General features: G+C 38.6%; 1 protein-coding gene across 2 annotated transcripts; it reads left to right on the forward strand.

Moving 5' to 3' along the window:
* Nucleotides 1-1,252: 1,252 nt before the first annotated feature.
* Nucleotides 1,253-42,957, forward strand: RPAP3 (RNA polymerase II associated protein 3). Of its 2 annotated transcripts, none has more exons than XM_060112496.1 (17): nt 1,253-1,332; nt 3,749-4,034; nt 4,823-4,963; nt 10,315-10,437; nt 11,494-11,621; nt 14,535-14,656; nt 15,389-15,459; nt 16,479-16,604; nt 18,079-18,206; nt 28,160-28,281; nt 29,610-29,680; nt 29,797-29,898; nt 34,803-35,041; nt 38,513-38,699; nt 39,452-39,549; nt 40,016-40,116; nt 42,703-42,957. In XM_060112496.1, the coding sequence occupies exons 2-17, from the start codon at nt 3,882-3,884 to the stop codon at nt 42,786-42,788; spliced, it is 1,998 nt and encodes a 665-aa protein (XP_059968479.1). In that variant the 5' UTR covers nt 1,253-1,332; nt 3,749-3,881; the 3' UTR covers nt 42,789-42,957. The 2 variants fall into 2 exon arrangements, with proteins under 2 accessions (XP_059968479.1, XP_059968480.1); XM_060112497.1 differs by having other exon boundaries at nt 1,261-1,332; nt 3,855-4,034.
* Nucleotides 42,958-72,089: the final 29,132 nt, after the last annotated feature.

Raw genomic sequence — 72,089 nt, forward strand, 5'->3', positions numbered from 1 at the left:
CCGGTCTGGGAAGATCCCACATGCCGCGGAGCGGCTGGGCCCGTGAGCCATGGCCACTGAGCCTGCGCGTCCAGAGCCTGTGCTCCACAACGGGAGAGGCCACAACAGTGAGAGACCCGCGTACCACAAAAAGAAAAAAAAAAAAGTTAGTTTGTCCGCCAACACAAAAAACAAAAGAATCATTCCTTTAGTAAATATTTTGGTGACAGTTAATGATTTGACTACTATGAGTTTAAAATACAAAGATACCAAATAATTACACAGTGGAAAAGATGTGCTGATGACTTTGTAAGGAAGGTCCTCAAGGTGGTTTTTCACTGATCCTTACCTGGATTAGTGGGTCCCAGCCTCAACTGCGTGGCTATATCTGTGCTTTTAAAAAAATCAGGATGCTCAGGCTGTGCTAATTAAATCACAATCTCTGGGGAGAGGTCCTAGAAATCAGTATTTTTTTTCCCCACACTCCCAAGGTGATTCCAAAGTTCAGCCAAGCTTGAGAGCCACTAATCTGAATTTTTGGTCTAATGTTTAAGATCATAGAGCTATTTCAAATGGAAAGGTTTGTTTGTTTCTGTTTGTTTTTGTGGGCTTTTAAAATTACTTTTGTTTTACAGTTTTAGAGTTGCTATGAAAAATGAGAGAAAGTTCACTCATACAGGAAGCAGAAGCACAAAATATTAAAAGCTTCATATTCTTTTTTCTTTGTGGCCAGGGAAATCTAAAGACAGACCTTAATACCGACACACATCCAAGAGAGACTCAGAGATAGATACATTTAGAAAAAGAAAGAGTTTACTTGCAAAGGTACCAGGTAGGCAGACTGAAAAACTGGTTTGCCGAATACAAGAACTTAAAGAAAAAAAACTACTACAAAAATTGCTAGAGTTACTAGTTTACATAGCCTGTTTGTGGTAGACAAACAGTAACTTTCTCACATGATTATCATATAAAGGTTGTAAAATACCATTACACACAGTAAGGCAAATATTAAAACTGAGGGGAATCCAAGTAACTATTCAAGGCGTTATTATTTGGGGAATCAGAACAAGTCAGGATGATCCTACAGTTTTTGGATTACCTAGTGTGAAGTTTGGTCATACCGGAAGCAGGCAAAGCAGCAGATTTTGCTTTAACACACCTGTCAACGCTCTAGGCTGGTTCTACCCCGAAGAGGGCACACTGTATCTGACCTTCTGCGCACGCTCCGTCCCGGCTCCAGGGGGCGGGGTGAGGGCACGCGGGGACTTGTGGGAAAGCCCAGGAAGGCGGGGCCCAGCGTGAGTCACTGCGGGCGGGAAGCCGCGGCAGTGGGGACGGTAATGGCGTATTAAGGTGAGCCGGCTTTGCGGTTATCACCGGCTGCAGCAGCGAGGAGGCTTTTGGGGTCGCCCTGCGGGAGGAGGGGGTGCGGCCGTGGGTCCCGGGTGAGGCGGCGATGGCAAGGGCGAGCGACAGGGCGCGGCGATGGGGCGGCGCGGCGGTGTCCAGGGTAGAGGCGCACCGGGGAGCGCGTTCCGGGAGGGGCTCGGCCCGAGCAGCCCGGGCCTGGACGGTCAGCCTTGCTGTCGGTCTCTCCACCCCGGCTGCCCGGATTATTGGGCGATTTGCGGTGGTCAGGACCGCAGATCCACCCTCCCCAGGGGACCTCGGTGGGGCCCGCCCCCTTTTGGCGTGGGTGTGCAATGCTCGCCCGGATATTGGGTATGAAAGTGATACCCCAGGCACTGGAAGTTTCTGGTTGCCTGCCTGGACGCAGGTTCCGTGGGAGCAGAGGTGATAGGTGAAATGGAAAAGGTTTCTTTCCCCGCCCGCCCCCCCCCCCACCCCGTAACTCAGTGGCTTGCTGCGCTTTTATTCACATTTTTGAGTCCTTCAGCGAAACATTGTACTAGCTTTGTTTTTTAATGAGATATACGTATGTGATCAAACATGGGCACTGCCTGAAAGAAGCTTAAGTTTAGTTTACTTTCTGACGCAAGGCCGGGGGGTCAGAAGACCTATATGCGGTTGCAAACATCTGTTCCTCCTCCAAAACGAATCCCTTTTCTAACCTCTTCTATCTCTCCCATCCTAACCAACCCCCGCCCCCCTGTCCTCCCCATACACACTTAAGCTTTGAATTCCCTCCCACCTTTTTGGGGACCTTGCCCCATCACGCATCCCCTTTCCTGTATCTTCTTTTACCTTGTTCCTCAATTCCCCCCCGCCCCCCACTCGTGGGCAATTTTAGGTTATGAAAGGCAAAATTATGCTAATCCCCATATAATCTCATTTACTCAGCTCATTTTATTTCTGTCCTTAAAAAAATCCCATTAAAACTCTTATATGACTAAATATAATGCATTTTATTTCCTCCATGTGACTTCTGTGGCCTTTGACACTGCTAACTTTGCGTCTTCTTGAACTCCTGAAAATTCTGTGACAGTACTCCAAGTTTTCCTCCCAGCTCTCTAGATGCCACTGCCTCATTTTTACTGTGTTGGCATTTCTTCCTTGGTTTGTTCCCTAGATATGTGTTTTTCAGGCTTCCCCCAGCGCCCCCCCCCCCCCCCCCCGTTGTCACAGTAATTAAATATATCCAAGTCTCATGATTGTAGCTTCTACCTTTATGCTAGTGACACCCAAATTTATATTTCTAGCCCTCTGTAACTACATACTGGCTATGTCCTGATGTCCCATAAGAACTCAAATTCACCTTATCCCAAACTGAAAAAAATCTGTCTTTACACTTGTTCTGCAATCCTGAATCCTCTTTTCCTTTTAGAATTGGGATTCCTGACTCAAAGTGGTACCACTAATCTTACCAGCCTCCCAAACCAGAAATCTAAGACCTTGATTCCTTCTCTGCTCACCAACTCCTCAATCTAATGAGTCATCATGTCCCTTTTATTTTACCAGCTTAATGTTTCCCTTAGCTTTCAGACTGTAGGTCAGATCTCATGGCCTGGCATTTCCTGATCTGTCCCATATTTGCCTTCTCTTCCGTCATTCTCCCTCCCAGTCCCTCATTCTCCTGGCCCACTTCTCCACATTAATCACTTGGCTGGCCCCTTTTGAAACATGGCTAAATTTCAGCACCTCTGGGGACTCTTTCCTTGAACCTGCCACCCTACTGTCTGATTTATACCTGTCCTTTGTGGTCAGCCCCATAGCATCTGCATGTACCTCTAGCACAGTGGTTCTCAACCAGGGGATATTTGAAAATGTCCGGAGACATTTTTGGTTGTTAGAGTCCAGAGGGAAGGGAGTAATACTGGCAACTAGTTAGTAGAGGCCAAGGATGCTGCCAACCATCCTACAATGCACAGGACAGCCAACCTACAACAAAGAATTATCTGGCCCAAAATGTCAGTAGTCCCAAGGTTGAGAAACCCTGGCTAGCATAATATTTTGTTACTCAGTACTTCGATTATTTTGTTTTCTCCTCCACTAGAGGAGGGACCTTGTCTTGTTTTTGCATCCCTAAATCTTGATACAGGGCCTTTCACATAGCCAAAGTTCAGTAAATGTTGAAAAAAAAAAGTAAAGGAGGTAGTTAGGCTAAACTTATAAACTCTAGAGATGAGCAGCCAATCTGCTACCATAGGCTGCTTGCTAATTTTCAGTGATTTCCTCCCTGTTGCCTTTCATTCACATTGCATGGATGCCCAACCTATCTGTTTATTTTGCATTTGTTTATTCAGCAAACATTGATTGACTCATTTTAAAAATAATATACTGATATTTTCTTTCTTCTGCATCACTTTAGGTTCCTTTCCTTACATGTATCTTGGCCGTTTATGAAGAGGTAAAAATCATTAATTAGCTGGGTTTCAGAAAAAATAAACCACATAATTCTATTTAATTCTTATCAGAGGTTGATAAAAACTGTGCAGGCCACAATGACTTCAGCAAGTAAAGCAATTGAATTACAACTACAAGTGAAACAAAATGCAGAAGAGTTACAAGACTTTATGAGGGATTTAGAAAACTGGGAAAAAGATATTAAACAAAAGGATATGGAACTTAGAAGACAGAATGGTGTTCCTGAAGAGGTAAATTTCTTAATTAAATTCCTGCTTTATCATCCAGCAAAACTTTTTTTTATTTTAAAGTAAAGCACCACCTTTAAAATGTTTTGTGGAAATACTGATTGAAGTGATTTGCTTTCTGCCAACATTTTGAAAAATTCTACTTTTTAAAGTCTTTGTAATAATTGTATTAACTGTATTAAGACATTTTAAGGCTTAGTGAATAGTTACTGAAAGGAAGACCATGTGATAATTCTTAAGGTAAATGAACAGAATCATAAAATATGTGGGTTTGTATATAATTATGTATATCATATAATTATATATTTAGTGGTATATTAACATACAGTATTGCCGTAAAAACTTAGGTAGTACCTAGGCTCAACCAAATGGTTTTCTTAAGACAGTGCATTCAAATATGGATAGCCTTTTCATACTGTTTGTAATGATGTGGAGGCAGTTCAGTGTGCCATTGTACTGCTGCTAAATCATTGTACCAAGGCTGAAGATCAGGCAGTTTTTGAATTTAGGATTGTAAATCCTAAAATGCAAAGTGTATAATTAAAATTTCTAGGTAATATCAATACTTTTCTTATGACTGAACAATGTTCAGTATTTGTCAAAGGATGAATTAAACTTTCAGGCATAAGTTATCATTATAAATGAGTGAATTGGTATCTCTAACCACTTGAAAATTAAATTAAAAATTACTTTTACTTGAAAATATACTTTAGTGAGAATTTTAAACATCGCTCGTTATACAGAAAAGTAAAAGAGCAGTCTTAAAATGTTGTGTTGTTTTCCCTTCCTAGAATTTACCTCCTATTCGAAATGGGAATCTTAGGAAAAAGAAGAAAGGCAAAGTTAAAGAGTCATCTAAAAAAACCAAAGATGAAAACACAAAAAACAGGATAAAATCTTATGATTATGAGGCATGGGCAAAACTTGATGTGGTAAGTTAATCTGGTTATATGCTTAGTATTTGAGTAACATTTTCTTGGAGTTAGTTAAGAGTCATGGATTAAATGAAAAATAATGTAGAGTTCTTAGGACCTGTGTCTTTCTCTTACAGACTATTTTGTGTGGAATAAAAACTTAAATACCTAGCTGTTCAATTAACTAGATTATTTTTTCTCCTACAGTCCTCTTTCAGTGAGTAGTGGCTAAAACAGCTGGATTCTTTTCTTTTTTCCTATTTTTTCTTTTTTTCTCCTTTTGCACAAATAGTACATAGAGATCCAGTGTACTCTTCACCCAATCTCCCCTAATGGTTACATCTTATTTAACTATAGTACAGTATCAAAACCAGGAAATTGATATTGGTGCAATGTATGTATAGTTCTTTGCCATTTTATGACCTGTAGATTTGGGTAACCACCATTGCAATTAAGATACGGAAATATTGCATCACCACAAAGACCTCCCTTATACTCTCCACCTATAGTTGTGCCCACCTCCTTCCTCTTCATCATCTCTAACCCTTAAACAGCCAGAATTCTAAGATAGTAATAATATGAGAAAAGAAGGACTCTACCAACATTTTTTTTTTTTAATAGACTGAAGGACCTGTAGAATACTGGCTAAAAGAGAATGCCTTTGGGTTTAGTCTTAGGGCTAGGGCTGCGTTACAATAGAATTAGGGCTATCTTGATTTCAGGAAGGGTGGGCTTCACCCTTCTAGGCTGGTGTGGTGCATGCCTCCCATCTCCCACACATGAGACACAGTGTAGCTGGAGAATTAATTACTCTGCCTCATAACCCTCTACCCAGTATTCCAAGCAGCCACTGTCAGGCCAACCTGTGAACGGGAACCTGTTGGCCAGCCTTATTCTAGACTCTGACCCACCCTAAGGGTTGATTTAGTTAGGTTGATTTGGAATACACACTCGCTTTTAGTCTTTTTAAAAGTGTTCATTATGTAACATTTGATTCATACAAAATAGTTTGTAGAGATACGTGTTCTAAAGCATGATAATAAAGTGAATACATAAACCCACCACCTAACATAAAGAGAATTTTTTCAATCCCATTGAAGCTGCCAGTTTGCTCCTTCCCTGTTCCATCTTCTTTTCTCCTCTCTACCTTCAGAGGTAACTACTATTCTGATTTTTATGTTTATTATTTTCTTTGCACTTTTTTGTTTAACATTTTTATTGAGGTATAACATTGATACAGTAAAGTCCCAAAATCTTAAATGTACGACTTCCTGAATTTTCACTCATGTACAAAACTGAGAAACTACCATCCAGATCAAGATATAGAACATTTCTAGTATCCCAGAAACCTCCCTTTTCGGTTGATTACCTCCCAAAGGTGGCCACTGTTGTGATCTCTAATACTGTAGATAGGTTTTGCCAGTTTTGAAATCTCTTACAGTTTTATCGTACAGTATGCACTGTTCTCTGTTTGGCTTCTTTTGCTATTATTGTCTGAGATTGATCTGTACTGTCAGTAGCAGTAGTTTGTTCTTTTTCATTGCTGATCAGAATTCCATTGTGTGAATATATCACAATTTGTGTATCCATTCTCCTATTGATATACACTGAGTTGTTTTCAGCTTGGGGCTGTTATGAATAAACCTGCTATGAACATTCTTGTACATGTCTTTTGATGGATATAGCACCTGGGATGGTATTTGCTTGGTCATAGTTTGTATATGCATTTAGCATTAGAAGATACTGCCAAATGGTTTTTCAAATCAGTTATATTTCTCTTTTTATAAAACATTTTTTTAAATTAATTAAATTTTTAATTGAAGTATAGTTGATTTACAATTTAGTTTCAGGTGTACAGCAAAGTGATTCAGTTTTATATGTATATATACACACACCTTATCTGTACTTTTTCAGATCCTTTTCCACTATAGGTTATTACAAGATATTGAATATAGTTGCCTGTGCTGTACAGTCAGTCCTTATTGTTTATGTTATATATATAGTAGTGTGTATCTGTTAAACCCAAACTCCTAATTTATCCTTCCCCCACTTCCCCCTTTGGTAACCATAAACTGTTTTCTATGTCTGAGAATCTGTTTCTGTTTTGTAAGTGAGTTCATTTGTATCACTTTTTTCTTTTAATTTTTATTTTATATCGGAGCATAGTTGAATAACAATGTTGTGTTAGTTTCAGGTGTACAGCAAAGTGATTCAGTTATACATATACATGTATCTATTCTTTTTCAAATTCTTTTCCCATTTAGGTTATTACAGAATATTGAGCAGAGTTCTCTGTACTGTACAGTAGGTCCTTGTTGGTTATCTGTTTTAAATATAGTAGTGTGCACATGTCAATCCCAAACTCCCAATATATCCCTGCCCCCCGACCCTTCCCCCTGGTAACCATAAGTTTGTTCTCTAAGTCTGTGAATCTGTTTCTGTTTTGTAAATAAATTCATTTGTATCTTTTTGTTTTTTAGATTCTGCATATAAGCAATATCATATGATATTTGTCTTTCTCTGTCTGACTTACTTCACTTAGTATGATAATCTCCATATCCATCCATGTTGCTGCAAATGGCATTATTTTATTCTTTTTTGTGGCTTGAGTAATATTCCATTGTATATATGTACCACATCTTCTTTATCCCTTCCTCTGTCGATGGACATTTAGGTTGCTTCCATGTCTTGGCTATTGTAAATAGTGCTGCTAGGAGCATTGGGCTGCATGTATGTTTTCAAATTAGAGTTTTTGTCTTTTCCGGTTATATGCCCAGGAGTGGGATTGCTGGATCATATGGTAGCTCTATTTTTAGTTTTGTAAGGAACCTCTATACTGTTCTCCATAGTGGCTGCACCAATCTACATTCCCACCAGCAGAGTGGGAGGGTTCCCTTTGCTTTTTTTTTTTTTTTTGCGGTACGCGGGCCTCTCACTGTTGTGGCCTCTCCCGTTGCGGAGCACAGGCTCCGGACGCGCAGGCTCAGCGGCCATGGCTCATGGGCCCAGCCGCTCCACAGCATGTGGGATCTTCCCGGACCGGGGCACGAACCCGCATCCCCTGCATCGGCAGGCGGACTCTCAACCACTGTGCCACCAGGGAAGCTCGAGGGTTCCCTTTTCTCCACACCCTCTCCAGCATTTATTATTTGTAGACTTTTTGATGATGGCTGCTCTGACTGGTGTGAAGTGATACCTCATTGTAGTTTTGATTTGCATTTCTCTGATAATTAGTGATGTTGAGCATCTTTTCATGTGCCTATTGACCATCTGTATGTCTTCTTTGGAGAAATGTCTATTTAGGTCTTCTGCCCTGGTTGTATTTTTCTTTATGAAACCAAGGCTAATTGAGTCCAGAGAGAGCACACATTATTATTTAAATAGTATGTCATCTGCTTTAGTAATGTCTCGATGTAAGAGAAGTATGATTTTGGGTCTTGAATTTATTACTGTTGGAAATGATACTTTCTGAACATGATTTATTCTCTGCTGAGTATTATTTAGTCTGCTTTCATTTTTTATAACTTTACCCCCTTCTATGTAGCCTTTTCCTTTTCATAAATTGGAATCTTCTTATAATGCCCTTTCCTAAAAGGCATCATGTCAGATGATTTCTTAGAGAGTTGCTTTCTACAGTCATTTATTCATTCAACAGATATTGATTGACCTCCTGCTTTGTGTGGCCAGTGCAGTCACGGTTGTTCCATTCTAGTTCAGATCTGAGCAGCAGCTTTGGTGTTCTGCTGCTGTTAGTTTTCTACACATGTCTGTGTAACAGGGTTGGACAGTCTTGGCTTTAATCTTGGTAGGCTGGTGGAATTTCTAGAATCTTCATGCTAAAACACATAGCTAAATTTCAGTCCATCTTTGAATGTTCATTCAATGGAACTAAGCATAGGTCTTATTTTGTTTTTTAATTTATCAACAATTTTTTTCCTACATAAATTATTTAAAATAGTATATTGTTAAATACAGAAAGGATTTTGTTTATATAATAATTAAGATTTTGTTTACATGAGTTTTTTTTAATACATTTAAAATTTTTATTTTACTTATTTTTGGCTGCATTGGGTCTTCGTTGTTGCGCGCAGGCTTTCTCTAGTTGCGTCAAGAGGGTGTGCTACTCTTCGTTGCGGTGTGCGGGCTTCTCATTGCGGTGGCTTCTCTTGTTGCAGAGCACGGTCTCTAGAGTGCAGGCTCTAGTTGTGGCTCACGGGCTTAGTCGCTCCGCAGCACGTGGGATCTTTCTGGACCAGGGCTTGAACCCGTGTCCTCTGCATTGGCAGGCGGGTTCTTAACCACTGCGCCACCAGGGAAGCCCTGTTTATATGAGTTTTAATGAACTCTTTAATGGTTACTGGTTTAAAATCTCTTACTAGGGAGTTCCCTGGCGGCCTAGTGATTACGATTCTGGGCTTTCACCACCGTGGCCCGGGTTCAGTCCCTGGCTGGGGAACTGAGATCCCGTGAGCCAAGTGGTGCGGAAAAAAAAAAAAAAGAAAGAAAAATCTCTTACTAAAAATCATTCTTTTATTATATGTGCTAAAAAAATGATTAAAAAAATACTGATGGGGTCCATGAAATGATTCATTACTGTGAAAGGAATGTGTGAGTCAAAAGAGATTGGGAATTGCTGGACTAGCATGTTATGTATTTTCTTTGGTAGAGTCAGCTATATTTTGGAATACACTGAGAAACAATGTATATATATAGTATATATATGTATAGTATATGTATATATATATGTATATATATAGTCATTGAGAGCCCTCTGGAGGAGGCACACTGCCTGGGTTCAGATCCTCACTTGGCCACTTACTAGCTGAGTGACCCTGAGTGAGTTAACTAACTTCTATTTGTCATTTCCTTCAAGTGAAACACATGGGTAATTATGTCTACCTCATAGGTTGCTGTGAGAATCAGGAGTTAATCGTGCTCTACAAGCAGTTATTGTTTTAAAAATAAGAGAGAAAAAAGGTTTTTAGATAAAATATTTCTCTGCTGTTGGATGCAATTACATAGATTTGGGGTTATTTGCAAACTTCTCTTATGTAAAGGAATAATACTTCACTGCTAATCGTTTGTGATTTAGGGGTGATTTTTAGACTCTATTGACTTAGCTTACTTTATGAATTCAAAGTCAGATTCTCTAAGTGGTTTGGATCTTGGTTTTCTAAGCACGAGTACCCTTTTCTCTGGATTTAATCTTAAGAATGAGAGGTTATTTGAGTTGCTTTTGTAGGCCTTTAGGTCCTTAGATGGTAACAACTTAATGTTCTGTTGAATGTTCTTTTGGGGGGGGCGGAGTTTATCTTTTTTTTTTAATGGTCATGTAATTATGAACACTATTTCCCTACTTTTGATTTCAGGACAGTATCCTTGATGAGCTTGACAAAGAAGAGAGTACCCATGATTCTGTGTCTCAAGAATCGGAGTCAGAAGAAGATGGGATTCATGTAGATTCACAAAAGGCTCTTGCTCTAAAAGAAAAGGTACTCTTTAGGTTAGCCATTGGTTCCTTCAAGTAAGCAGGATATGTAGAAAATCATGTCCATCCCAAGATTTCTACAGCATAATTTAGGGGGTGTTCAAACTTTAAGCTGTTATTGGCTATATCCCTATCAGGAGGCAGTATAGCATAGTGGTTAGGAGTATGTGCTCTGAAACCAGATTATCTAGGTTCACATCCTGTGACAAGTTCTTTAAATTGCCTGAATGTACTCAGTTTTCTCAGCTGTAAAATAAGATTAATATTATTACTAAACCTCAATGGGTGGTTGTGTTATTAAACGAATTATTATATTTAAAGTGCTTAGAGCATACAGAGAGTTATTCCAGGGCTTTAAGTAGTAGACTGAAGTACTAATCAAATCAGCGTGTGATTCTTGACATGGACATTATATCCCACTCCTCCATATCACAGACCATCTTTGGTTGCTTTTTGGAACGTTCAACATCGCCCTGAGGAATGCCTCATTATTGTAAAACTGGCTATATTGCTTTTCAAAGAGGTGGCACTCTTTCAGATTAAAATTTATCTTTATGCCTTTGTTTTGTTACATTTCTGTGGGTTCTTATTGTCAATAAAAAGTATATAATGCTAGGTATTTTACTCATTTTTCTGCCAGGGCTCTTGGATTGTGACCAAACTATGACTATATAGTGAATTTTAGCTCTTGTAAAAAGACCACTTTGCGGGCCTCCCTGGTGGCGCAGTGGTTAAGAGTCCGCCTGCCGATGCAGGGGATACGGGTTCGTGCCCCGGTCTGGGAGGATCCCATATGCCGCGGAGCGGCTGGGCCCGTGAGCCATGGCCGCTGGGCCTGCGCATCCGGAGCCTGTGCTCCGCAACGGGAGAGGCCACAACAGTGAGAGGCCCACATACCGCAAAAAGAAAAAAAAAAAAAAAGACCACTTTGCTTAATTCCCTTGCCTTTCCTGTGAGCCTTGATCACATGGCTAATGAGATAGGAAGAGATGGATAATAATGAAAGAAAATGGCTCTGGAATTCTGTGCCAGTATATATCTGACTTGTATGCTTCTTCAGGGCAATAAATACTTCAAACAAGGAAAATATGATGAAGCGATTGAATGCTACACCAAAGGCATGGGTGCTGATCCATATAATCCTGTGTTGCCAACAAACAGAGCATCAGCATACTTTAGACTGAAAAAGTAAGGAGTTTCCATAATGTGTGTGAATATTTTATGTGTATATGGAGACTTTAAAAAAATATTTCGTGATAAAATGTGTGGGAATGCTTGGAAAAGTTTTACATTTCAACTGTAAATTTTTATAACTCACTCTCTTTTATTGAGTTCTTTTACTTAAGCCATTTTAAACATTCAGGTGCTCAAACCATGCTCCTGTAGCTCACTTTACTGAGGCGTTCCTCCTCTAAAAGTTGAGTAATGATGCTCTTTACCTAATTCACAGACGAAAAAAAAGTTAGCTGGGTAAAAATTTTTCATAAATTAATTTTGCTCCATTATTTTGAAAAATTATTTATCCACTATTTAACACAGAGAACTATTATTATGGTAAACTTAAAATATGTTTCAACATTTGTGTAAGTCATACCCTTTAAATAAATACTTAATGTTGAAGAACATAAATGTGTATGGTCTTAATCCTAAGCAGGGAACTGACCTATCATAAGAAATTTAAAAAAGACAAATACCATCAAGGAGGACATTCTTACTGTTTTAATTATTCGGAAATACGAACTATATTGGTGTCTGAGTTTTTACTGTTTTAAATAGCATATTTTTAGATCTTTGAAACTTGTGCTATTCATATCCTGACAAATTAGGGGAATATTTACATTTTATAATATTTGATATCTACACTATGTAAGTGATGAAGAATAATTTTAAATAAACCTGCATGAGCCTGCCACCCAGCTTAAGAACCAGAACATTATTTTTGAAGCTACCTTTGATATTCTTTTCCATATCCTGACCCTTGTCCCTCCCAGTAAACCACTATCTTGAGTTGTATATCATTCTTTTGATTTAAAAAAGTTCATTATATATGTATGTATCTTTAAATAATATATTGTATAACATTGTTTATTTTTGAGCTTTAAAAGTATTTCATACTGGATGTAGTCTTCTGTGGCTTGTCTATTTCTTTGAATAGTATCTTTCTAAGATTTGTTTGTATTTTGCATATAGCTGTAGATCTCTCGTTTTCACTGTTATATGCAGTTCCTTTTTAGTAATATACCGTTATGCATCCGTTCTCCGGTTGCTGGATTGTTGGTTTGTTCCTTTCTTCCTCTCTTTCCTTTTCTTCTCCCCACTTTCTTTCCCTGCCTTCCACCCTCCTTCCCTTTCTTATTTAACAACAATGATACTGTGAACACTCTTGTACCTGTTTCTTGGTGCTGGGTGCACAGGTTCAACTTTAAATGGTGGTAACCAGTTGCTACAAGGGTAGTTGTAACATTCCCGTTAGCAGTGTATAAGAGTGAATGTTCTGTATCTTTACCAACACGGGTATAATTGGGCTTCTGAATTGTTTTCCATCTAGGGGGTGTAAAATGGTAATTCACTGTGGCCTTAACTTGCATTTCCCCAATTTCTAATGAGGTTGAGCATCTTCTTATATGTTTATTCACCACTTTTTTTTTTTTTTTTTTTTCTGTGAAATGTCTGTTTTATCTTTTGACCATTTTTCTGTTAGGCTGTTTTGCTGTTGATTTTTAAGAGTTCTTTATTCTAGATACTAATTCTTCAGTGTTTATTTATAATAATTATCTTCTCTCAATTTGTAGTTGGTCTTCCTTTTTTTATGGAGTCTTGGTGAGCAGAAATTTTTAATTTTATTTTATTTTTAAAAAATATATTTTATTATTATTATTATTTTTTCGACCCCACCATGTGGCATGTGGGATCTTAGTTCCCCAACTAGGGATTGAACCTGTGCCCCCTGCATTGGGAGCTCAGAGTCTCAACCACGGACTGCCAGGGAAGTCCCAGAAATTTTTAATTTTAATGTGTTTCATTTATTGATTTTTGTAAAATGTTGGCACTTTGAAAAATATGATTTGTTAAAGTCGTTTCCTTCCCTCAGTTTGTAACAGTCTCCTGTATTTACTCCTAAAAGTTTTACTTTTCATGCTTAAGTCTTGTTATATATGCTGAAGGTAGAATTCCAATTTCATATCTTTTCACATGAATATCCCAGTTGTTTCAGACCTATTTGTTGAATATCCATGCTTTCCCCATGGATCTGCAATTCCACTGTTGTCATATGTCAAGTTTGCACGGATCTCTTTTTCATCTCTCTATTCTTTACATTGATCTATTGCCCGTTACTGTAACCATTCCACACTGTCTTTAATTATTATAGCATTATAATTATAATAAGTCTTGGTATTTGGTATAGGGCATTCTCCTACCTTATTATTCTTTAGGAATGTTGGGTATTTTTGAACTTTTACTTATCAGTATAAATTTTAGAATCATCTTGTGAAATTCCTTGAAAATTTTTGATTACATTTGCATTGGATTTATAGATCAGTTTGGAGAGAATTATATTGTTGTGTTTTTGTGTCTTATAGATGAATGTGAAATTGCTCTACTTCTTTGATGTCTTTGAAGACAGTCTTGTAATTTTCTGCATATGGATCTTGTACATCTTTTGTTAGATGTATCAGTTTTTTGTTGCTGATCTCTAGTAGAGTAGCCACCTTGCTAAACTTTCATTATTCCTAGCAATGTCTCCAGATTGTTTTGAGTATTCTTGGTAGACCATCATATCATCTAAGAATGTCAGTTTTGTTCCTTCCTTCCCAGTTCTTTTGGCTGTTATTTCTTTGTTATGGAACTACATTGGCCAGGACCTCTAGCACAGTACTGAGAAAAAGCAGTGATAGTGGGCATTTTTGTTCTTTGCTTTAAAGGGAGTACTGCTCACGTCTCACCATCAGGAATTATTGATTTTAGTGGGCTTCACTAAAAGGAGATGGGAAACATGCCTTCAATTGGGAAGTAAATTCCCTTTTCAGAGATTTCAGAAACATTTTTTGAAGTTTTGGTTTAACAGATGATTTTTATTAACTTTATTTTTTTAAATTGTAGATTTGCTGTTGCTGAGTCTGATTGTAATTTAGCAATTGCCTTGAATAGAAGTTATACAAAGGCTTATGCAAGACGAGGTGCTGCTCGACTTGCTTTGCAAAAATTAGAGGATGCCAAAAAAGGTATTAATATTTTCCAAGTCATCCTTATCTACAAAATTATTTAAAATTTTAATTTAACTGATGATATACGAAGAATAATAGAGAATCACAGTTACTACCTTCAGAGATCTGTCTATTATTGAATAAAACTCATTTTTGCAATTTAAAACGTGTCTTGATATTTTGGGAAACGAGCATGTTATTTGCCACCAATTAGACTTTGGTTCAGATTCTCATTTGACCATGAGCTGTGTGACCAGGTTATGTATCTTCTCTGATTTTCAATTTCTCATCTGTAAAATAGGGATTAAAACATCTTGTTGGCTATTGGCTATTGTGAGGCTAGAGGTAATGCATGTAAAGCCTTAACACATTTTTATTTATTTGTAAACTCTAAGCCTTCCATTATTCCATAAAATAGGTTTGCATAGTACAAATCACAAAATCTGAATGAAGCTGATGTCTGAAAGATTGTGCTCCTTCTTGGTTTTGTGAAGTATAACTTATGATAGCAAGTATTCTTCCCAGGGCTGGTAGAAGAAGGTGATCTGTCACAAGGATTCTGTCAGGGTTTTGTTTGTCCTGGGGGAATGGAGGAAGTCTAGTGGCATAATGTTAGTGTTTCTTAGTTCCTCTTAATTTTGCTATAGCATAGTTACCTATTTGTCACATGTAAGCAAATGATTGTTGTTCTATACAGGTTTTTTAATCTCATATGTCTTTCAAATATTCTTTATCTTCTGTTTTACTCAGATTATGAAAAATTATTAGAACTGGAACCCAATAACTTTGAAGCTACAAATGAACTCAGGAAAATTAATCAGGTAAACTGTGGTTATTTAAATTAAGTACATTACTTATTACTTTTATTTGATAAAGTAAAGGTTTTTGCATAGACTTTGTACTATATAACATAGACATTTTTATACTTTTAATTCTTTGTACTGTAGAGTTTTTTAATAAACAAATTTGTAAGCTAGAGGTGGTATAATGGTATTTAAAGATTCTTAATTAGTTATTATCTTAAAAAGTTGTCTGAGATATTTAGAACTACTGCTGCTTCACTTTTTCCTAGATGTCAGAATCATTTTTCTTTATCTCACTGATTTTTCTTATTTGGCTTGTCCTTTGATTTTTGTACTTTTGCATATTTCTTTGATTTTGTATAGTTTTAAAGTTGCTCCATCTTTATGGTCTATATAGCAAAAATAATACTAATTTTTTAACAGTAAGAAAATAGATACTTAAATGTAAAATTTGCTGTCAAATGATACTGAACAGTTACATGTTCCTTTTACTTTGCTGTTGAATCAGTTATAATTATTTTGCCAACTGTTGAAACTTTGATAAAAAAGTGACAACGATTGGGGAAAGTCTGCCTTTAAATATTGCCATTACTTATTGCACATAAAATCTGTTGGTAGATATATCAACTTGATTATAATTGTGAACTGTATTGTATATTTTTGTGTTTTGTCCTAGGTCAAATAATGACTATGAATATTAAATTTGAGAAATCTGGTGATGTGGTCTCAATTACTTTCTTTATTTTTGAAAATTGTTTCTAGAACAGTGTAGAAATTCAATAAATATTTGTTGAATAAATAAATGAACAACTATCTTTAGTGACTATTACTTATTTTAATTGGAGTAAGATGCACATTAAATTTCTTTGCTTTTTATTTTAGTAAGTAGAAAGATTTTGAATTGGTGTAAATATTATTTTAATTATTTGAAATGTGGCAGGAATTCTAATATATTTGAATAATTTATTGTTTTAAAGTCAAATATGTATGCATCTTCCATTACTTGTTTTATTTTAGCTGACTGCTATGTCTCCTAGGCTTTAACTTCCAAAGAAAACTCATATCCAGAGGAAGCTGATACAATGATTAAGTCAGCTGAAGGAGAGAAAAAACAAATTGAAGAGCAACAGAATAAACAGCAGGCCATTTCAGAGAAAGATCGGGTAATCCAGGATTCCAACAAATATATGTTTCTCTGAGCTTACTCTTAGCTTTTTGTGTATCAGTTAAGTTTCTGTCTTTCCTAATATTATATTAAAATTCTTCAGTAGAAACTGAAACTTAAATATACTAAAACTTCTGGGGCCTACTAATTAAAACTTTGAGTAATTGATGACTTAATACATAATTTAAAAAAAGTATTTAAGTTTAGGAAACAAATTATTTTGGAGCATTTTAACATATATTTACATATTGTGGTTATAAATTTAACATACAAATAAATTATAATTCATTCTTACTTATTTTTCATTAACTCCCACTGAACTATTTCTGATCAAAATTTCTTTAGAAATCCTGAGTTGAGATTTAATTTAACATATAGCCTTTCATGGACCCACAAAAGATTCCTAATAAATACTTATGGAATGATTATTGATTGTGATATATCTGATTCTGATTATAAATAAATGTGATAGTGAAATCTGGTATACACATTCCAATACAGTTTTAATTTATTCTATATTCAGGCATATTAATGTTACAGAAGAGTGAGCTGTACAGTCTGGTACTCTGTTCTTTCACAAAAATTATTTGAGTTTTGAAATTCTTCTGTACAGATTCGGTTTTTTTTGGCTGTGCCTTGTGGCTTGTGGGATCTTAGTTCCCTCACCAGGGTTTGAACCAGGGCCCTTAGCAGTGAGAGCGTGGAGTCCTAACCACTGGACCTCCAGGGAATTCCCTGTACAAATTCTAATATAACTAAAGAGTATAATATTCAGGCCTATATTTATTTATTTATTTATAAAATTCTATTTATTTATTTATTTTTTGGCTATGTTGGGTCTTTGTTGCTGCGCGTGGGCTTTCTCTAGTTGCCGTGAGCAGCAGCTACTCTGTGTTGCAGTGCGTGGGCTTCTCATTGTGGTGGCTTCTCTTGTTGCGGAGCATGGGCTCTAGGCACACGGGCTTCAGTATTTGTGGCGCACAGGCTTCAGTAGTTGTGGCTCACGGGCTCTAGAATGCAGGCTCAGTAATTGTGGCACCTGGGCTTAGTTGCTCCACGTCATGTGGGATCTTCCCAGACCAGGGCTCGAACCCGTGTCCCCTGCATTGGCAGGTGGATTCTTAACCACTGTGCCACCAGGGAAGCCCCTGAGCCTATATTTATTAAAATGTGTTTTTAATTTAAGCTTTGTCCAATCTTTAATTAATAAAATAATGGTTAATGCCGCAAGGTAATATAGTAGCATACTTTTTTTTTTAGTACTGAAAAGAGATTAACACCGTTATAAAAGCAATCCAAACTAACAGATTCTAAAACATGTATCATGGATTTTTAGCAATTAAAATATAGTTTAATTACTGATATAATAATGATGGGTATACTTGAGTGTTGCTAAAGATTTGAATTCAACTAATTTTTTTTTTTGCATTTTCTTTTTTTATTCTTCTCCATACTTCTTTCCAAAATGATAGGGGAATGCATTTTTCAAAGAGGGGAAATATGAAAGAGCAATTGAATGCTATACTCGAGGGATAGCAGCAGATGGTGCTAATGCCCTTCTTCCAGCTAACAGAGCAATGGCCTATCTGAAGATTCAGAAGTAAGTATTGGTTACTTTTAATTCTTTTCAAGATGAAAAATGAAATTTACCATAAATTGGCATATTAGCTGAATAATAAATTTAAATTTAATTCATTTACTCCTAAGCATTAAAGTTAGAGAGAGAGAGAGTGTGTGTGTGTGTCATAATACATATTCAGTAAAAGTTAGCTCTAAAATATTATTCCAGTTTTAATGCTCTGGCATTTCACAATTTAACACTTCTTTAATTTCTTTATGTTATTCTGAATTAGTAATTTGAAAGTTATTTTTAACCTCAGAACCCTTTGGGCAGAATCTTATCTGGAAGTGTATACATATATAACAAAAGGGAATTGCTGTCATTGAAACTGCTGATTGATTACATATACAACTAAAACTTGGTCCTGTGATACTAACCACATATTCCTGGATGCACTCAAGGGCTCCATGTTGGACAGTCAGCAGGATAATATCTGATGACAGAAACTATGTCTTTGAATCTGTTGTAATAATACTTTACCCACTAGTTACAGAATTAAAAATTCCTATAAATATTATAGGTAAGGATTCTAAACTTTTTTGGTGCCATAGACCACTTTGGCTGCATGGTGCACCTTTCGCAAGATAATATTTTTAACTGAGTAATTATACATTTAGGATTACAAAGGAAATCAACTATGTTGAAATAGAGTTTTAAAAATATTAAAATTTGTGATACATTGGTATACATACTTTTAAAAATTAACATAGTACAAAATGAGAAACTATGTTTAAAATACAGGCAAGTTAAAAATAAATAAAAATACAGGCAAGTTAAAGTTAAAATATCTTTTAAAGATGTATTATTGTGAAAGTTTGAATAAAGCCACTAGAATTTGTAGGTGTTCTTTGACACATCTTCCACATATTGATCAACCAGTATGTCTAGGGAATGCCCAGAAAGCAGCACAGATGATTACATTATACCAGTGTGATAACATATGGCTTCATTCTTTGGCATCTGAGTGACTGCTAGGGACAGAGTTGCCTGGTAGTTGGCCAGCTGTGTCGTAGAGCATTTATAAACAGGGGTACTATGATCACATGCAAACAAACAGCAGGTTAAACTACCACTGTATTCCTGAAATAGTTGTGGTATCTCAAAGATGTCTGTACCAAATGTAATGTGATATGAAAATAACTGATTTTTATTGGTGACAAAGTCATAGGTACTGTTTTTAGTACTGTGGTTTGTTATCTACAGTTGTAATCAAAAGGAAAGCTGCATTTCGTTTAAAAGTTAATGAAAATAAAGGTACAGTATTTTTCCCATCCAAGTTTTCAGATCTCTCACAGGATCTCAGGATAGGAACCTCTATCATATAAGAAAATTTTGATTGTATATTTAACCTCATTGAAACTAATAGACACATTAGAAGTGTATTATTTAATTTTTAAAATTTTTTTATTTTTTTTGAATTTTTATTTTTTTATTAGTTTCTGCTTGATAACAAAGTGAATCAGATATACATATACATCTGTTCCCATATCCCTTCCCTCTTGCGTCTTCCTCCCTCCCACCTTCCCTATCCCACCCCTCCAGGCGGTCACAAAGCACCGAGCTGATCTCCCTGTGCTATGCGGCTGCTTCCCACTAGCTATCTACCTTACGTTTGGTAGTGTATATATGTCCATGCCTCTCTCTCACTTTGTCCCAGCTTACCCTTCCCCCTCCCCATATCCTCAAGTCCATTCTCAAGTAGGTCTGTGTCTTTATTCCTGTTTTACCCCTAGGTTCTTCATGACATTTTTTTTTTCTTAAATTCCATATATATGTGTTAGCATACGGTATTTGTCTTTCTCTTTCTGACTTACTTCACTCTGTATGACAGACTCTAGGTCTATCCACCTCATTACAAATAGCTCAATTTCATTTCTTTTTATGGCTGAGTAATATTCCATTGTATATATGTGCCACATTTTCTTTATCCATTCATCTGATGATGGACGCTTAGGTTGTTTCCATCTCTGGGCTATTGTAAATAGAGCTACAATGCACATTTTGGTACATGAGTCTTTTTGAATTATGGTTTTCTCAGGGTATATGCCCAGTAGTGGGATTGCTGGGTCATATGGTAGTTCTGTTTGTAGTTTTTTAAGGAACCTCCATACTGTTCTCCATAGCGGCTGTACCAATTCACATTCCCACCAGCAGTGCAAGAGGGTTCCCTTTTCTCCACACCCTCTCCAGCATTTATTGTTTCTAGATTTTTTGATGATGGCCATTCTGACTGGTGTGAGATGATATCTCATTGTAGTTTTGATTTGCATTTCTCTAATGATTAATGATATTGAGCATTCTTTCACGTGTTTGTTGGCAATCTGTATCTTCTTTGGAGAAATGTCTATTTAGGTCTTCTGCCCATTTTTGGATTGGGTTGTTTGTTTTTTTGCTATTGAGCTGCATGAGCTGCTTATAAATTTTGGAGATTAATCCTTTGTCAGTTGCTTCATTTGCAAATATTTTCTCCCATTCTGAGGGTTGTCTTTTGGTCTTGTTTATGGTTTCCTTTGCTGTGCAAAAGCTTTGAAGTTTCATTAGGTCCCATTTGTTTATTTTTGTTTTTATTTCCATTTCTCTAGGACATGGGTCAAAAAGGATCTTGCTGTGATCTATGTCATAGAGTGTTCTGCCTATGTTTTCCTCTAAGAGTTTGATAGTTTCTGGCCTTACATTTAGGTCTTTAATCCATTTTGAGCTTATTTTTGTGTATGGTGTTAGGGAGTGATCTAATCTCATACTTTTACATGTCCGTGTCCAGTTTTCCCAGCACCACTTATTGAAGAGGCTGTCCTTTCTCCACTGTACATTCCTGCCTCCTTTATCAAAGATAAGGTGACCATATGTGCGTGGGTTTATCTCTGGGCTTTCTATTCTGTTCCATTGATCTATCTTTCTGTTTTTGTGCCAGTACCATACTGTCTTGATTACTGTAGCTTTGTAGTATAGTCTGAAGTCAGGGAGCCTGATTCCTCCAGCTCCGTTTTTCGTTCTCAAGATTGCTTTGGCTATTCGGTGTCTTTTGTTTTTCCAAACAAATTTTGAAATATTTTGTTCTAGTTCTGTGAACAATGCCAGTGGTAGTTTGATAGGGATTGCACTGAATTTGTAGATTGCTTTGGGTAGTAGAGTCATTTTCACAATATTGATTCTTCCAATCCAGGAACGTGGTACATCTCTCCATCTATTTGTATCATCTTTAATTTCTTTCATCAGTGTCTTATAATTTTCTGCATACAGGTCTTTTGTCTCCTTAGGTAGGTTTATTCCTAGATATTTTATTCTTTTTGTTGCAGTGGTAAATGGAAGTGTTTTCTTGATTTCACTTTCAGATTTTTCATCATTAGTGTACAGGAATGCCAGAGATTTCTGTGCATTAATTTTGTATCCTGCTACTTTACCAAATTCATTGATTAGCTCTAATAGTTTTCTGGTAGTATCTTTAGGGTTCTCTATGTATAGTATCATGTCATCTGCAAACAGTGACAGCTTTACTTCTTCTTTTCTGATTTGGATTCCTTTTATTTCCTTTTCTTCTCTGATTGCTGTGGCTAAAACTTCCAAAACTAAGTTGAATAAGAGTGGTGAGAGTGGGCAGCCTTGTCTTGTTCCTGATCTTAGTGGAAATGGTTTCAGTTTTTCACCATTGAGGATGATGTTGGCTGTGGGTTTGTCATATATGGCCTTTATTATGTTGAGGAAAGTTCCCTCTATGCCTACTTTCTGCAGGGTTTTTATCATACATGGGTGTTGAATTTTGTCGAAAGCTTTCTCTGCATCTATTGAGATGATCATATGGTTTTTCTCCTTCAGTTTGTTAATATGGTATATCACGTTGATTGATTTGCGTATATTGAAGAATCCTTGCATTCCTGGAATAAACCCCACTTGATCATGGTGTATGATCCTTTTAATGTGCTGTTGGATTCTGTTTGCTAGTATTTTGTTGAGGATTTTTGCATCTCTGTTCATCAGTGATATTGGCCTGTAGGTTTCTTTCTTTGAGACATCTTTGTCTGGTTTTGTCTGGAAGAATTTGAGAAGGATAGGTGTTAGCTCTTCTCTAAATGTTTGATAGAATTCGCCTGTGAAGTCATCTGGTCCTGGGCTTTTGTTTGTTGGAAGATTTTTAATCACAGTCTCAATTTCAGTGCTTGTTTTTGGTCTGTTTATATTTTCTATTTCTTCCTGGTTCAATCTTGGAAGGTTGTGCCTTTCTAAGAATTTGTTCATTTCTTCCAGGTTGTCCATTTTATTCACATATAGTTGCTTGTAGTAATCTCTCATGATCCTTTGTATTTCTGCAGTGTCAGTTGTTACTTCTCCTTTTTCATTTCTAATTCTATTGATTTGAGTCTTCTCCCTTTTTTTCTTGATGAGTCTGGCTAATGGTTTATCAATTTTATTTATCTTCTCAAAGAACCAGCTTTTAGTTTTATTGATGTTTGCTATTGTTTCCTTCATTTCTTTTTCATTTATTTCTGATCTGATCTTTACGATTTCTTTCCTCTTGTTAACTTTGGGGTTTTTTTGTTCTTCTTTCTTTAATTGCTTTAGGTGTAAGATTAGGTTGTTTATTTGAGATGTTTCTTGTTTCTTGAGGTAGGATTGTATTGCTATAAACTTCCCTCTTAGAACTGCTTTTGCTGCATCCCATTGGTTTTGGGTTGTCGTGTTTTCATTGTCATTTGTTTCTAGGTATTTTTTGATTTCCTCTTTGATTTCTTCAGTGATCTCTTGGTTGTTAAGTAGTGTATTGTTTAGCATCCATATGCTTGTATTTTTTACAGATTTTTTCCTGTAATTGATGTGTAGTCTCATAGTGTTGTGGTTGGAAAACATACTTGATGGGATTTCAGTTTTCTTAAATTTATCAGGAGTTGATTTGTGACCCAAGATGTGATCTGTCCTGGAGAATGTTCCATGATCACTTGAGAAGAAAGTGTATTCTGTTGTTTTTGGATGAAATGTCCTATAAATATCAATTAATCCCATCTTGTTTAATGTATCATTTAAAGCTTGTGTTTCCTTGTTTATTTTCATTTTGGATGATCTGTCCATTGGTGAAAGTGGGGTGTTAAAGTCCCCTCCTATGATTGTGTTACTGTCGATTTCCCCTTTTATGGCTGTTAGCATTTGCCTTATATATTGAGGTGCTCCTATGTTCGGTGCATAAATACTTATAATTGTTATATCTTCTTGTATTGATCCCTTGATCATTATGTAGTGTCCTTCTTTGTCTCTTGTAATAGTCTTTATTTTAAAGTCTATTTTGTCCGATATTGAGAATTGCTACTCCAGCTTTCTTCTGATTTCCATTTGCATGGAATATCTTTTTTCCATCCCCTCACTTTCACTCTGTATATGTCCCTAGTTCTGAAGTGGGTCTCTTGTAGACAGCATATATATGGGTTTTGTTTTTGTATCCATTCAGCCAGTCTGTGTCTTTTGGTTGGGGCATTTAATCCATTTACATTTAAGGTAATTATCAATATGTATGTCCCTGTTACCATTTTCTTAATTGTTTTGGGTTTGTTATTGTAGGTCTTTTCCTTCTCTTGTGTTTCTTGCCTAGAGAAGTTCCTTTAGCATTTGTTGTAAAGCTGGTTTGGTGGTGCTGAATTCTCTTAGCTTTGGCTTGTCTGTAAAGCTTTTGATTTCTCTATCGAAGCTGAATGAGATCCTTGCTGGGTAGAGTAATCTTGGTTGTAGGTTTTTCCCTTTCGTCACTTTAAATATGTCCTGCCACTCCATTGTGGCTTGCAGAGTTTCTGCTGAAAGATAAACTGTTAACCTTATGGGGATTCTCTTATATGTTATTTGTTGTTTTTCCCTTGCTGCTTTTAATATTTTTTCTTTGTATTTAATTTTTGATAAAGTGATTAATATGTGTCCTGGCGTGTTTCTCCTTGGATTTATCCCATATGGGACTCACTGCGCTTCCTGGCCTTGACTATTTCCTTTCCCATGTTAGGGAAGTTTTCAACTCTAATCTCTTCAAATATTTTCTCAGTCCCTTTCTTTTTCTCTTTTTCTTCTGGGACCCCTATAATTTGAATGTTGGTGCATTTAATGTTGTCTCAGAGGTCTCTGAGACTGTCATCCATTCTTTTCATTCATTTTTCTTTATTCTGCTCTGCAGTAGTTATTTCCACTATTTTATCTTACAGGTCACTTATCCGTTCTTCTGCCTCAGTTTTTCTGCTATTGATTCCTTTTAGAGAATTTTTAATTTCATTTATTGTGTTGTTCATCATTGTTTGTTTACCCTTTAGTTCTTCTAGGTCCTTGTTAAATGTTTCTTGTATTTTCTCCATTCTATTTCCAAGATTTTGGATCATCTTTACTACCATTACTCTGAATTCTTTTTCAGGTAGACTGCCTATTTCCTCTTCAGTTGTTTGGTCTGTTGGCTTTTTATCTTACTCTTTCATCTGCTGGTGTGTTTCTCCATCTTCTCGTTTTGCTTAACTTACTGTGTTTGGGGTCTCCTTTTCGCAGACTGCAGGTTTGTAGTTCCTATTGTTTTTGGTGTCTTCCCGAAGTGGCTAACATTGGTTCAGTGGGTTGTGTAGGGTTCCTGGTGGAGGGGACTGGTGCCTGTGTTCTGGTGAATGAGGCTGGATCTTGTCTTTCTGGTGGGCAGGTCCGTGTCCGGTAGTGTGTTTTGGCGGTGTTTGTGACCTTATTATGATTTTAGGCAGCCTCTCTGCTAATGGGTGGGGTTGTATTCCTATCTTGCTAGTTGTTTGGCACAGGGTGTCCAGCACTGTAGCTTGCTGTGCGTTGAGTGGAGCTGGGTCTTAGCGTTGAGATGGAGATCCCTGGGAGAGCTTTCGCCATTTGATATTACGTGGATCTGAGAGGTCTCTGGTGGACCAATGTCCTGAACTTGGCTCTCCCACCTCAGAGGCACAGGCCTGACACCTGGCTGGAGCAGCAAAGACCCTGTCAGGCACATGGCTCAGAAGAAAAGGGAGAAAAAAAGAAGGAGAAAAAAAAGAAACAAAATAAAATAAAGTTATTAAAATAAAAAAATTAAAAAGTAATAAAAAAAGAAAAGAAAGAAAAAGAGAGCAACCAAACCAAAAAACAAATCTACCAATGATAACAAATGCTAAAAACTATACAAAAAAACCCCCCAAAATTAACGGACAGACAGAACCCTAGGACAAATGGTAAAAGCAAAGCTATGCAGACAAAATCACACACAGAAGCTTACACATACACACTCACAAAAAGAGAAAAAGGAAAAAAATATATCGTTGCTCCCAAAGTCCACCTCCTGAATTTGGGATGATTTGTTGTCTATTCAGGTATTCCACAGATGCAGGGTACATCAAGCTGATTGTGGAGATTTGATCCACTGCTCCTGAGGCTTCTGGGAGGGATTTCCCTTTCTCTTCTTTGTTTGCACAGCTACCAGCATTCATCTTTGGATTTGGATCCACCTCTGTCTGTAGGTCGCCTGAGGCCGTCTGTTCTTAGCTCAGACAGGATGGGGTTAAAGGAGCAGTTGATTAGGGGGCTCTGGCTCACTCAGGCTGGGGGGAGGGAGGGGTATGGATGTGGGATGAGCCTGCGGCGGCAGAGGCCAGCAGGACATTGCACCAGCCTGAGGCGCGCTGTGCGTTCTCCTGGGAAAGTTGTCCCTGGATCACGGGACCCTGGCAGTGGTGGCCCCACAGGCTCTCGGGAGGGGAGGTGTGGAGAGTGACCTGTGCCCGCACACAGGCTTCTTGGTGGCTGCAGTAGCAGCCTTAGCATCTCATGCCCGTCTCTGGGGTCCATGCTGATAGCCACAGCTCGTGCCCATCTCTGGAGCTCGTTTTGGCGGTGCTCTGAATCCCCTTTCTTCGCGCACCCGGAAACAATGGTCTCTTGCCTTTTAGGCAGGTCCAGACTTTTTCCCGGACTCCCTCCCATCTAGCCGTGGTGCACTGGCCCCTCAGGCTGTGTTCATGCAGCCAACCCCAGTCCTCTCCCTGTGATCCGACCGAAGCCCGAGCCTCAGCTCCCAGCCCCACCCGCCCTGGCGGGTGAGCAGACAAGCCTCTTGGGCTGGTGAGTGCTGGTCGGGCTGGTGAGTGCTGGTCGGCACCGATCCTCTGTGCGGGAATCTCTCTGCTTTGCCTTCCGCACCCCTGTGGCTGCGCTCTCCTCTGTGGCTCCGAAGCTTCCCCTCCACCACCCCCTGTCTCCATCAGTGAAGGGTCTTCCTAGTGTGTGGAAACCTTTCCTCCTTCACAGCTTCCTCCCAGAGGTGCAGGTTCCGTCCCTATTCTTTTGTCTCTGTTTTTTCATTTTTCTTTTGCCCTACCCAGGTATGTGGGGAGTTTCTTGCCTTTTGGGAGATCTGAGGTCTTCTGCCAGAGTTCAGTAGGTGTTCTGTAGGGGTTGTTCCACATGTAGATGTATTTCTGATGTATTTGTGGGGAGGAAGGCGATCTCCACGTCTTACTCTTCCGCCAGCTTGAAGGTCTCCCTATGTGACTCTTATTTGTATCTTTTTCTAGTGTGTCTTTTAGATTCAGTTAATATCAGAAGTTTTCTCTGCTACATGGTGACTGCTGTCAGATGTTATAGACTAGATGAGGAGCAAGGAAAAGAGCAACTCTTTCAAACAGGAGTTTGAACTGAACCGAGATCTAAAGGGATAGTGTGATTAGTGAGGTGAAAAAACAGGGCGAGTGTCCTCGTGCAGGTTCAGAGGCACAGGAGTGGGAAACTCCATGGTACCTCTGGAAAGGACAAGTGGTCCATATGATGGCTGATATGCAGGGGCAGTGGCAGAGATAAGGCTGGAGCGTCATGCAAGCCCCCGACTTTGTGCTCTGCAGTCTTTATTGTAAAAAATGTGGGGACCATGCAGTATCTTGAATGGGAGAATGATATAATCAGTCAAGTAGAAAATATACTGGTTGGGGCATGGACACGAACACACACAAACATGTTCTTCCTCTTGTTGAAAAGTGAAAATTCAGAGGTGTTTAATCTTTTTCATACTAGGTCTTGTTTTGAAGGTAGAATGGTATTCACTTAGGCCTTGGGAAGAATGTGATCACAGAAGATTCTTTTTTAAAAAAATATTTTTATTATGAAACTTTTCATAATAAACTCTATGTACCAAATCATCTAGTGTTCACTAGCCATACCTATTTTGTCATATTTGTTTCAGTTTTTTCCCCCTGAATTATTGTAAAGCAAATTAGAGACATTATGATATTTCATCCCTAAAGGATGTTTCATACATAACCACAATACCATTATTATGCCAAATGAATTCACAATAATTCATTAATGTCATTTTAATGTATATGAGGGTCTCAAGTTTTTTCTGTTGTTTGTTTGTTTTTTTTAGCCTTTCTTAGCTTTTTGTTGTCATAAAGCAGTACTCAGACTGAATTAATTGCTGGTTGCATGACTGAGTAGAATTTATGAAAAGTAGAATATATGAAAAGTATTAGATGATACGCTTTGACGTATATAATGAATCCTAAGTTCTGTGTGTGCTGTTTTCCTTAGGTGATGTGTACTGTGGGTAAATATTAATGAAGTTTGGAGGTTTAATGCCAGTTATAATTTTTAATATAGTACCTGTACATACTGAGAGTTGGAGGGGAGGTACACTGCCAGCAGTGGTGTTCTTTTGTCTGTTCTACTCATTCTACTCATAATTTATCATCATTAATTTCATCCTTCCAGCAGACTCTTTCCTGACTTTCCCTTAATCTGATACCTTCTCTCTCCTCACCAGATGATTCCAAAATTTGGTGAGAATAAAAAATTTAAAAATTAGTCTTTTCCCTCAAACACAGATTTGGGAGCTGGTAATTGAAATTATATGTATATTTTTATATTAGAAACTGAGTTTATATGAAGTTTTCTGTAAGCTACGTTTTTCTACTTGGTCATTTTATCATGTTTAATAGGTATGAAGAGGCTGAAGAAGACTGCACACAAGCCATTTTATTAGATGGCTCATATTCTAAAGCTTTTGCCAGAAGGGGAACTGCAAGAACATTTTTGGGAAAGCTCAATGAGGCCAAACAAGGTAAGACTATTTTTATAACACCCGGCCCTCACTCTTCCTGTTGACACTCCTGTTATAGAAGCAGAGATTTGCATAGCTTTCCCATGGTTCAAGGATACAGAACTTAGAAAAGTACATTTTCTTTCACAGTTTAGATCATGAATACATTTGTAGATTTGAAGGAATTCAGCTTCCATAGTGGACCTGGTTATCTTTTAATAGCATACAGTACAATCTGACCAAAATTAATGAAAAATTCGAATTATAGGTGAGAAGGAAAAAAGCAAGAAAAGCAAGAATGAAAAGGGAGTCAGCAACCAGGAGGTAGAGGATAATATGAGACTGTAGTGATGCCCCTGCTTTTTTTCTTGATACTAGTTATTCTTATTTTTTCATGATCTTTTAAGTATTTACTCTGTTAGTCATTTTGAAGAACCAACTTACTTCTCTTGTGTGTTTTCTGTTTTACATATTTCTGCTTTTTATTTCCTTCCTTCATCTGTCTTTTGGCTTAATTTGCTGGTTTTCTAACTTCTTGACACATCAATACTTATATAATTGTTTTTCAGCCTTTGTGTTTTGAATGTTCATTTAAATCTGGCAGTTTAAGTCTGGCTTCAGCTGTAGCCCACGCATTTTTTTATTATGGTAAAATAGACATAACATAAAATTTACTGTTTTAACCATTTTTAAGTGTACAGTTCAGTGGCATTGAGTACATTCACATTGTTGTGCAACCATCACCATTACACATCTCCAGAACTTTTTCATCATTACATTCTGAACATTCTACCCTTTTGACAATAACTCTCCATTCCCCCTTCTTCCAGCCCCTGGTAATCAACATTCTAATTTCTGTCTCTGAATTTGACTATTCTAGTACCTCATGTGAGTAGAATCATACAGTAGTTGTCCTTTCGTGTCTGGCTTATTTCACTTAGCTTGTCTCTAAGGCTCATCCATGTTGTACCGTATGTCAGACTTTGATTCTTTTTTTAAGGCTTAATAATATTCCATTTTCTGGGATTCTCTTAGATTCTGTCTTATGTTTGGTGATTACCCTGTCATTTGTCAACAGTGTGAGTTTTGGTAAGTTAGATGACCTCTAGATCAAGGCCTCAGTTGTTTCACTGTAAAGTGGAGTTGTAGTCATGGTTACATGAGAATTCATATAAAGCAACTAGAATAGCAGTTGGTAAATGTTAGTTCTTATTATTGCTCACCAGTTTCCTAGCATCCTGAGTAAAACTTCTTGAGATAAATGTGGGGTTACTAACTAAATATATAATTTCTTGAACTCCATAAAGTATTTTCACAAATTTATTATATTTCTTAAAAATTCATTTCAGATTTTGAAACTGTTTTACTTCTGGAACCTGGAAATAAGCAGGCAGTGACTGAACTTTCCAAAATTAAAAAGGTATGCATCCTTTCCACCAAAATATGGTCTTATTTTCTGAAGCATAAACACATTTATTTGTTGCATGCTTAAGTTGAGAATATTTTGATAGTCATGATTACAAATTTATTTTCAAGGAATTAATTGAGAAAGGACAGTGGGATGATGTCTTTCTTGATTCTACTCAAAGGCAAAACGTGATAAAACCCATTGATAATCCACCTCATCTTGGATCAACGGTAAGTAAAGCCCTTTAATTTTTTCCCTTGCTATTTAAATATCAGTGTTCTATTAATAAGAGCTGAAAACAAATGTTGAATTAGTAGACTCTGAAAAGAAATTAGTAGACTCTGAAAAGTAAAGCCCTTTAATTTTTTCCCTTGCTATTTAAATATCAGTGTTCTATTAATAAGAGCTGAAAACAAATGTTGAATTAGTAGACTCTGAAAAGAAATGTTGAAATCTCTTCCAAGAGCCATTTTTAGAATCTTTAAAAAATACTTCTTAGGAATATTGACATAATCAAATTGGGGAAAATTGAGCTGTTTAAAGTTCTGGGGTAACTTTTTAAAGCGACTTTTAATTTAACAGTAAATATTTCTACATATTTTCTGGCTTTAAAGGAATCTGGAACAGTTTTACATTTTGTAATTAAATATTTTTACTTCTATTACTGTTATTTGAGATTGGGATTTTATTACAGTAGTCTTTCATCTTCTGTGGGGTTTGATCTAAAGTTAGCACTTTGGCAAAAATCTAGTACAGGCATACCTTGTTTTTATTGCACTTTGCAGATACTGCGTTTTTTACAAATTGAAGGTTTGTGGCAACCCTGTGCTGAGCAAGTCTATCAGCACCATTTTTCCAATAGCATTTTCTTACTTCATGTCTTTGTGTCACATTTTGGTAATTTTTGCAATATTTCAAACTTTTTCATTACTATCATATTTGTTATGGTGATCTGTGATCAGTGATCTTTGTTACTATTGCAAAAAGGGTTGCTGAAGGCTCAGATGATGGTTAGCATTTTTTTTGCAATAAAGTATTTTTTAATTAAGGTATGTACATTTTTTAAAGACATAATGCTATTACACACTTAAAAGAGTACAGTATAGTGTAAACATAACTTTTATATGCATTGAGAAACCAAAGGATTTATGTGACTTGCTTTATTGCAATATTCACTTTATTGTGGTGGTCTGTAACTGAACCTGCAATATCTCCAAGGTATTGCCTGTATAGGCAGAATTATTCTTAAGAATATACACTGCACATTGTTTTTGGTATACCATACTGTTTTTCATTAAATCCAACAAAGCCAGTTTTTTCCTGCAATATTGGAACAGAAAGAGTAGCTGGTAAAATTCAGTGGTTTGTTTTGTTTATATATGTATATAGTGTGTGTGTGACTCTATGGTAACTTCTAACATTTACATGGTATTATATATAGAAATTATGAGAGATAAAATGCATATAGAAAAATACACAGAACAAATTAAGATTTAAAGAATAAAGTGAACACCTATGAAACCACCAACCAGGTCAAAAAATTGAAAGGTATCAGCCTCCAAAAATCTCCCTCTGTGCCCCTCGCTGATCATGATCTCCCTGCACCCTAGAAGTAACTGTTATGCATGGATGATGCTTTGAGAGAAATAACAATTTTACAAGGAAGTCGGAGCAGATATTTTTATCCTCCTTTTACAAAGGAAGAAGGTGAGGCAAAGAAAGTTTGTGTTTGTCAAGTTCATAGTTCAAGTTAATAACAGATAGAGGAATTCTGTGTTTAATATTTTTCTTGGGTTCTTATTTTGACTTTATTCTTGAATTTTCTGAGATAATAATTGTTTCATGTGCCAGGCATAAATCTTAGTTGCTTTCATACATTTTCATACATCATGTTCATTTTCATACATCATATTCACTTGCTATTATTCTATTCTTAACAATAAAGGTGATTAAATGTTTAATCCAATGTGATTTAAACTTTTATCTCTTTGTAAAACTTTGTCACAGAAGTTAATTCAAAAGTTAAAAACAAAGCCTTTGTCAGACTTTTGCTGTCCATAATTATAAAGACATTACCATGTGGTAAATCAGATATCTGTGTATGGAAGAATGTCCCATGGCCAGTATACCCTAAACAGCTTTTATAAATCTGTTGGGTTCTCTTCTCCCTCAGTTTAAAAATCAGTTTATGTTAATAGTTGTGAAAATGCAACATAAGTTTGAATCTTTTGTGGCTGGATCTCAAAACAGAACACCTTCATGAATTGAGAGATCTAGGGTAAACCATTTTGTAACTGATCCAACAAACAAAATCATTATCCTAGTGGGAAGGGGAAATAATTGCTATTTATTTTTGTAATAGGTCTCCATTTAAAAAAGTGGGCATTATTTAAAAAATAGTAGGTGCAGTTTGGTATGATGCTTTTGAGTTGATTTGAGCCCCATTTCATAAGCTTTAAACTTAAATTGAGAATAACTCACAGGTTAGTTGAGATCAAAGGAAATAATGTCCAATAATGCTAAGGCAGTTTCACGTAAAACACATGTTAATTTCCTTTTCAGTCATATATGTGTGAGGCCACCTGGACACTGAGGAAGGTGGTCAGGAAAGAAAGGAAGGCCCAGGAGGTGGAGAAAAAAGAGTCCTGGGGTTACTTTATTCAAGCGAGAGGCTCGGTTGGGGTGTCCTGTGCTTGAGGGTTTGCAGCGGGGAGTACGTTTAATATATCTTCTCTAGAGAGACTGTAGGAGAGCAGTAATGTAGGTCAGCTGGGCCTGGGGTTCCTAGGTAGGATGGTAGTAAATGAGAGTTTGTCCTGATCTCTTGCTCTCCACTAAAATATTTTATTTTTTTCGTTTTCCTGTTTTACCATATCAAAATTTCATGCTTGGTCCTTTGTCTCTTTCTCCTTTTCTGTTTATTCTTTTTTTAAAAAAATATTTTATTTATTTATTTATTTGTTTGTTTTTGGCTGTGTTGGGTCTTTGTTGCTGCACGCAGGCTTTCTCTAGTTGCGGCAAGCGGGGGCTACTCTTCATTGCGGTGCGTGGGTGCCTCATTGCCGTGGCTTCTCTTGTTGTGGAGCACCAGCTCTAGGCGCGTGGGTTTCAGTAGTTGCCACTCGTGGGCTCAGTAGTTGTGGCTCGTGGGCTCTAGAGTGCAGGCTCAGTAGTTGTGGCGCATGGGCTTAGTTGCTCTGCGGCATGTGGGATCTTCCCGAACCAGGGCTCAAACCCATGTCCCCTGCATTGGCAGGCGGATTCTTAACCACTGCACCACCAGGGAATCCCTCTGTTTATTCTTATTTCTCTTTTCTTTTTCTTGAAATGGTATAATATAGAGTTAAATAAAATGTATGCTTCTAAATCTTAATTTAAAAAGAGATGAATTGATCCTTTCATATTTTCTTACATCTTTCAACTGTAGTGGTACCTTTTGTGTTTCACTCCTGTTACTAGCATACTGTCATCCCCTCATCCCTCCCAGCCATCAGTAGCATTGAGCAGCTCTCAGTAGCCACTGGTCTACCCTGAAAGAGATCATCTGTTAGGAAATTCATTAACTAGGATCATGTTTGCACCTCTGTTGTCAATGAAAGGATTTGGTTTTAAATGGAACTGCATTGATACAATTCAGTAGTTATAGTCTATTTTTTTATAGTCTGTTCTTTAACACTGTTTTTTAACACTAACACATATCCATTCTTGGTCAGTATCTTGATAGAAAACTATTGGTGTTGATAGCTATCGGCAAAGCAAAGGCCTTAGATTAACATGATTATCCTTAAAGATAGAACCACTAACAGGATTCTGTTAACAGACTTTTAATAGCTTTTTTATTTATGTGCATTCATCTAGTAACAGTCAGTTGTTAACCAGTAGGTCTTTTCTTAGTTATACTAATGGAATGCCTGGTTTTAACACTGAGTTTAGTATATATGTCAAAAGTTGTTATATTTACAGCTTTCTGATTTAAAATTCAACTCTACATTTGGAATGAAAACTTAGAGTATACTGAAGAACGTCTTTTATTAAAAAGCAAAGAGTATCACATGTAAACTTAGGAAGAAGTTTAAAATATTTGCCACCTGTTATGATTGAAATAAATAGTGAATGCTATTTATTTTAATAAATTAAAAACCATTATTGTGGTCAAGTACTTACCAACTTTGTGTAAATTATTTGGCAAATCTTTAATTCTAGGCTGGTTTTATCCAGCAGTTAGAGGATGCAGTTAGGTTTTTGTTTTTGTTTTTTAAAATATTTATTTATTTACTTATTTGTCTGCATCAGATCTTAGTTGCAGGATGTTCGTTGCGGCATGCAGGATCTTTTCTTTCATACAGAATGCAGGTTATTGCCTGGCCATGTTCTACTTGCCTTCAGCCCACAATACTGATGTCACTTGGTCATATTTTTTTCTTAGCTTTGTTGCCTCTAGGATAAACTTCAAACTCCTTGATACAGCACACAAGTCCCTTTATAAGCTGCCTTTAAGGAGCCCTTCAGGCTTTATCTCCACCTCTCCTCCCCTTGCACCAGCCCTACTGGACTTCTCACCTTTCCACTGACCATGCCATACCCTTCAACACTGCCATTCCTGGGTACTTTTTCTGTGAAGCCCCCCGATGTCAATTTTTATCTTCCTTCCTCTGTTCTTTTAGCACTTTGTACCTGTACCTTTTTTTTTTTTTTTTTTTTTTTTTTTTTTGCGGTACGCAGGCCTCTCACTGTTGTGGCCTCTCCCGTTGCGGAGCACAGGCTCCGGACGCGCAGGCTCAGCGGCCATGGCTCACAGGCCCAGCCACTCCACGGCATGTGGGATCTTCCTGGACTGGGGCACGAACCCGTGTCCACTGCATTGGCAGGTGGACTCTCAACCACTGTGCCACCAGGGAAGCCCTGTACCTGTACCTTTTATAGTGCATGTTCCATTGCCTTGTAATTATTTATATATGCATCTTCTTTCCCCCATTTAGACCTACATATGGTAGTAGTCTGGCAGTATGACTCCAAATTGAATTTACTTACAACTCGGATATTGGCTGTAAAAACACTGTAACCTTTTAATTTGTGTCCCTAAAATAGGAAACCTTTGTATGTTGATGCAAAGAATTGATTTTAATTGTTTTAGAAACCACTCAAGAAGCTTATTATTGAAGAAACTGGTAATTTGATACAGACTGTTGATGTGCCAGATAGCACTACTACTGCTGCTGCTCCAGAGCATAATCCTATTAATCCAGCAAAGGTAACAGCAACCACTGGCACAAGTAAGAAGAACTCAAGCCAAGATGACCTTTTGCCCACAAGTGATATCCCAAAAGCAAAAGTATTGAAAATAGAAGAAATCAGTGATACTTCAGCTCTGCAGTGAGTAGAAATACTTTTATTTGATAGTCATCTAGAATGGTAGTAATCCCACTAGAAAATTGATATTGCTGATGAGACTTCTGGTTTGTACTCATCCACATAGTTTTTTGAACTATCCAACTTTACACTGTAGTTTTTCTTTTAACTGTAAGAGAGGTTTTGCTGAAGGAATGATCACTATTCCTTTACCACACCGAGGACTTTAGAAATAAGAGAAAGTATCTTTTTTTTAAAAAATATTTTAATTTTATTGGAGTATAGTAGATTTACAATGTTGTGTTAGTTTCAGGTATATAGCAAAGTGATTCAGTTACACATATACATATATTCATTCTTTTTTAGATTCTTTCTCAATATAGATTATAACAGAATATTGAGTAGAGTTCCCTGTGCTATACAGTAGGTCCTTGTTGCTTATTGATCTTACATATAGTAGTTTTTGTATGTTCATCTCAAGCTCCTGATTTATCCCTCCCGCCCCATGTTTCCCCTCTGGTAATGATAAGTTTGTTTTCAATATCTGTAAGTCTGTTTCTGTTTTATAAATAAGTTCATTTGTATCTTTTTAAAAAAAATTAGATTCCACATATGAGTGGTATCATATGATATTTGTCTTTGACTTACTTCACTTAGTATGATAATCTTTGGGTCCATCCATGTTGCTGTAAATGGCATTATTTCATTATTTTTTATGGCTTAGTAATATTCCATTGTGTGTATGTACCACATCTTATTTACCCATTCCTCTTTCGATGGACATTTAGGTTGCTTCCATGTCTTGGCTGTTGTAAATAGTGCTGCAGTGAACATTGGGGTGCATGTATCCTTTCAGATTATCATTTTCTCTGGATATATGCCCAGGAATGGGATTGCTGGATCATATGGTAGTTCTGTTTTAAGTTTTTTAAGGAACCTCCATACTGTTCTCCATAGCAGTTGTACCAATTTACATTCCCATCAACAGTGTAGGAGGGTTCCCTTTTCTCCACACCCTCTCCAGTACTTACTGTTTGTAGATTTCTTGATGATGGCCATTCTGACTGGTGTGCGGTGATATCTCACTGTAGTTTTGATTTGCATTTCTCTGATAATTAGTGATGTTGACCATCTTTTCATGTGCATTTTGGCCATCTGTATGTCATCTTTGGAGAAATGTCTGTTTAGATCTTCTGCCCATTTTTTTATTGGGTTGTTTGTTTTTTAGACATAGAGCTGCATGAGCTGTTTGTATATTTTAGAGATTAATCCCTTGTCATTTGCTTCAGTTGCAAATATTTTCTCCCATTCTGTGGGTTCTTCTTGTTTTGTTGATACTTTCCTTTGCTGTGCAGAAACTTTTAAGTTTAATTAGGTCCCATTTGTTTATTTTTGTTTTTATTTTCATTATTCTAGGAGGTGGATCAGAAAAGATATTACTGCAGTTTATGTCAAAGAGTGTTCTGCCTGTGTTTTCCTCTAAGAGTTTTATAGTGTACAGCCTTACATTTAGTTCTTTGATCCATTTTGAGTTTATTTTTGTGTGTGGTATTAGAGAATGTTCTAATTTTATTTTCCTACATGTAGCTGTCCAGTTTTCCCAGTACCATTTATTGAAGAGACTGTCTTTTCTCCATTGTATAGCCTTGCCTCCTTTGTTGTAGATAGTTGACTGTAGGTGTGTTGTGAGTTTATTTCTGGGCTTCCTAGCCTATTTTATTGATCTATATTTCTGATTTTGTGCCAGTACTGTACTGTTTTGATTACTCTAGCTTTGTAGTATAGTCTGAAGTCAGGGAGTCTGATTCCTCCAGCTCTGTTTTTCTTTCTCAAGATTGCTTTGGCTCTTCAGGGTCTTTTGTGTTTCCATATAAATTAAAAAATTTTTTGCTCTAGTTCTGTGAAAAATGCCATTGGTAATTTGATAGGGATCGCATTAAATCTGTAGATTGCCTTGGGTAGTATAGTCATTTTGACAGTATTGATTTTTCCAATCCAAGAACATGGTATATCCTTCCATCTGTGTCATCTCTGATTTCTTTCATCAGCATCTTATAGTTTTCACAGTAGAGGTCTTTTGTCTCATTAGGTAGGTTTATTCCTAGGTATTTTATTCTTTTTGATACAATGGTAAATGAGAGTGTTTCCTTAATTTCACTGTCAGATCTTTCGTTGTTAGTATATAGGAATGCAGGAGATTTCTGTGTATTAATTTTGTATCCTGCAACTTTACTGAATTAATTGATGAGCTCTAGTAGATTTCTGGTAGCATTTTTAGGATTTTCTATGTATAGCATCATGTCATCTTCAAACAGTGATGAAAGTATCTTGAACAAATTGATTTTGTGCATTTTCTTTTCTAGAACTTCAGTAAATATGTTTCACTTTGTAATTCAGGTTTTTAAATTTTTTATAGGGAAGCTTCATAAACAGTGTAGAATTTAGGCATTATCATTATTCTAGCCATTAATATTTAAGATATTCATGGGCTCTTTAAATTTTGTTCAGAATTTTTCAAAAAGTCATGCATTTTCTTAATGATAAGAATATAAAAGACATAGATTAGTAGTTCACTTTGGGGTGTTGAAATTTTATTCATATATTTTTGCATTGCTACTCAACAGTCCTATTAAAAGTTTTTTTTGTTTTAAATTTTGAACTTTAGTAGTTCTGTTTAGAGTGATATTATAGATTGTGGGAAAACTTTAAGCAGGCAGGTTTTTTTTTTTTTTTTTTTTAAAGGAGGAAGCATTTCTTCCTTCTTGGAATCTTTCTTGAAACTGTGGTAATTCACATAATTCAGAGTGAAAGGTTGACTTGTGAGTATATGTGATATAATAATTCAGTGTATAGAAATGTTTCGTCAAAAGGTGGCCAGGCTATTAGCCCAGCTCATGAGAATAGTCATTACGTAACCAGCATCTGAAAATTTGCACAAGTATAATCTGTCTTGCCAAAAGTATACATATATTATCAGCTGAAAGAATTTACTACTGGCAGAATATAAATAGATAATACAGTATTAATAAAGTCAGAAATTAAAAAATCTCTGTTGATGTTTCCTTATATAAGCTTTGACTATTTGTGGTTCTTCTTTTTGTTTTTCTTTTTTATTATTATTATTTATTTTTGGCTGCCTTGGGTCTTCATTGCTGCTTGTGGGCTTTCTCTAGTTGCGGTGAGCGGGGGCTACTCTTTGTTGCAGTGCATGGGCTTCTCATTGTGGTGGCTTCTCTTGTTACAGAGCATGGGCTCTAGGCCCGTGGGCTCCAGTAGTTGTGGCACGTGGGCTCAGTAGTTGTGGCTCACAAGCTCTAGAGTGCAGGCTCAGTAGTTGTGGCGCATGGGCTTAGTTGCTCCGCGGCATGTGGGATCTTCCCGGGCCAGGGATCAAACCTGTGTCCCCTGCATTGGCAGGCAGATTCTTAACTACGGCGCCACCAGGGAAGCCCTGTGGTTCTTTTCTAATTGTTTGATGCTTCTGAAATATTTCAGACCTGAAGTCAATTTGAAAAAGGATGTATGTCAGCCTTTCAGTGAGAAGATTTCTATAGAGGTGGACAAAACATCTGCTCAGTTTATCAGGACTGCTCTTCCTCCAGTTCCTGCAAACTCATTTCAGCTTGAATCTGATTTCAGACAACTGAAAAATTCTCCAGATATGTTGTATCAATATTTGAAGGTAAGAGGGAGGAAGCTGGTAGTTCTCCTGTAAGTTAGAAGCCAAAGAACTTCTTTGGTCACTATATAATAATAGTACTATATTTGCTTATAATATGATTGTAGAAAATGCTCTTATCCCTTGCCTGATACATATCCCTTGCCTGGTCAGACCATTTTAAATATTTGCAACCAGTGAACCTCTGAAAAAGGTTCTGTGTTAAATTTTGTTTTCTAAAATAACTTAATCTAATTTCCTACATCATGACTTAAACTTAATTCTTCATCCTTCAAGATGAGGAAAGAAGCTAAAATACATTGAGTGCCTTCTGTGTGCCAAGCAATGCTTGCAATATTTAGGCCATCAGTCTCCTGAAAATGAGCTTTTTTTGCTCAAGAAAAAGAATTAACTCATGAAATTTACCAAATAATGGATTTTTAGCATTGTCTTTTTCAAGTAGTTCTATTTTTTAAACTCTCTAATTCTTTTTATTGGTCCTTGAGAGCTCTCTTTCATTTCCTGTTTCTGTTGGGTAGTACACATCTCTCCATGAGATTTTTCTCTGTCTTGAACAGAGTGATTATTTTATAGTTCCTCTAACTTTCATTCTTCTATCATAGTTACATTTCAGTGTGACTCCATTATTATTCATTGAATACTAATGCATAATAGTTATTTTTTACTATGTTGAACTAAGCAATTATTATATAAATAATTTGTGATTGGGAATGTTGCCATAATTTAATTTTCTAACACCTTATATTTTTCCCAAGCAAATTGAACCATCATTGTATCCCAAGCTGTTTCAGAAAAATCTAGATCCAGATGTATTCAACCATATCATTAAAATTCTGCATGACTTTTACATTGAGTAAGTAAGTTTAGTTATGTTTTCATGTTGTAATGCTCAGCTGTTTCTAGTGATTTGGGAAATTCATTCTTTTTGATGTCATATTACCTTTTGTATAGCAAAATTAGCTCTCTTGTAAATTTAGCTGTTGCAGAAGTTGTAAAGAGATGACAAGTACAAACAATGAAATAGGAAATGATTAGGAGGAAAAATGACTTAAAATTTTTTTTAGAGAAAGGTAGGGTATGGAAGTGACAAATATTATAGCAGATTAATAACGTCTGTGCTGTGCCTCACATTTAAGAATATTACAATTTTTTCAGTTGACTTGATAAAATTCATTTGGGCACTTAAAATATAGACAGTATGCAGGGAAAAATGATACATGAAGACCTTATTTATATAAAATTAGAAATATTATTTTAGTAAGCAGACTGAATGAGCTGCTTTTAATTGATAATTTGTTTTTTTATTTGGATTATTTCAGGAAAGAAAAGCCATCACTCATCTTTGAAATCTTACAAAGACTTTCTGAACTAAGAAGGTTTGATATGGCAGTGATGTTTATGTCAGAACCTGAGAAGAAAAGTGAGTTCTGTGAAGAAAGCTTTTTCATATCTCTTTATTCTTGTGTGTCCCTTTATTCAACAAATGGTAGCAAATATTTATTGAATGTCAATTATGTACAAGGTACATACAATTAAATTAATTACAATTAAGCTAATTAAATTGAATTACTATTAAATTAAGTAAAGTTAAATTTTTTGATCCTGACAACAACTTTGTGAGGTGTAGGTATGATTATCATTTTGGTTTTACAAAGGAGGAAACTGAAGCATACACAGGTAAGGAACTTGACCAAGATTCCATAGCTAGGAAGCCAGACCCAGGAGTTAAACCGAGGTGTTCTGGGCTCTTCTACTTGAAAACGCAGTGATAGCGTAATGGTTGAGCTGCTGGCATGATGGAACTCGTGCAGGGTTCCTGCCACAGGAGCTTGCAACTGGGTGTGGGTGCATGGGAGTTCTCACCCATTTTTTGAGCTAATTTCCTTGAGTTTCTTTGATTTAAGCTGAATTCTCAAAAAAGTGCAGGAGTCAGATGAAGAAGGTGGGAATGTGCAGAGGTTTTGAGGCAGGAGAGAGCAAACTGAGCTTAGAAAATTAAAAGGAGTGCAGTGCGGCTGGATTGTAGAGTTAGAGGGTAAAAAGAGGCAGGTGATGAGCCTGAAGAGTTGGATCCCTTGTTTATTTCTACATCTCAGTCTTTGGCATAAAGTGTCAGTTTTGGAGAACCCTAATTTAAGTAAAATCAAACTATGGAGAAACTTCAATTACAATTGACCCTTGAACAACATGGGAGTTAGGGGCGCCAACCCTCTAAACAGTTGAAAATCCACCTACAATTTTATAGTCGGTCCACAGTATCTGAGGTTCCTCATTCACAGATTCAGCCAACCGTGGATCATGTAGTATTGTAGTATTTACTATTGAAAAATATCCGCCTTTAAGTGGATCTGTGCAGTTGAAACCCGTGTTTTTCAAGGGTCAATTGTACTTGGAGTTCTAAGGCTATACTGTAGTTTTAGGAAAAAGAGAAAAATCATTAGAATGCAGGAGTACCAGTTTTTTAGTTTTAGAAATAGCAAAAACTATGATTTTCAGATACTTTCTGGACTAAACATACCTTGGGCTCCTTTTCTGTTTCTTCTTTATGTATGTAGCAGTGACATTGAATCTGAATCACTAAGAAAAATACTCTGTATGTTGAACTTAGGGAAGTGGACATGTAATTTAGAGAGATTCCTAATAGGGGTAAACCAAAAGAAGTTTCTGCTTAATCTTTAATCAGAAACAGTCCCTGAAATTCCCTGAAAGTATTACTGTTTCTTATTACTATTCTGACCTCATTTTTTATCACTTTTTTTAGTCATTCTGCCCCACCGCACTGACTTTGTGTCTTTTTAATATACCAAATTGCCAAACTTCTTATAGCCTCAGGGTCTTTGTGTTTGACTGTTCCCCCTCAGCCTAGACTATCCTCCCCTGCCTCTTCCTCACTTCATTCAGTTTCCACCTAGTAGTCACCTCCTCAGAGACACCTTTCCTCACCGGCCTACTCACAATAACTGCCTGCCTCCCTTTCCTCATCACCCTCTGTCATCTTACCTCGCTTTGTTTTTCTTCATAATACAGAACGAGCTGACAGTATTTTAAGTATTTGTTTATTATTTCTCTCTCCCTAATAGAATGGAAGCTCCATGACAGCAGGAACTTTGTCTACCTTGTTCTTTAGGCCTCAGCGTGTAGAACAGTGCTTAGTACATAATAACCTCTTAGTATAAGTGCATGAGTGAATGGATTTCTTGCCACTATGATGTGATAACTTGAAGTCTGCTCAAAGAATGTGAGTTGGTCCTTCAGACTGGCCTACCAACAGTACTGTCTTGGTGGGGTCACCACTGTCCGCTAAGTTAAACATGGGAAGCACTTACAGTGGTTCCTGGCATGTAACTTAATATTCAATAAATAGTAGCTGTTGTTGTCTTTTTTATTGTCATTATTATTAAAAACTGTTAGCTAGTTTTAATGTTGAGGAATGTATGAACTCTAATAGCGTTTTCCATAGTGTTGAGTGTAGACCACCCATTTCAGTAGTATGAAAGATAAAGATTTTAAATGACTCATAAGCAAATCTTTTTTAACTTTTAATTGTAATTATAAAAATGTACAGCTTGCCCATCAAACATTCTTGTGAATGTTATTGCTAATTTTTAATTTATAGTAGTGATATAAATTTTTCTTTTAAAATGATTTAAGTTTTGAAAAAGTTAATTGGAATATTAAATAAGTAAAAGTATACTTGTTACACAGGTCAAAAATCTTTAAGGTAGTACAAAATGAATTATGTTTCATCTGCAAAGTTAATGTCATTGAGGATGTAGCGGAAATTTTTTACTGCCAAAGCAAAATATTCTGCTAAGAAACATCATTGGACTGTTGTATAATTTTCTGTTCTCAGGTTGGCTTTTTAAATATCTGAATTAGAATTTATAAATAATCCTAATGATTGCTTTATAATGTAAAAAATATTTAATTTTTGTTTACTTTTACCTTTAATTTTTGCTTTACTTTTTAAAAATGGAGATTAAAATGAATTTTTTTTCTTTTTCAGTTGCACGTGTATTATTCAATCACATAGACAAATCAGGATTGAATGATAATTCTGTTGAAGAACTCAAGAAAAGATATGGTGGTTGATTTCCATTTTTACTGAAATTATTGCCTTTGGATTTCATATGTAAATTTTTTTCTACTGAAAATAAAATGTTTTGCTTTTTAAGAAAATGATATCATACAGGACGTTTTTGGACGTAAGCTAACTAAATATAAAGTGAATTGTGATTTAACTAGTGAGAAATATACTTAAATGAACTATTTATAAGTTTTTTTCTGAAAATAAAAATATAAATAATGAGGTATACTTGTAAAGATTGGTGTTTTATGTCATTTTATTTTATTATTTTTATTAAAAATTTTTTTTAAATTTTTATCTGGCTGCATTGGGATTTTGTCGCTGCGTTTGGGCTTCTCTAGTTGTGGCGAGCGGGGGCTACTCTTTGTTGCAGCGCACGGGCTTCTCGTTACGGTGGCTTCTCTTGTTGTGGAGCACGGGCTCTAGGTGCGCAGGCTTCAGTAGTTGTGGCCCACAGGCTCAGAAGCTGTGGCTCGCGGGCTCTAGAGCGTAGGCTCAGTAGTTGTGGCGCACGGGCTTAGTTGCTCCGCGGCATGTGGGATCTTCCCGGGCCAGGGCTCGAACCCATGTACCCTGCATTGGCAGGCGGATTCTTAACCCCTGTGCCACCAGGGAAGTCCTATAAGTCATTTTAAGTGTTAAGTTTAGATACATTCTTCAGTGCACCATAAGTGTTACATTTTAAAAAATATTTTCATGAGTTTTTGTAACCACATGACAAAGTTGCTTCCTTAGCATATGAATAAAGTTATATAGAGGGAGTTAGGTAGATATCAGATTGTTTCATTATAAAATGTTTTCGTACCATTGTGCCAGTTCACTAACATAAAATTGCTTAGTTGCAGGATGTGTATTTTTAGTATTTATGTTGAAAGGAGACTTTCAGTTAGACTTTTTAAATAGGTTACTTGGAGGTCACAGAATACTTAAATTTCAGTGCTACAGCTTTTTTTCCTCATGATATCCATGTTATATGTCAACTGAATGCAAATAATCTAAAGCAAGGTGTAAAAGTTTAAAAACTAGGAATGTTTAAGGTAGTAATTAGTGTATAGCTTGTGTGTACGTGGTTCATGTGAGTGTGTTGTCTGTGAGCTTTTGAAATCCAGGCTAGTGTTCTACATATCCTTGTTCTGCATGGTCCTTGGCCCAGTCCTTTGCACAGAGTTAGGTTCCCACTTGGTAAATTTAATTGAATATAAAATTTAATTGAATTGATGGTAGGAATCAATTTTAGTAAATGTTCAAAGTAGCAACTTAGCAAATTTTGGGCATCCTGTAAATATTGCTAAAATCAATTTAATTTTAGAGGCTGTCATGTTAAAAAAATACTAGGTCACCATCCTATATAGCTGTTAGCATCAATAAGACAGTCAAATTTAAGACTTTATTTTTGTTGCAGCATACATATTATTATGCCTACAATTACTTGAGGAATAATTAATCTGTTTAAAAAGATAATTTCCCCAGTTCATGGTATAACTTATTAAGATGATCATAATTTGTATAGCTCAATGTTTTACAACATGCTTGGAGTTTATTAATGTTATATGTTGCTAAATGTATAGTCTTATGATATATAAACAGGCAGTGAAATTTAGTCATAAAGTATAGCTTATACATAATAATAATGCATTTTGAATGACTTGAATTTTTCTTAAGTCATTAATAAGACGGTGATTTTGCAGGGGTTTTGCAGGTGGTAGGCAGGAGGATGCTTGTGGGGGCTTGGCTGTGGGGAGGTGGCTGAGGGGGTGGGAGCCGGGGCATGAAGGGCCTTCCATGCAGTGACAGAGAAGCTGGTTTTCTGAAAGTGATGGGGAACCACTAAAGGTTTTAAGGAAGAGAGTGACATGTGGTTTGAGTTTTAAGATCATTCTGGTAGCAGTGATGAGCGGTGGATTGGTGAATGGTGTGGCTAGAAATAGGGAGACCAGTTGAAGAATACAAGAATGCAGGAGATAAATAACATTTGAACTAATAATAATGGGTAGCATGAAGTACTGCCTATTTGCCTGACATTAGTGGCTTTATGTCTTTTTTCATTTAAATCCTCAACAAACCTAGGAGGTAGGTTCTGTTATCTCCACTTTACAGATAAGGAAATTGAGGCATATATAGGTTATGTAACTTGCCTATGGTCACCTGGTAACAGGTAGTCTGTATCCAAAGGCTACTTGCCCAACCACCATTCTATACTATACTGACTGGTGCAAAGGGATGGAAGACAGGTTGAGTTTAAGATATCTTAAGGAGGGAGAATCCGCAGGGCGTGGTGGCATTCATTCATGTCTATTCAAACATTTCTTGAGTGTCTATAATGTGCTCGTAGGTGACTAAGCACTGGGGAAAACACAGGCCCAATTTCTGCCCTCCAGTAGCTCGCAGTGTAGCTGGGGAGTCAGATAAACCAGCAGTTACAGTACAGTGTCATGAGCGCCCTGATAGTTTGGAAAGGGCACTGGGGGAGCACAGAGGGTGCAGCTCTGAGTCAGACTGGGTGGCACAGGGAAGGAGGAGGCAGTGTTTGTTATGAGACTTGAGATATGAGAACGATGGTCCAGGTGCACGATGGGAGGGAAAGGGTCCTGGCAGAGGAATCAGCATAGATGAAGGTCATGTAACATGTCATGAGCCCCTTGACTTGCCCCGGGGGTTGTAGGCAATTCCATACACTATCAAGGCTGTTGGATTGGATTGAGTTTGAATTTGATTGGCTACAGTCTCCTTTCGTTTGTTTTATTATTTTTTTTAGTTTTATTTTTTTATTTATCTTTGGCTGCGTTGGGTCTTCGTTGCTGTGCACAGGCTTTCTCTAGTTGCGGTGAGTGGGGGCTACTCTTCGTTGCGGTGCGCAGTCTTCTCATTGTAATGGCTTCTCGTTGCGGAGCATGGGCTATAGGTGTGTGGGCTTCAGTAGTTATGGCACACGGGCTCAGTAGTTGTGGCTCGTGGGCTCTAGAGCGCAGGCTCAGTAGTTGCGGCGCACAGGCTTTAGTTGCTCCACGGCATGTGGGATCTTCCCGGACCAGGGATTGAACCTGTGTCCCCTCCACTGGCAGGTGGATTCCTAACCACTGTGCCACCAGGGAAGTCCCTCCTTTCATTTGTTTTTATTTGTTAATTTTTCATTTGCGCGCATCCTGACTCCATACTAGATTTGAAGCTCCTTGATGGTCGTGACACTGTCATGTGTGTTCTTAGTGCTAACATTGGCCTTGTCCATGACAGAGGCTTAGTTAACGTTTATTGATGGATCAGTCTAGATTATTACTACCTTTCTTCTTAGGTTAGGTTAGAGTTAGTGCATTTCTTCTCTCACTGTGGTTATTTAATGTAGGACCCTCAGTAATCCTGGCTCTAGGAAAACAGTTTCTCCTTAGTAAGATTCAGTGATGTTGAAACCAACTCACAAAGAAGCTATCAATTTAGTTTACCACATACCAAATCCTTCCTTTTTTGGGGGGCTGCTACTGATTGGCTTTGACTGCAGATATTTTGCTACAGCTAATCTGCACAGATGTGGTTAAAGAAATCTTGTTTTCATGCTTTCAAAAATCTGAAAGGTAGAAAGTAGACTTTGAGGAACATTTGCTTTTGAAAAAGAGGTGAGAGTTGTTTTCATGAAGTGAGTTATAAAGCAGGTGGCATTAAAAAATAAAGCAGAATATCTAATTCACTGGAGAATCACACTATTCACAACTTTTTCACAGAAATCACTTGGAAAATAGAAGAAAAATGAAACTATACATAGTATGGGTTATCCCCATATCAGTAGGATTAAAATCAATAATAATTTGGGGCAACAAAAGGACTTGATTAAAAATCCTTTTTAACATGATTGTTTTATTGAGCTTGTATAGGTGTAAAAACTCAGTTATTTCCCCTTGAAGCATGAGGATGGATAACTTCACTTTAACTCAGCCCTAACATCAGCTCATCTGGCCGTAAGACATATAACAAGATGAGTGATTTCTTTTACTTTTATACAGCAGTCCATGTGGCCTTCTCATCCCAACCTGGCAGTGGTGAGGAGGCAGAATTCCTTACATCTGAAAAGGGCTGCTCCTACTTGAGCACCTCAATATGTGGAAACCTTCATTAACTGATGCTTACTATGGAGTTTAAAAGTAAGCAAAAAAGGCCTCTGGGTAATTGTACTTCATAAATGTTCATCTGCTATGTATGCCCCACTAGATGCAACTCTTGTGGCGACTGTGGTTAATAGTACAGAGGGCCTACAGAGGGCTTGGTGTCTTAGTTCTAGGCTCTTCCTGTCCCAGGATCCAGGGCCGTGGGCATCTTATCTAAGAAGACAGCACTCCTTCACTTTGTGTTGACTTCTCTGATGGCAACCAGCCAAGCACATGGGAGATGGGGGATAGTAGATTCCCACATAGCTTATGGAATCAGTTTGGTGCTTTGGCAGTGACTGGTGCTGTGTTGACAGCTGCAAAGCCAGCAGGACTGAGAGTGATGAAAGGCTCAGTGGAGGTACGGTTCTGGAGCTGGAGATGTGGGGAACAGACAGGGAAGGTTGTAGGGAGAAGGTGGGGTCTGAGCGGGCCTCAAAGGACAGGTGGGGTCTGGTTAGGTGGCGGAGGGGTGACGACATTCTAACTGTCCTGAGTTGCAGATGGGTAGTAAAATGGCAAAGTGGAAATTGCTGCGACAGCAGTTCCCTAATGGCAAAACCCAGTGCTGTTCACGCAGGAGGGGTCGCAGGGAGAAGAGCAGTAGTAGACTTCTCATTTGGTGTGTTTCCTGGAGGATCTTATGTTTTACATAATGATCCTGCAGCATTTAAACTTCATGTTTTGAAATAATCAGCTTGAGGGGTTAGAGAAAAAAATCAAAGGGAACAGGCCCTCATGTAGTTGACATGGGTAAAACTAAATTTAGGCCTCATTAGAATCCTTCTTTTGTTTATTATCTCTGGGGAATAGTGTAAATGAGGAAGATAGGCCTGAGTTCCAGTGGTCTAGTTTAATCTACTTAAACTAATCTGCTTGCTTTACTGACCGACATTTGAAACCATCAAATTGAACATATTGATGATGACCCTGAGGCTGATGATGGGGGAAAATGTAGTTTCATGAAACCAAGGACATCCCTTGGGTGGTGTGGGGCCGATGAAATCAGGATAAAATGAGCAACTTAATAAAGGTTGAGTATAGAAATAAGAAATATTGAAAAGTATGTGAAAATGTCATCAGTAATAAAAGATTCTCAGCTGCTAATATGCTACTGAAATATATCAAATGCTCTTCCAACCTCTGTCCGGTTGTCTTTCACTAATGAGCCTCCTGAGTTGCTTCCTGTCTCCGGATGGAGGCCTTACTGTATTTGCATAGAGCAAAGCACAGTTGGGCGCAGGATAAACGCTCACTGAATGGAAGGGAGTGGAGCTGGAGACAGTTGTTGCTGTGTATTGTCCACAAACACCAGGCAAAAGTGATTCTGAATTAATTCAGTTTTACAAAAGGAGAGTTTAAAAAAAACAGCCATTCCTATAGCCAGAGTGGTGAAAACACAAAAGGGTAGATGACTCCATCATTCCATTAATCATGTAGCAGAATGGAATTTGCAGCACCGTTTAGAATACATCTGGAATTTTGTCCCGAAGAATCAGGACCGTACAGAACATACAGTTTTTATCACAGCAATGTGCTCTGTGCTGTATAGTTTTCTTGACACTTAGTTGGTCCTATTTGACCTTTGAAACTTGAGATATTTAGGGCAGCACTTAGGTTAAATTATTTGCCCAAAGTCATGGGAATAGTGATATAACTCAGAACTCTGTACTGGTTCCAGAAACCTCTATCAAGTTCTCCTCACATGGAATCCAGTAATGATACGGACTTTACTGAGTCAAGTTTTACACCACAAACCATTGAGCGTGGCCTCAATGGGAACTAGAGTTAGTCTGCATATCAGTGGGATATAAACATGCAATGTGTTTTCCTTTTTTTTTTTTTTTTTCTGTACGCGGGCCTCTCACTGTTGTGGCCTCTCCCATTGTGGAGCACAGGCTCCGGATGCGCAGGCTCAGTGGCCATGGCTCATGGGCCCGGCCGCTCTGCGGCATGTGGGATCCTCCTGAACCGGGGCACAAACCCGTGTCCCCTGCATTGGCAGGTGGACTCTCAACCACTGCGCCACCAGGGAAGCCCGCATTGTGTTTTCAAGAGATGGTTTCCATAGCACATTACTTGGCTCATAATAGGAAGTTAATAAATATTTGCTGAATAAATGAATGAATGGATTCAAGTACTATAGGATGGGCTGAAGAATCCAGATGAAGAGCCTTTTTAAGTTTGGCTCAAAGCACTTGCCTGAACATTAAAGACCTTTTCATCGTCAATGGGGATTATTTCAGTTCTCTTTTACAGGACTGTGTTCAGGGAGCTCCTACCCGCAAACATTTTTTGAATACTAAATTAGTGTGGAAAGGGAATAGGAATTTTGTGGAACTCTCTTATTGGTCCTAACAGTTCAAACAGACTAGTGATACTGTTAGTTACCATTTGTATGCGCTCTGTTGTCTGCTGGGCACTGTACCAGGGCTTTGCATATATCATCTCACTTAATGCTCAAAATATGCTCAGAGAGATAGGCTGTCCTGTGAAGCTGGGAGTCCAACAGAGGTTAGACTGACTTAGACACTCTTACTTCTACGCTGCAGTCACAGCTGAACAATCTTCCTGATAACACAAAAGCAGGACCAGGGGAGAGGCAGGCTGGCAGCTGGGATTTCTTTATTACTGCCACCCCCTGGATCGTCAGAAAATAGCATGTACGTGGCAGAAAGCGTAGGAATCAAAATGAAAGTGAATTTATTGTTTATTGAGGTAACATTGGTTTATATATAACATTATGTAAGTTTCATGTGGATAACATTGTTTCTACTTCCATATACACTATAGTGTGTGCTCACCACCAAAATTTTAGTTTCCATCTGTCACCATTCAGTTGACCCCCTTTACCCATTTTTCACACCCCAAAGCCAGTGCCCCATACTGACCATGTCAGAAGCCCCACCTTCCTACACCAAGCAGAGTCCCCTTTTCCAGTTTCACAAGGTCTTTCTAGGGACCTGTAGGATGTGGAAGGGTATTCTTCCTTCAGTACTTTAGTGCATGGGACCTGGATCTAAAATAAATATCAGACCGGGCTTTGAAGAGGAAGAGACGTCACAAAAATGCAGTCAGAACGAAGTGTGCAGAAATGTGTCTTTCCTTGAGCCAGAGAGAGGGAAGTACATGTTTGTGTGTGTATGCACGCCTGTGTGTGCGGTGGGAAATGGCTGTGTCTGTATATGATAGTCATCTGTTTTAACTACCAGCATTCAGGGATACCTGTTTCTCTTCTATTTTCCCTGCCTCCCAGTTTCTATCATCAATAAATTGTTTTGATATTTACTTTATAGAGTCCATTTACGTAATAAAATATAGTGATTTTGCTTTTTAGTCTCACTGGACTCATGGAATATGTATGTTCTGTGACATCAGAGCAAAAACTATAATAATAATGAAGTCAAGGCAGATCCTGAATTTTGGTAAAGGAGTGCATTTGCAGTGGCAAAAGGCCAAGTTGAGACCAAGAAGTTGTCACTGTTTTGTGGTCATTGGTTTGATATCCCAAAGATTATATCATGTTCCATCCTCTCTTTTCTACTCTTTGTATGAAGCCTTTTGTGAGTGCTAAACATCCTGGAATTCTCTGTGATTAGTTACTGCTCATTGGTCAGGTGGTAGTTTATTAGAATGGCAAGAGGACGAAAGGAAAGCACTCATGTATTTATTAGCCAGCGATAGATAGAGACCACTGATGTGCCAATCTGTTTCTCTAGCTACTGATCTTATTTTAGCACCAGGAGACTACAATTCAAGACCCAAGCAGTGTTATCCAGAGAGTCTGGCAAGGGTGGAAGCTCTGCTTGGTTGTAGACTTGATCGTGTTCTCGGCTCTAGCCCTGGATTAGACAGCCACCGAGCAGTGCCAGAGGGCCCCTTGCCAGATACATCTCCCCACTGGCTTGCTGCAGTGCCTGGAAAACCTATTCTACACCTCTTGGAAACACAAACAGTTTTACTCGGCCCAGGCCTTATAATAATTTGAATTTGAGCGAATTGGCCCATTAGCAGAGATAATTTTATCTGATAAAACCCACACCATCCTCATGCCCTGGAGAAGAGGATTCTGAAAAAATCCAAAGGCAGGCCTTGGGACACCAAAGCCACGGTGGAGTTTAGGGTAATCCAGAAGTGAAAAGGGTGACCTAACTGGGGAAATATAGGAGAAGAGTAAGGCAGGGAGCCTGCCACCTCCCACAGGCTCAGAGCTTTGCCCGAGTGGGGCCTGGAGAAGCTGAGGTCCCGGGCTCACAACTTGACTTTGAGTATCCATGAGTCTCCAGGGTGAGCATTCTCCTGAGTCAGTTCAGTGCTACGCACCCCTAACTTATAGCTCTGGTTATTGTTACCTCAGTAACAGCTGGGCTGAGGTTAGTAGAGGGTGAGGATGCTGTAAGGTGGCCCCCATCTGCCTTCAGTTCTACTGCAGACCAAACAGTAAGGCCACGGGAAGCCCCCAAGATGCAGAATCCAGAGAGGGTACCAGACTTAAATAGACTTAGTTATCATCACTAGGGCTCCAGCTCTAGGGGAACGTTCATCACTTCGATGCCCCCAAACATAACCTGAGCTGCCTCCTTGTGTCACTGGAAGACACCAGGCTTTAATGGGTGCCAGCGACACCCAGCCCAGGGAGTGCTTACCCGTGCACAAGTCCATCCTGACTGCTCCTTGTCAGCTCTTCTCTGGACGGCTGCTGCAGGCTTCCCTCACAGCCTCCAGGCTTCGCTCCTCCCCAGGCCGGTTTAACCCCACGTGTGGGCACAGGCCTCTCCATTAGCTTCCCAAACTCAGCTGATACCAGAAGGCAGAGTTTAACAAAACGTTACCGAATACTTGAGGATGCCATCAGAGCGTTAGGGGACAGAAAAGAGAACAGGCATCCCTGCTCCTGGAGTCCACTGCTTCTTTGCACTGGTGCCCCTTCTCCACTACGAGCTGCCTAAGTCAGGTGAAGCAAGCCCAGTTCCAAACCTCACAGTTTATGAGCAAACCTCATAGTCTCTGCAGAGTTTCATTACTCTGTGAAGACGGGCCTTACCTTTGAAGGCTCAGCATCTCAGCCTGCAGCCTCGGCACTTGGCACTTGTGTTATTCCTGCTTTCAGGACTTCCCTTGACCAAAACCCGGATTGTGTTTCCCAGAACAATGGGAGAATCTTCCCAAAGGAAAAAGAAAAGCCAGGAAACACACAAGAATGCAGAAATGCTTGTGAGTCCCCAAATGTTGGCTTGATTTTGATTTTGTCTGTTACATTGGGTACCTGGGATTGGACTTTGCCCTTTTGACTCACCCTATCACCTTCTTTCCCATCCAAGAAAGCCTGATTTGGATAATCAGAGTCAGTCAAAATGTGGATTTTTAGTCTGTGGTAAAAACTCCAGCCGGCAGTCTGAAATGCTACAGCCAGGTTGCACTGCATATTTGCCATCTCATTTTTCATTTCATTTAATTGTCATTGCTTTTGATAGAGCAAAGCAGAACCAAGTTTTCTCTAATATCGACCACATGACAGCTTTGATCACCAGAGAATTTTGAATCCAGGCTGGGTGGACATTCAGAAAAAGAGAAGATCATGTAAGGGAATGTGGCTCCTTAGATGAACTTGGAAGACAGTTTTAACAGGTCACCTTAACTAGCTGTAAATGACCTGAATTCAGGACTAAGATTTTCATTACCAGAGTGATCAATATTGATTTTAATTATATTATCCTTAACATTTGTTAGAAGGAAAGCAAAGAGTCTCATTTTCACCTATAATTACTTTTCATAGATCTGCTTTTTACTCGGAGCTGTATTCATGTCATTTTTCAAGGGCTGCATTATTAGCTTTGATCCAGGAGATGGCAGTGTGCTTTTCATTTTTGGGACTTGGACGTGAACTCTTACACCTTCTCCCATAAGCTGTCATGTATAATAGAGCTGGTGCATTGTGAAATCCATGACGTAGTATGTTCATTGGTCCACCACATTAAAACATTAATAAAAAATTAAATTGGAATATAGGAATGGGGTCATATTATAAATTCATAAAATTAATCTACTTATTTTTAACAATCAAATAGTGAACACTTAATACTGTACTGGATATTCAGTGGGTAAATAGAAATATAAAAAGCCATTATTACTTTAAAAAGCTTAAAACCTAGATGTGGACTCACAAGGCTAATAAAAATGAAACAGAAGACAGTTATATGTTAAATGAATTAAGAGTTAAGAGATTTCCATGGTCTAACATTAGCAAGAAGACTTCTCAGAGGGAGTGGTAATTAAAAGAATGAGTAGGGACTTCTGGATAAAGAGGGTGGATTAAGCACCATCACTTTCCCCCTCTCCTCAGATCCTACTAAAATAATAGTAAAGGATTACAAATAAATAAATCACGAACAGCAAAAAGAAAGGCAACAGGGCATTAGGAAATAAGATAACAACAAATTTTGGAAAGATGAAGGTGGAGAGACTTATAAAAAGGATTTCCATGAAGGAACATAAGGAAAGTTTTTATCAAGGTGAAGAAAGTGCATTTGATTTCTATTTTTCTCAAAGTTTTTTTTTTTTTTTCAAATCAAAAATGGGTGTTAAATTTTTTTCAAATGCTTTTTTGGCACTACTGATCATGTGATTTTCTTTTCCATTAGCCTTTTAATATAGTGGATCATATTGGTTGATTTTCAAATATTGAACTAGCCTTGCATCCCTGGGATAAATCCCTTTGGGTCATGGTATATAATTCTCTTTATATAATGCTGAGTTCTATTTGCTGATATTTTGTTAAGAATTTTTTTTTACATCTATATTCATGAGGGATATTGGCCTGTGTTTTTCTTTCTCTCCTTTTCTTCCTTTCTCCTTTCCTTTCCTTTCCTCTTTCTTCCTTCTTTCCCTTTCTTCCTTTCTTCCTTTTCTTTCTTTCTTCCTTCCTTCCTTCCCTCCCTCCTTGCTTGTCTGGTTTTGGTACCAAGGTAATACTAACTTCACAAAATGAATTGGAAAATGTTCTTTCCTCTTCTATTTTCTGCAAAAGATAGTGTACAAGTGGTACTAATTCTTCTTCAAATGTTGGATCAAATTCTCTAGTGAAACAATCTAGGCCTGGAGATTTATTTTTTGGGAGTTTAAATTACAAATTAAATTTCCTTAATATTATAGGGCTATTCAAATGATCTATTTAATATTGAGTGATATATGCTAATTTGTGGTTTTTGAGGTATTGATCAATCTCTTCATTGTTAATTTGTGTGTATAAAGTTGTTTGTAGTATTCCCTTATTATCCTTATTATTTTAAAATTGTTGTTTGTTTTATAACCCAGGATACGGTAAATGATTTTTGGGAACTTGAGATAAAACTATGGATTCTGCTTTTGTTAAGTGTATATTTTATAAATTCCTACCTGTTGGTTGATGGTATTGAGTTTTTCCATGTCTTTGCTGATTTTTTGCCTACATATTTTATCAGTTTTTGAGAGGAATGTTGAAGTCTCTAACTATAATTGGGAATCTGTCAATTTCTCATTTCAGTTCTGTCAGTTTTTCCTTCATATATTTTGTAGCTCTGCTCTTGGTACATGTACATTTAGGATTGCTGTGTCTTCTTGGTGGATTGATTACTTTGTCATTATGTAATGTCTCTTCTTGTTTCTAATAATTTTCTTTGTTCTGATATTTACTTTTCTTGATATTAATATAGCCACTCCTGCACTCCTTTGATTTATGTTAGCATAATATGCCTTTTTCCATCCTTTCAACCTTCTTATATCATTATACTTGAAGTGAGTTTCTTGTAGACAGCATATAGTTAGGTCATGGTTTATAATCCAACCTGCTAATCTCTGTTTTTAATTCATATATTTAGACCATTTATATTTAATGTAATTATCGATATGTTAGGACATAAGTCTGGCATTTTATTTTTTTGTTTTCTGTTTGTTCTATTTTTTTTCATTTCTTTTTTTCCCCTTGCCTTCCTTTGTGCTTCTGGAATCTATTTTAAAATTCCATTTTGATTTATCTTTTTAAAAAGTATATCTTTTCATATAGCTCTTTTATTGGTTCTCTAAGTATTACATTATATATATGTATATATATATATATTATATATATATGTGTGTGTGTGTATATATATATATATATGTATATATATATTATATATGTATGTGTGTGTATATATATATATATATATATATATATATATATAAACTTATTGCAGTCTACCGGTGGTGTCATTTTACCAGTTCAAGTGAAGTATAGAAACCTTACCTCTCTTTATATCCCTTTACCCTTCCCTATTTATAATACAACAGTCTTAAATATTTCCTCTACATACATTTAGAACCATACCAGACAATGTTATAAATTCTACTTCAGCCTTCAAACATAATTTAGAAAACTCAAGTGGAGGAAGGCCTGTTGTATTTACTTAGTTCCCTAATATTCCAGGGTTCCTCCTTGTATTGTTTTCTATCTGTTTAGAGAAATTTCTTTAGCTATTCTTTTTGGGTAGGTTTCCTGGTAAGACTTTAGCTTTCCTTTATCTTAGAAATTTTTTATATCCATGTCATTGCTGAAGGATATTTTCACTGGATGTAGGATTCTTGGTTGACAGTTCTTTTCTTTTGGCACTGAAAAATATAATACCACTTCCTCTAGCCTCCATGATTTATGATGAGAAATCTGCTGTCATTGTTATTTTCCTATATGTGAGTTGTTATTTTTCTCTGGCTGCTTTCAAGATTTTTTCTTTGTTTTTAGTTTTCAGAAGTTTAATTATGATGTGTCTTGGTATGGATTTCTTCAGGTTTATCCTGTTAGGCATTTGCTTAGCTTCTTGAATCTGTAGGTCTTTTTCTCCTGGGAAATTTGGGAAGTTTTCAGCCATTATTTTTTAGAGTCCTGTTTCAGCCCTGTCATTTTTCTCCTTGCCTTGTGAGACTCAAATTACATAGATGTTAGATCTTTTTTTAAAAAAAGAATCCCACAGATCTTTGAGATTGTATTTTTGTCTCTTCTCCATTTTTCAGGTTAATTTCTAATGTTTTGTCTTTCAGTTCACTGTTTCTCTCCTGTTTTCTCCTTTTGCTGTTAAGCGCATCCACTGAGATTTTTATTTCAGTCGTATTTTTCAGTTCCAAAATTTCCATTTGGTTTTTCTTTATATCTTTTATTTCCTATTTTTATTTGTTTGAAGCATGTTTGTAGTTGCTTGTTGAAGCACTTTTATTGTGGCTGCTTTAAAATCGGGTCATATTAATAACCCTGAAATCTTTGTGTTGGCATCTATTGTCTTTTTCATTCAGTTTGAGTGCTTCCTATTTCTTTGTATAATGAATTATTTTATTGAAACCTGGACATTTTCATATTACATATGAGGTTCTGGACCTTATTTAATCCTTATTTTAAAAACTGACTTAATCTGACACTTCTGTGGCAGCAGGGGTGGGGTGGAGTAGGAGAGTGGGGAGGAGCACCACCACCCTGTTACTGTCAGAAGGAGGTAGAAATCTGTGTTCTCCACTCAGCCTCCTAAGTGATGGGGGTGAGGGTGAGGATTCCTCCTTACTGGTGTGTGGAGATGGGAGTGTTGTTTCCCACTGTGGTCTCCACTGACACTGTGGTAAGGGCAGTCTTTTTTATTGCTGAGTGGTGTTGAAAGTCCTGATTCTCCAACAGGCCTCCTCCTCTTCTGACCCCATCCCACTGGGGAGGGGGAATGGGTACCTCATTATTGCTGGGTGGGGGTAGAAGTCTATTTGCCCCATGTGGTCTCCATGAATACCATGAGGGTTGGGGTGTTTGTTACCGGCCAGTGGAAGTAAAATTCCTGGCTCCCTACTTGGCCTTTTCTTATACCAGCCCCTTGGGTATCAGAGCTCCTCATTAGAGCCTTACAAGGGTGGGAGACTAGGCTTCCTACTTGGTTTTGATGGTGCGGATGAGAGTGGGGCCACAGATTTTTCTGCAGTGTTTGCCTGGAGTAGAATAGGTATTATCTAAAAGTTTCTGTCTTGGGGCTTCCCTGGTGGTCCAGTGGGTAAGACTCCGTGCTCCCAATGCAGGGGGCCCGGGGTTCAATCCCTGGTCAGATCCTGCATGCGTGCCGCAACTAAGAGTCCACATGCCACAACTAAAAGATCCCACATACCGCAGTGAAGACTAAGATCTGGTGCAGCCAAAGTAAGTAAATAAATATTTTAAAAAATTAAAAGTTTCTGTCTTGCTTGGCTGTTCCTTTCCTAGTCTTTTGGTTAGAGAGAGTACGCTTTTGGGGGAATTTTTTTGGTCTGTGCCCTCTGTTGTTTCTGGATTGCTATCCTCATTAGCCCCACATTTGGGATATACGAGGCAAAAGGAAAGCCCAGGGTATTCACCACTGTGTTCTTTGGGTCCCAGAGTCCCTAGCTGATCTGCCTCCTCTCTACTTTTTAGAGTCTTCTTATATTTGATTTATAAATAAATAAATAATGTCCAGGATTTTTAATTGTACTTGGCAGGAGAAATAGGGGAAAGCACACCTACTGCTAGTTGTTTTAAAATATTTTCTGTACTTTCAAACTTAATCTCACCTAGAAGCAAGTCAAAATCTCCACATCAAGCTTGGTTCCTTACTTTCCCTCATTTTCCACAGTCAGTCCTCTTGGCTCTATCTCTGAAACATATTCAAATCCTCTCCTCTCCATCTTCGCTTCTATCAGCCAAAGTCAAGTCAGCATCTCCTTCCTAGACTACTACAGTCAGGAACAAGCACTTGTTAGAGTGAACTTTTAAAAACATAGATCACTTCACATCACTACCCTGATTAAGAAACTCTAACTGGTTTTTCATTGCACCTTGAATAAAATATGAATTCCTTATCCTAGTCTATTAAGTCTCCAAATAATCTACCCCATACCTACCTCTCCAACCTCATCTCCCCCATCGTCTCTTAAGTAAAAATGCTCTCATCATACTTACCTCATTTTCCTCTCATACGGACTTCTAACTTGTACCTGCCTCAGGGTATGAACTTGCCATTGGAGAGCTCAGAGTGTTCTTTTTCCAGATCTTCACAGGTTTTTTGGTCACGTGGATTCCAGCTTAAACATCACCTCCTCTGAGAAGCCTCTCCCACCACCTCCCCTGCCCAAGTAACTTTCTGTATCAACACCCTGTTTAATTTTCTTCAAAGCATTTTATCACTAGTATTTTTTGTTATATTTATTTGTGTACTAGCCATCAGCTGTCTTCTCCCTCTGAGATATAAACTCTATGACATCAGGGTCATTGCTTATCGTGTCTACTGAGATTCGCTGGGAACACAGTATCTAAATAATTTTTATTGAATGGATGAATTTAATCAATTCCTAGTGAGCTAATTATGTACCAGGGTTTATGTTGGGTGCAAGATAATATTTTACATCTGACATATCATTGAATCTGAAGGCTGATGTTTTGTTGTAGACATCTTTGTCACCTCCTATAAAGGAGGAAATGGAAGCTTGAAGAGATCCAGTCCTTCCCCCAAAGTTAATGAGTTTGATTCCACCGACATTTATGGGGGGCACATTTACATGCCAGGCACAGTGCGTGATACCAGGGGTACAAATGTGAATAAAGCAGGGCTGTTGCCATCTAGTTGCTCACAGTCTGGTGTGGAGACAGAGCACAGACCACTAACTGTACTATAATGTGCTGTGTGAAGAAACGGTGGTAAGCCTTATGCCAAAAGTAGGAACGAAACATTAGGAGATAAAGAATTGTGTGACTAATTTTGCTGGATGGTTGGATGAAGATTTTGAAAAGCTTTACAGAATAGATGGCATTTGAGCTAGGCCTGCAAAGATGAATAGGCTTTTGCCAGGTGCAGAAAGGGTGATAAGAGCTTTCCAGACAGAGAGAAGAGGAGATGTGAAGGCAGAGGGGCTTGAAAGAGGACACATCCTGGCTAGTTAGCTGTTTGGGAGCAGGCTGGACTTTCACAGCACTTATGAAAGCGTTAAAGTGAATCAGGCTGCAGGACTGAATGAATAGAGTTTCATTCTTTTCTGAGTTAATGAAGTTTTGATCTACCTCCAAGAGTCAGTAAAAGTTTGCTTTGTCTAAAATTTTATTTCCAAAGTGTTATGTAGTTTTTCTTCAATCAGCCTCTTCTATTTGAGTGAACTATGGTAGCACCATGAAGAAGGGGAGATAGGGCATGGTAAACTCACAAACAGCCCTGGTTTGCCTGTTCTGCAGGCTTGGTATAGGGTGATGTGCTGTAGTTAGGAGAAGGCTCTCTTACCCTCTGCCAATATGACCACGTAGCATGAAATCTCAGAGCTAGAAATTCTTTGCCATGGATTCAGCTTTGGTGGCTGGAACACAAATATCCCTGGGAAGAGAAACACATAAAACTGTTAATGGGTATTAGCACCTTCATGAGAATGAATGTGTGAGCATCTTCGCTCTGTGCTAGCCAGTGTCCTTAGGGAACCAAGGGGATGGGCGTTTGGTTGTAGGGGAAGGACGAGAAGGTTGAGTACTGAATTATGCCAGATACGGAGCCAGGGGCTCTGGTGCTTTTTGCATTTTAATTTTCTCAACACTGTCCTCTTAATTTTGGAGACTGGCCCAGTGAGGCACATAGAGGTTAGGTAGCTTGCCTGAGGTCACACTGCTAGCGGCAGTAAAGCTGCAATTCAAAACCAGTTCTGCTTCTAAAGCTATGCCGCCTCTCTACATCTGCCTCTTGCAGTATAGCATGATGTCACATGGGGGTAGCGCAGTGGTGAGCATCGTGGGAAAAAGTGATAAAGATGTAGAATGCGGAGGTCAAAGTTCACTCAGGTCACAGGCACACTTTGGGCTGAACCTGAGAAGAGTACTGCCTCTCTAGGCCAGGTGTTGTCTCTTTGACCATATCTATGTGCTATTTGTCTACAGCACTTGGAAGTGTAGAAGCATTGTCTGGATAGGCTGATAAAATTCTCAGCCAAATAAGAATATGCCAAATGACTATTTAAAGGGGCCTGCGTGCTTGCTTTGTACAGTGAATCCGTGGCTTGGAGATAATCAGAAAACCTTTTTCATCAGATGGCATATCACAGACGAGAAAAGCAGTGTGAAGGAAGAGAGTCGGGCAAACAGTGTCAGCTACAGACTGGCTGAAGCCCATCGTCCCCCATCCTTGGGAAGGCTGGTGTGATTCTTCACCAAGTTCCCTTCCTGCTCATGCTCAGGGCGCCTTGGAAGCAGCAAGCATGGCTCTGCAGAATCTGTCACCCCCAAACGAGAACTACACTCCACAGGGAAATGGCATCCTCCCATATGTTGCACATGTTTTGTCCTCCAGAGATGGAAGAGGATCGTGCGTGTAGCCAAACAAGGAAGCTGTTACGCAGATCACGAATAGGGGAACCGCACACACGCACCCAGCAATGACACATTCATCTCCTGCTCCTTATACAGGTGTTCCACAAAATGCAAAAAGCCTTTGATTTGTGGTTCTCCATTTCTGTTGTGTCTCTGGAGTTTCTAGCCACCAGTCAGGCTCGCAGGGGAGAGCAGAGGTGGGAGGAAGAACACTCTGCATCCTGTGTCGATACAGGATCCACCATTCTGTACCTCTTTCCTTAGAGCCGGAAGCCGGGTATTGTTCTGTCTTTCAGTGACTATTACATGTACCTTGAACACATCACTAAGTGCTGTAGAATCGGTGGTAAAGGAGAAGTTGGCTGTTATTACACTGAAAATAAAACATCACTTCCATGAAGACACAGACCTACTAGAGAATGGACTTGAGGACACGGGGAGGGTAAGCTGGGACGAAGTGAGAGAGTGGCATAGACATATATACACTACCAAACGTAAAATAGATGGCTAGTGGGAAGCAGCTGCATAGCACAGAGAGATCAGCTCGGTGCTTTGTGTCCACCTAGAGTGGTGGGATAGGGAGGGTGGGAGGGAGGGAGACGCAAGAGGGAGGAGATATGGGGATATATGTATATGTATAGCTGATTCACTTTGTTATAAAGCAGAAACTAACACACCATTGTGTGTAAAGCAATTATACTCCAATAAAGATGTTAAAAAACAAAACAAAACAAAAAAACCTCACTTCCAGCATCAGGTAGAATCTCCTTGTTCACTTCACCTTAGCCACATGAGCTTCCTTTCTATTTCTTGAACACACCTTAAGCCTTTGCCTGGCCTTCTCCTCCCTCCTCATCCTGCAGGTCCCAGCCCAAAGGTTACCTCTTCATTGAGGTCTTCCCCACACAGACTGAAGTCACTCTTTGCCTCCCGGCCACGCACCTGCTTTAGTCATTCTCTAGCTAGCATATTCGCTTCATTTATTGCAATCTTAGCCTTTATCACTTTTTGGATTATCTTTTTCATTTATCAGTTACTGTTTCTTGTCTGTTTTCTAACCTCAGACAATGTTAGTTTCTTGCAAATGGGACCCTTGCCTGTTTTATTCCTAGCATATAGCTTAGAATAATCTGTAGCAGTTGTTCAATAAATATTTGTGAATGAATGAACAACACTGTTGCTGCTTTTGGGCTTAGACTCAAGATTCAGGCAGCCAGGAGTTTGAATTCTGGCTCTGGCGCTAATGACCCAAAGTTTCAGAACTTCAGATTTTTCATCTTTAAAAAGGAGATAATAACAGCACTTCACAGAGTTGAAGTGAGGATTAAATGAGATACTTTGTCTAAAGTGCTTGGCATTGGTTTTGCAACATAGTCAGGCACAATAAAGGTTGTGTTCTATTATTATGGGGAGCAAATCTATAAATGTAAAGAATACAATAAAATGTAATAAATGGAGTGAGAGGGGAGGTGAAAGGCAGGTCGCCTCAGTGACATCTAAGGTGAGACCTGTTTCAGACAGATTTCATTGAGGAGCCATATCCGTCTAGTTACACCCATGACCGAAATCAGCAAACCACTCTGAAGGAGAGACGTTAGTGACGAGGGTCCTCACTGGCATCACAGTACCAGAAGGATGATACCTGAGCTCTCGTCCACTTACCTACAGCCCGAGAATCAGGCTCTTTGTTACCGGGGAGGCGGCAGCAACCCCAAAGCAGTGAGCACACTTTGATTAGGGATGCTGATGAGTGACTTTAAGAATGTGATGTCGTTGAGATCGCTTTCTCTCATTGGGAGTCTGGGTCACGTATTGGAAGAAGCATACTAACCCTTTATCTGCTGTCAGTTCAGATTTCAGGCTTCCTTCTGCATGCTCTATCTAAATTAAATCTCCAGTCCACTGGGGAGCCCTCTGGCTTTTACCTCCTATTTTTGGAACAGTAGTCAAGACTTGGATCTCCCGAAAAGGAGGCCCCAGGCTCCTGCTGTGGCCGGGGCTCCCCCAGGCTCCGCCTGCTCTGCATATTCAGCCAGACCACAGTGGCTCAGAGTTTGTTTCTTTTTTTCTGCCATCGGGTACTTGTTCAGCAAGTGCCACCAGTGGTGTCTCAAAGCCAAGCCCTTGTCCATCAGCATTTCCAGGACCTCCCCGACAGGCTCTGAAGCCAGAGGTCCAAGGACAGCAGAGGAGGTCCTGCCTTTCATGCTTGTCTGACTCTTTTTTGGATGAGTAAATAGACTCCCACAAAGGAGGTCCTGCCTTTCATGCTTGTCTGACTCTTTTTTGGATAAGTAAATAGACTCCCACAAAGAACGGCATGTAACAGCAAGCTAGAGGTGTAGTAATGGCTATGGAAGCTCAGATTTACCTGCTGGATTGAGAATGTTGTCAAAGGTCAGCTGTGAACAGTCCTGGACCCTGTTGCTATTTTCAGTAACACGTGGGTAGAGCTGGGGTGGGGTGGGGAGTAACTGATGGTGCTTTTTGACTGACTATAGTTACTAGTTAATGAAAGTTGCCAATGTATTTTACAATTTCTGTGTTCATTGGGCTGCTCACATCATACCTTTAGTTTGACTTTTCTTTTTGCTGGAGAACACCCTTTAGTAGTTTATATACAGAGAGAGTGTGGGTGGTAAAAAAAAACTTTTTGTATATTTAAAATGTGTTTATTTTGCCCTTATCTTTAATGATCGTTTCGCAGAATACATAGTTTTTGTTACACTTTCTTTTAGTACTTTGGAGACACTGTTCCATTATCTTCTGGCATCCATTGTTGCTGCCGAAAAGACTGAGCATGGATTATATTCTGGAGACAAAGGAGAGACTTTAGAGGGATTTGAGTTCAGATGTAATTTGATGAGTCTGCTTTTAGAAAATTGGTCTGGGTGCAATATGTAAGATGATTATATTAATTTTAATTGCAGAGTTGTAGACAGCAGTGTATTGAATGAAAAATGTTATATAAACATTTTATTTACAAAAGCATAACTCTGACATTATGTTGTGGCAGAAGACTATTTTAAGATAACAAAAGATTTTTTTTTTTCTCCCTGAATTTCCTTCTGTCTCTTTTGCATGTAAGCAATTAGTTGGTCCTGTGCTCCTTGTCACAGGGAAGCAGATGGGGTAGAGATATATAAGTGTGGGAATCCTTTTTTTAGTTTATAAAACAATTTACTTTTACATATATATTTGTTAAGGTCATAATCATTATTTATGAGGGTTTGAATATTGGCCTTTACTATGTTATATAAAGTAATTTGTAGTGAAGTATGGATAAGAACACTTGCTTTTCGTGTTCAAGTTTGGTTTTCTTGGAATGTTACAAGATTATATTGTGAAATGTAATTTGCGTAGTAATAGGCAAAAACCTGCTTAGTTGTGGGCTACGTACAGCCAGAAAAAAGTAAAAACAATAAAGTTTCATGGTTAAAAGTGAGGATTCTGGCCTCAAAATCCAGGGGTGGGAATTTTCTTGACTTTTTTTTGTTTTTCAAAAGGCTAAACTCCAAGGCACAGGGAAACGATTCTGAAGAATAGATAAAAGTTCCCGGTCAGACACTGAAGGGATGTGTGATCTCTCAAACACTAGAAAAGAAAAATCTCTATCTTGTCCCCAGGGTGGGCAGAGGGGGGTGAGAGGTGGTGAGAGCAGGGAGAACCTGCACCCTGCACCCAATCAGAGTGCACAGTCAGGGCTTGCAGAGGCAGCCAGGCTCCCGGGCTCAGCACAAGGAGGATGTGGCCTCCGGCAGCTCCCCAAAGGCCTGGGACTTCGTGTCCCTGCAGCATCAGCGCTTGGGATTTCAGCAGCGCCTAATGTGAGCAGACAGCAGGGTCACGAGGGGGAACACTGTCCCCACAGCACCCTGATGCTGGCTCGCATTGCAGGATTGTGGCTGAGTAGGAAGCCTCCACTTCCCTGTGTGTCTCCTTTGCTCTCACACTGTGACCTCACTCACAACACTGCTGACACCAGATGTGGGTTTGTTTTTTCCCATACCACGCAATTCTCTGATACCAGTCGGGTGTCCTACAAGTTAACTGACACCATCTATGTGGAGATAGCGTCAGATACTGCAGGTTAAGGTTTCAGTCCCACGAGACTGCCCTCCATCCACTTCAGCCGCCCATCGCAAGTGGGTGGTCCCCAGGTTATCCACAACTTCCATCCAACTTGGCTACAGATCAGGGGTTCCCATGATTTCCTCCCCCTTGGATCTGAGTGTTTGCTAGAGCGGCTCATAGAACTCAGGGAAACACTTACTTACTTTAGGGTAAGATAAAGGATACAGATGAACAGCCAGATGAAGAGATCCATAGGGTGAGGTCTGGGAGGCTCCGGGAGCACAGGAGCTTCCTTTCCTGTGGAGTTGGAGTTGGGGTGAGTCACGCCTCCAGTACGTGGTGTGGATGTGTTCACCAGTCTGGAAGCTCTCTGAACACCATGTTTTGGGACACAGGTGTGATCAATTCTTAACTCTATGTCCAGCCCCTCTCTCCTCTCTGGAGAATGAAGGGGCGGGGCTGAAAATTCCAAGCTTCTAATCGTGGCTTGGTCTTTCTGGTGACCAGCCCCCATCCAGGAGCCCACCCAGAGTTGCCTCGTTAGAACAAAAGACGCTACTATCACTTAGGAAATTCCAAGGGATTTAGACACTCTGTTGTCAGAGACCAGAGTCAAAGGCCAAATACGAGAGCAAAAGATGCTCCTAGGGCTTTTTTTTTTTTTTTTTTTTTTTTTTGCGGTACGCGGGCCTCTCACTGTTGTGGCGTCTCCCGTTGCGGAGCACAGGCTCTAGATGCGCAGGCTCTAGATGCGCAGGCTCAGCGGCCATGGCTCACGGGCCCAGCTGCTTCGCGGCATGTGGGATCTTCCCGGACCGGGGCACGAACCTGTGTCCCCTGCATCAGCAGGCGGACTCTCAACCACTGCGCCACCAGGGAAGCCCGCTCCTAGGGCTTTTATCACTCAGGAAATTACAAGGGTTTTAGGAGCTGTGTGCCAGGAACTGGGACAGAGACCAATGTTTATTTTTTTGATCACTTCACTATGGTGGCACATCCCAGGGAGAGGGTTGAGAAGTAGTGCTTCCACTATTCCGGGAGAAGGAGGATTTAAAATAGAAACTAAGTTGAGTTATAAAAAGAAAGGTATAATTTTTGACCCCAGGGTATATGGCTTGAGATTCATAGTGGCTACAAGGTTAATTTAGCTATAGGGACAAATATTAGTTTACTTGACTATGAGTATCTGATAGAGGCAGCTTTTGATAACTGTCCATTTGCACATCTGGGTGGGGTGTCTAGACCTCTGACCCCAGGCTGGTGGAAAGAGCCCTGGGCTTAGAGGAGAAGCCCTGCCTTATAGTCCCAACACTGCCATGTTGGGGCTGTAAGGAAGGGCTTAAGGTTGCCATGTACGTACAGAACACTCAGTTAAATTTGAATTTCAGATAATGAATAATTTATACTAAAATATTATTTGTTATTATCTGGAATCCAGACTTAACTGAGTATCCTGTGTTTTTTTCCCCCTAAGTCTGGCAACCCTACTTTGGGCAGGTCGTTTAACCTCTCGGAGTTTCAATTCTCTCATCTGAAAGACAGCAGAATGATACCCACTTGAGAGCACTGTGCTTAGGATCACGTGGGGTCCCTGCAGTGGGGCTGGGTTTCCCTCAACCCTCTTAGGGTCCCTGTCTGGGTCTGATACTGACCAGTGTTCTTAACCTTCCCCAATCAATAGAACTTGAAAAGAGGCCAGACAAGACTCAGGCAAGGCTTTACTGGGGCCCCTGCAGGGGGTGGGGAGTGAAAACAAGTAACAGGTTCCTTTGCTCTCTCCCTGAGGGGGTGTGAGCTCATTCTTTATACAGGGTGAGGGGAGGGGTGGGTCCAGGGTTCAGTGGCTTAGGTGGTTTGCCCATCCCTTTGGTGGTGTCGCATGCAGGGGGCATGTGCAGTACCCTGCTGTTGCACCCAACACCTGTTTTTGCTCCTGGCTCTTAAGTAGTGGCAGTTGGGTTTTTTTTGGTCTTTTTGTATCTTTTTGTCCATAATTTGCCCCAACAGCGCATGCACTCATTTATTTTTGGTCCCTTATAAGTTCTTTGTATTTTGTTGCCTGAGGAGATGTGCATCCAGGTGCAAGTGCTGCAGCAAAGGGTCTCACGTCCAGGGTCCCAGCCTTTCTGAGGTCTGAAAATTAAACTGACACAGATTAACAAGAGAAAATTACACAAATTTATTTAATATAAATTTCATGTGGCACAAGAGGCTTCATAAGGAAATGAAGAATGGAACATAATAAACCAGTTAAACTGACTATTTTAATGCTGGGTTTGATGAAGAGTGGATAGTCATGGAGAAATAGGATAGGTCAAGGAGTATGAAGTACGTATAGTAAACTGGGGAAGCTTAGCAAGGCCTACTTCTTAGGATTCTTCTTGGGGTCCCTTGGTCTTCAGAGATAAGGATGCTCCTTTCCTCCAGGTAAAGGGAGGGCACTTTTTACAGGAGGGTTTTATGACCTGTTTCAGGCGGAAAAGATGGGGAGAAGTCCAAAGTGACCTTCTTGCTTCTTCGGTTTTCTCACACTCCTTCAGCTTAAAACACTCAATATATGAAGGTGCCATATTTGGGGATAGTGTGTCCTGAACCCAACATTACTAATGGTTGAGATGGTTAAGAATCTGCAGTCCTATGCACTCCTAGAATAGTTCTATAATAGTTAAGTCTGTGTGGAGTAAGACGAACTCAAGTTTTAATTCTTCTACTTAATAACCGTGTATTGTTAGCTATCCGTAAAATGGGATATTAATGGTATCTACCTCATGGTGTACTTATGAGGATGTAAGGTGCTTAGCCCTGAGCAAGATACCCGATAAGTGCTCAATAAATAATACTTAGTTCCCACTGCAGCTGTGCAAATATAACATTTTATCAAAGTGAACCGAGGAGACTTGGAAGTGAGTCATTGAACCGAGGATGACTTAGTGCTATCTCTGCACTCAGTGCTGTGGGGCAATGTCTTTTCCTTCCTGTTAGTTATCAGAAGGAGACAGAAATTGCCAAGTTTAGAAGGGGAAGAAATTTACAAAGTTTTCTGAGTGTGTTAAGGACAAAGATAACACCTTTGTGAGCATTTTTGAAGAGTAAAGAATTTTCCTGAATCTCGGCCCATTCTATAAACTCAGAAGAAATTAACGGCTGATGCCTACATTTTACCACAGGCAAAAACATCCCTCATATACAAACTGTGGATTCACTGCAGCCTTAGATGTATCACTAGCCTGAGGCTAAAACTCTTCCTGTTTGAAAGAAACAGACCCTATCTGGGTCACAGCATTAGTGAATGTTGAGCTGGCCTTGCCCAATTTCTTCAGATCCCTGAACACAGAGGGAGGAAAAAAAAGAATTAATCAAACAGAGCTTGTCAGGTGAGTTTCAGGAGGGGCTCTGATATCTCTTAGTATAGGAAGACATTAAGATGTAACTACACAGAAAGGTAGAAATAAAAGCTAGATTTTCGTGCCGGCAGCATCCGTTTTAAACAAGCTTTTGAGCTTGTTTAAGAAATATGATTATTTGTTTCGCTGTATCTCGTGTACTGTCAGTGATGACTTTTCAGGGACCTCAGAGATTTAATGGAAAAGTGAACTGATAAGCACGTGAGTAAGCCATCAGACCCTGCAGCCATCAGCTAAATGGAAAACCCAGCTTTCCCCTCAGCCCCGTCTCTATGGCCCCTGAGCCCACCTCGACTTGCGGTGCAGATTTCTTTACAATGCTCTTTCTCTCTTTCCTCTCTTTCAGTCTTTCTCTCTGGTGTCTTCTTTACCGAGTTTTTCTATCCTGAAGCTTTCCCAGTCCAATCTCTATGGTGCTCCCTTGCAAAGTCATTTTTAACATTTGGTAGGTTTAATTGCTGGAATAATTATGCCCTTCCCTTAACTGATGTGCTGGGGTGTAGAGTGGAATGAACAAGTGAATATCTGTTTATGGCACTTGAAGAGTGATAAACAGATTTACATCAAGCAAGCTGCATAGTCTGAACTGACATGTAAGATGCCCCTGGGGAGTGACTGATTTTTTGCTTTTTTTTTTTTTTCATTTGAAGTACCTGTCGTTTCTTTTCATTTCATATTTCTTCAGAGGCAATCAAGACATGTTAGGGAATATAAAATGCACAAGTCAAACATTTCTTTAAAAAGAAACTGCTTTGAAACAATGCAGCCTGTAGAAGTCAGATATATTTTCTAACCTTAGGAGAAACACTTGCTATTGTAAAAGCCTTATTATGTAAGCCCATCTGAATATGCAATGGTAAATAATTCCTTAATACCATCGGTGGGTTATGAAGTAGTCTTACAGGTTGAAAAATAAATTATATCTTCTGTTAAAAGTATATATTTCTCTCCTTTCTTACTTATGGTTCCTGTAGCTCAAAATCCATGGTGGGGGCTTCCCTGGTGGCGCAGTGGTTGAGAGTTCGCCTGCCGATGCAGGGGACACGGGTTCCTGCCCCGGTCCGGGAAGATCCCACATGCCGCAGAGCGGCTGGGCCCATGAACCATGGCCGCTGAGCCTGCACGTCCAGAGCCTGTGCTCTGCAGCGGGAGAGGCCACAGCAGTGAGAGGCCCGTGTACTGCAAAAAAAAAAAAAAAAAAAATCCATGGTGGTCTGTGAAGTCTCCTGCGTATATTAGTTTGGTTTCTCCAGTGAACCTCTGTTAGATTACCTTGTGGTTCTTAAGCCTCTTTCAGTTAGTTCTTGTCTCAATTTCTCTTTCTCTCTCCCAGAAAAATCATTTGGAAAATTTATCGCTAGTCAACATGTGTTGAATGTTTCCCATTTATAGGCTCTTTGTGGTTTGGAATGTAGGGAGATATGAATTGAGCAGTGGGAGAGGCAGCCTGTGGAATGGACTAGGCTGACCTGGTGGAGCACGTTGATGTAACCAGGTCATTCATCTCATCACCCTCTCTCCGCTTCCCCCCATCTGCCCACCTCCTCCCACTGTCCCCAATACTTCAGACAAAGGCAGTAGAAAGAGCATGAGCATTGGCATCAGACAAACCTGTCTTTGGAACCTGCCAAATCCTAAGCTGTGTGACTGGTCAGGCACTTTGTCCTGTAGGTCAGGGTTTTGTTAGCTGGAACATAAGCTGGGTTACCATATGCCCCGCCTTCCCTGGCCAATCTTGGCTTATGCTTTGTGTCCTGGAATCCTTATTTTTATTTATTTATTTATTTATTTTTTACATCTTTATCGTAGTATAATTGCTTTACAATGGCGTGTTAGTTTCTGCTTTATAACAAAGTGAATCAGTTATACATATACATATGTTCCCATATCTCTTCCCTCTTCCATCTCCCTCCCTCCCACCCTCCCTATCTCACCCCTCTAGGTGGTCACAAAGCACCGAGCTGATCTCCCTGTGCTATGCGGCTGCTTCCCACTAGCTATCTATTTTACGTTTGGTAGTGTATATATGTCCATGCCACTCTCTCACTTTGTCACAGCTTACCCTTCCCCCTCCCCATATCCTCAAGTCCATTCTCTAGTAAGTCTATGTCTTTATTCCTGTCTTACCCCTAGGTTCTTCATGACATTTTTTTTCTTAGATTCCATATATATGTATTAGCATATGGCATTTGTCTTTCTCTTTATGACTTAACTTCACTCTGTATGACAGACTCTAGGTCCATCCACCTCACTACAAATAACTCAATTTCGTTTCTTTTTATGGCTGAGTAATATTCCATTGTATATATATGCCACATCTTCTTTATCCATTCATCTGATGATGGACACTTAAGTTGTTTCCATCTCCTGGCTATTGTAAATAGAGCTGCAATGAACATTTTGGTACATGACTCTTTTTGAATTATGGTTTTCTCAAGGTATATGCCCAGTAGTGGGATTGCTGGGTCATATGGTAGTTCTATTTTTAGTTTTTTAAGGAACCTCCATACTGTTCTCCATAGTGGCTGTACCAATTCACATTCCCACCAGCAGTGCAAGAGGGTTCCCTTTTCTCCACACCCTCTCCAGCATTTATTGTTTCTAGATTTTTTGATGATGGCCATTCTGACCGGTATGAGATGATATCTCATTGTAGTTTTGATTTGCATTTCTCTAATGATTAATGATGTTGAGCATTCTTTCATGTGTTTGTTGGCAGTCTGCATATCTTCTTTGGAGAAATGTCTATTTAGGTCTTCTGCCCATTTTTGGATTGGGTTGTTTGTTTTTTTGTTACTGAGCTGCATGAGCTGCTTGTAAATTTTGGAGATTAATCCTTTGTCAGTTGCTTCATTTGCAAATACTTTCTCCCTTTCTGAGGGTTATCTTTTGTCTTGTTTATGGTTTCCTTTGCTGTGCAAAAGCTTTGAAGTTTCATTAGGTCCCATTTGTTTATTTTTGTTTTTATCTCCATTTCTCTAGGAAGTGGGTCAAAAAGGATCTTGCTGTGATTTATGGCAGTGGGGTTTATTCCAGGAATGCAAGGATTCTTCAATATACGCAAATCAATCAATGTGATACACCATATTAACAAATTGAAGGAGAAAAACCGTATGGTCATCTCAATAGATGCAGAGAAAGCTTTCAACACCCATGTATGATAAAAACCCTCCAGAAAGTAGGCATAGAGGGAGCTTTCCTCAACATAATAAAGGCCATATATGACAAACCCACAGCCAACATCGTCCTCAATGATGAAAAACTGAAAGCATTTCCACTAAGATCAGGAACAAGACAAGGTTGCCCACTCTCACCACTATTATTCAACATAGTTTTGGAAGTTTTAGCCACAGCAATCAGAGAAGAAAAGGAAATAAAAGGAATCCAAATCGGAAAAGAAGAAGTAAAGGTGTCACTGTTTGCAGATGACATGATACTATACATAGAGAATGCTAAAGATGCTACCAGAAAACTACTAGAGCTAATCAATGAATTTGGTAAAGTAGCAGGATACAAAATTAATGCACAGAAATCTCTGGTATTCCTATTCACTAATGATGAAAAATCTGAAAGTGAAATCAGGAAAACACTCCCATTTACCTTTGCAACAAAAAGAATAAAATATCTAGGAATAAACCTATCTAAGGAGACAAAAGACCTGTATGCAGAAAATTATAAGACACTGATGAAAGAAATTAAATATGATACAAATAGATGGAGAGATATACCATGTTCTGGATTGGAAGAATCAACATTGTGAAAATGACTCTACTACCCAAAACAATCTACAGATTCAATGAAATCCCTATCAAACTACCAATGGCATTTTTCACAGAACTAGAACAAAAAATTTCACAATTTTTATGTAAACACAAAAGACCCTGAAGCGCCAAAGCAATCTTGAGAACAAAAAACGGAGCCGGAGGAATCAGGCTCCCTGACTTCAGACTATACTACAAAGCTACAGTAATCAAGATAGTATGGTACTGGCCCAAAAACCGAAAGATGGATCAATGGAACAGGATAGAAAGCCCAGAGATAAACCCACGCACATATGGTCACCTTATCTTTGACAAAGGAGGCAGGAATGTACAGTGGAGAAAGGACAGCCTCTTCAATAAGTGGTGCTGGGAAAACTGGACAGGTACATGTAAAAGTATGAGATTAGAACATTCCCTAACACCATACACAAAAATAAGCTCAAAATGGATTAAAGACCTAAATGTAAGACCAGAAACTATCAAACTCTTAGAGGAAAACATAGGGAGAACACGCTATGACATAAATCACAGCAAGATACTTTTTGACCCACCTCCTAGTGAACACTTTTTAAAAATATATTTGTATAATGTTACAGAAAAGTTG

This window comes from Mesoplodon densirostris, chromosome 11 (assembly GCF_025265405.1).
Source record: "Mesoplodon densirostris isolate mMesDen1 chromosome 11, mMesDen1 primary haplotype, whole genome shotgun sequence".
In the NCBI taxonomy this organism is placed as follows: Eukaryota; Metazoa; Chordata; class Mammalia; order Artiodactyla; family Ziphiidae; genus Mesoplodon; species Mesoplodon densirostris.

What these genes read in the sequence shown, in the direction of transcription:
- RPAP3 (XM_060112496.1), top strand. Translation starts at nt 3,882, where the DNA reads ATGACTTCAGCAAGTAAAGCAATTGAATTACAACTACAAGTGAAACAA. An exon ending in CTGCATGACTTTTACATTGA is followed by an intron (nt 39,550 to 40,015) that starts GTAAGTAAGTTT and finishes GGATTATTTCAG; the next exon opens with GAAAGAAAAGCCATCACTCA. An exon ending in GTCAGAACCTGAGAAGAAAA is followed by an intron (nt 40,117 to 42,702) that starts GTGAGTTCTGTG and finishes TTTCTTTTTCAG; the next exon opens with TTGCACGTGTATTATTCAAT.